Source organism: Dasypus novemcinctus, chromosome 3, assembly GCF_030445035.2.
Source record: "Dasypus novemcinctus isolate mDasNov1 chromosome 3, mDasNov1.1.hap2, whole genome shotgun sequence".
Classification (NCBI taxonomy): domain Eukaryota; kingdom Metazoa; phylum Chordata; class Mammalia; order Cingulata; family Dasypodidae; genus Dasypus; species Dasypus novemcinctus.
Genome location: NC_080675.1, coordinates 91,461,814 through 91,530,559, shown reverse-complemented (window position 1 = coordinate 91,530,559; position 68,746 = coordinate 91,461,814). Strand labels below are relative to the sequence as shown.

The following is a 68,746-nucleotide window of genomic DNA, read 5'->3' as shown; positions in this document are numbered from 1 at the left end:
TGGTTGGTCCTAGATGGCCTCACTCCCAGGTCTGAGGTCTGGCTGGCATGACTGGGCTTGCTGTGCTTTTCTCCCACCACGTGTCCTCTCTTCAGGTGTTGACGTCCCCTCCTTTATGCTATACTCTGCTCCTTTACCTAAAGGCAGAAGCATTCCAAGAGGGTGAAAGCCAAAGCTGCAAAACCTCTTGAGACCTTGGTTCAGATGTTGCAAACAGTCACTCTCACCATAGTCTATCGGTCAGTGCAAGTCACCAGCCAGGTCAAATGCAGGTGGTGGAGGAAGAGACTCCACCTCTTGATGGCACTGGTGACACTGTGACACTGCAAAGGGTATGCATGCAGGGATGGGAGGAATCCTTGGCCAGGTTTTGCAGTCTACCATTGTTACCAACATAAAAACAAAATTAGATTTCACATGAAGATCAGGTTTTCTACTTTTTTTTTAATTGAAAAAAAAAAAAAGGGAAATTTGCAACAAGCTGTTGGAACTGAGTAGTTGCTGGTCCCTTTAAACTGGGCATTCCATCTCCAGCTCATCGGAGTCCTCACCACTCCTTTTTACGTATACCTGACTGACTTACCCGATTATACCTCCTGCCTGGCCCCTGTTTGGGACTCCCAATCTCTAGAATTATAGATGACAGCCACGGAGGATAGTACATGATGAGGCCAAATGAGTCCTACAGATCACACAACCACTCACCACCATGGGGTGACTGACCCTAGGCATTATAAAGTGGGATACATTTTATTGTTACACAAAATAATTTAAAGGTTGAATTTAGTGAATGATTTTTCTTGATGAAACAGAACATCTTCAAGTCTATGCCTACAATAATGCCACCTGTATTCCTTTGCAGTCTAATCGATTTTTCTTTTTTAAAAAAGCAATTTTAATGAGATATCTTCACAGACCATACAATCCTTCCAAAGTGTACAATCAATGGCTTTTAGTATAATCAGTGTTGTGCAGTCATCACCACAAGAAATTTTAGAACAATTTCATTATTCCAAAAAGAAAAACTCTATACCCCTTAGCAGTTACCTCTCAATCCTTCTATCCTTCCCCAGCCCCACATAACCACTAATTTAATTCCATCTTTATAATTGATTTCTATTTACAGTCTAATAGATTTTTTTTTTTAAGATTTATTTTTTATTTCTCTCCCCTTTCCTGCTCACCCCTTCCCCCCAGTTGTCTGTTTTCTGTGTCCACTCGTTGTCTGTTCTTCTGTGTCCACTTGTAATCTTGTCAGCGGCATCAGGAATCTGTGTCTCGTTTTGTTGAGCCATCTTTTTTTTTAAAAAGATTTATTTGTTTGTTTGTTTGTTTGTTTATTTATTTATTTACTTACTTATTTCTCTCCCCTTCTCCCTCACCCCAGTTGTCTGTTCTCTGTCTATTTGCTGTGTCTTCTTTGTCCGCTTCTGTTGTTGTCATTGGCATGGGAATCTGTGTTTCTTTTTGTTGCGTCAGCTCTCCGTGTGGGCTGCACCATTCCTGGGCAGGCTGCACTTTTCTTTGGCGCTGGGCGGCTCTCCTTACGGGGCGCACTCCTTACGCATGGGGCTCCCCTCCGCGGGGGACACCCATGCGTGGCAGGGCACTCCTTGCGTACATCAGCAGTGCACATGGGCCAGCTCCACACGGGTCAAGGAGGCCCGGGGTTTGAACTGCGGACCTCCCATGTGGTAGATAGACGCCCTAACTGCTGGGCCAAGTCTGCTTCCCTTGTTGAGTTGTCTTGCTGCGTCAGTTCTCCAAGTGTGGGGTGCCATTCTTGGGCAGGCTGCACTTTTTTTTCGTGGGATGGCTCTCCTTATGGGGTGTACTCCTTGCACATGGGGCTCCCCTATGCGGGGGACAACCCTGAGTGGCAGGGCACTCCTTGTGCACATCAGCACTGTGCGTGGGCCAGCTCACCACTTGGGTCAGGAGGCCCTGGGTTTGAACCCTGGACTTCCCATGTGGTAGGTAGATGCTCTATCCGTTGAGTCAAATACGCTTTCCTAATAGACTTTCTTGACTGGGATGCTGGTAGAATTACTGCTAGGGATTCTGCTCAAATGGTAGTCATGCTCAATTGAGTGGATCTAGCATATGAACTCTCCTAGGGGAGGGGGTATTAGGAAGGGAGGGTTTGGGCATAGCTGGTAAAGATAGTGAGTGCTACCTGATCAGAGAAGAGATTGAAATGGGCAAGAAGTGAGACCTTGAACTGCAGGTAGTGTTTAGATGGGCAGAGCGCAGGTAAAAGAGCAGCACAGACAGACGTTCAGAGATATCGTGACAAAGTAGGGCAAATAAATGAGCAATATGATCAGAATGTTGTTGCCAGGGACAGGGAGCTCCAGAATGTGCAGGGATGGCCTTAAATGCCAGGTCAAGAGATTTGATGTGGTCTTGTAAACCTGTAGACCATGTAGAGCACATGGTGTTAAAATCACACCAACTGATATGACACTTTGGACTTTGGACTTCCTTTATAATTTTTTTAAGGAATAATAATAATAATAACATTAAGGGAGAATGATTATCAAGTGCTGACTATGCACTCTAGCGAGCACTTTATATGCTTCCTCTCATTTAGTGCTCCCCTCCCCACAACCACCCCTCCTCCCTGACTTAGGTAGTATTCTCAGCTTTTCTCTGAAGATAAGGAAATTGAAATTCTTAGAGCGCCTTCTCTTGTACTTGGCTTTTTAAAAGTTGCAGTATGTCTTGGAGAGAGTTCCCGATTAGGACAAATAAAAGTGCCTAATTCTACCCCTGCTTTTTTTTTTTTAGATGTCATAGTCCATTGAATTAATATACACATTTAGAGTATTTCCAATCTGCTGTAACAAATGATGCTGTGAAGAATATCCTTGCTCATATACATATTTTTAAGCACAGGTGAGGATATATTTGTAAAATAAACTCTTAGAAGGTGACTGCTGGCTCATACAGTATGTACAGTTAAGCTTTTGATAGATATTATAATTACTGTCCTTGGAGATTGTGAGGACATGTCAAGTGGGAACGAGATAGTTCAACACTGAGTGTAATTGAAAGTGTGATTCTGGCTGTTCTGGTCACGATTCTGACTGCTCTGGTGGTGAAAAATGGTATCTTGCTGTGGCTTTAACTTGCTTATCTCTTATTAAAGGTGAAGTTGAGCATCTTTTCATATCTTTAAGAATAGTTTACATTTCCTTTTATGCTGGATTTTTCGTTTATAGCAATTGTCTGTTTTTTCTGTTGCATTATTAGTTTTTTTTCTTATTGATTTGTAAGAGCTGTTTAAATGAAGGAAATTAGCCTGTGACATAACTGGCAAATATATTTTCCCAGAAAATAAACGTGGTTTATTCTCCCATGGAAAAAATTCCTTGTTTATTTAATTATATGTATTAAACTACTTTAAAAATAATTTTTTTGATATAGTAACATTCTAAGAAAGGCCTGTCCCACCCAAATATAATAAAAATATCTCCTATGGCTTGTTCTAGTACATTTATGATTTCATCTTTTAACTTTTAACATTTAAATCTTTTATGTGAGTTGTAGATACAATTTTATCTCTGGAGGCTGTCTACCATCTTATCTCCACTGGCAGAAAGTCATCTTTATCATATAGTAAATTCTTATATGCCATACATACTGTTTTCTAGTGTTTTAGTCTTGTCCATTGAAGTTTAATGTTCATTCATCAGTTCTCGCAGTAGTTTTATAATATGTTTTAAATGATTCCCCTTCATTACTTTTCTTTTTGTGTACCATATGAATTTAAATCAACTTGTCTAGTACACCACCCTCCAGTCTATTCTCATTTCTAGTTAAAATTTAAAAAATTTTTATTGGAATTGCATTAAATTTATACATTAGCTTATTAACTGTACATAATAACATCTTTATTTTGCTGTTTTCCTGTTCAAGAAAATGGTATCACTTTCCATTTTTTAAAAAAGATTTATCTCCCCCCCACCCCCCGCCACATTGTCTGCTCTCTGTGTCCATTTGCTGTGCATTCTTCTGTGTCTGCTTGTTTTCTCTTTAGGAAACACCTGGAACCAATCCTGGGACCTTCAGGAGTGGGAGAGAGGTATTTATTCTCTTGTGCCACTTCAGCTCCCTGGTCTGTGTATCTCTTATATATGTCTCTGTGTCTCTTTTTGTTGTGTCATCTTGCTGTGCCAGTTCTCCATGTGGGCCAACTCTCTGCTCAGGCCAGCTTGCTTTCACCAGGAGGCCCCAGGAATTGAACCCTGGGCCTCCCATATGGTAGATAGGAGCCCAATCACTTGAGCCACATCTGCTTTCCCCATTTGTTTTTCTTCTTTTACTTTCCTCAATATTGATACGTGTGTGTATATAAATTTTTTAAGGAGGTACCAGGAATTGAACCTGGGACCTTGTACATGGAAAGCAGGTGCTCAACCACTGAACTATACCCATTCCCCAATAGTATTGTATTTAAAAAAAAAACTTTAATAGTGTATTTTAAAGTTTTCTTAATGTAGGTTGTCTATTTCTCTTAATGTGTTTATTCTTAGGTGTTTTATGTCTCTTACTGCTCTCATCAATTGGTGCTTTTTCTGTGTATTATCTTCTGACTTATGTTGTTTTTCCTTTTGAAAGCAATTGACTATCAGTCAACACTTATATTGCACTTATTCTGTCAGTTATATATTAACTCATTAAATCCTCATAACAACCCTAGAAAGCAAGTACTATTTTACTGTGAGGAAACTGATGCTCAGAGAGGTTAAGTAACATGCTCAAGTCACATAGCTAGAAAGTGGCTGACCCAGGGTTTCAGAGCCCATTTGCCTAAGTTCTACCCTACACTCAACCGAGTCACCTCTTATCTGTGATAGCATCTTTTGTAGAGAGATCCTTTTGCAATATGCTTTTAGTTGAATGATTCTCTTGGGTTTTCCTCAAGAAAGTAATCATTATTTATAAATATTTATAAATTTAATAGTTCTTAAGTCATTCCTCTTGTCTAAAATGATGGTAGTACCTCCAAAACAATGTCAACTTCTACTGTTTTTCTGAGAGTTTTTCGTAGGTTCTTATTGCCTCCATGCCTGATTGGACCTTATGTCTTTTATGGACAGGATAGTTTATTTCTCCTATATTTCCCATCATGTTTAGCAAAGTGCTGACTACTCAACAGATGTGTGAGAGATCCTTCTAGGTTCTTTGTTGGTGAACTCTAAGCTCCTGGGACATTAGAGCTTCTAGGAGATCTTAGGATCATGGTCTCACCCATGAGCCTAGTCTGACCATGAATTGGTATCCCTGAAATCATGAAGGCAGTGCACCCATCCAGGTGGCATTCCCCTCTATCTTCTGGAACATGAACGGAGCCCTTGGCTCTTGCACTGGAGCGATCTTAGCGATCACCCAGTCCAAAAGTGAACAAAACTCTTTATTTTAGACATGTAGCCTTTGGCTCAAATGAAGTGTTGCTCAGAAGATTAAATACATAAACCTCTGTTGGAGGGTCCCAGGGGTCACCTGCTTGTCCTTTCCTTCTCCATTGAAGATAGTCAAGGAATAGGTGACAGATCTGGGCTTTGAATCCAAGTCTTTGACTCCAAGTCCTGCTTTCTGAATGGGAGTGTGGGGATATTCACAGCCTGTTGCTGACAGAGAGGTAAAATGTCTAGTAGGTAAAGAGTGTGAGAGGAAGAGTAGGGGCAATTAGTATAATCTCAGTTTTCTCAACCTCACAAGTCTGTGGGTGTTAATGGAAGAAGGGTAATGTAAATATTCTCTCTGTGCCCCCCAGTTCTCCTCTTCACTCTTCTCTACCCTGCCCTATGCTCAGGAACTGACATCAGTGGACTGTCTCAACTTGTCTTCCTTGCCCTCTGCCTTCTGGTTGGATTTGGCCAATGCTAGGCACTAGCAGAAAATTGGAAGGTGGGAGAAGTCATATTCACTCTCAGCTTCCTCCAAATTGGATCACGTGTTGTCAGTGGTTGCAGATCACTGGTGTTAGAAACCACTTCTTTCCTTTGCTGTTTGGAGACTATGGGTGGTAACAGCTTCCCACTGATACTAGCCCTAAAGCTCTGCATCATTTCTTATTGGTGTCCTCATCATGGCCATATATATGTAAAAGATCCATTTAAAAAATATTATAAATATTTTAAATTAAATTTTCAAACATCAAAGCATAAATGTTAATATTTGATTGTTGGAAAATACACACAACATCTTTTTCCTTGTGTTACCACAAGTATTGGAGTATGGAGACGATGTCACTTGAAACCAAGTCTTTTAGACACTTGAGTGTTGAAAGAGCTGGAGAATAAACTACAACTTTACTTGGTAGTTGTAAGAGAGAGAAACCAAAATTAAATGATTGTTTCATTGTTGGCACTACTGACTTAAGAAAAACTGGTATCCTTATATATTCATAAAACACTTGAGATTTCTATTTTATTTTATTTTTTAGAAGGTACTGGGGATTGAACCCAGGACCTCCTACATGGGAAGCAGGTGCTCAACTACAGAGCTACACCTGCTGCCCAATGAGAATTGTTTTTTTCATTTGTTTGTTTTGTTTTTAGGATGACTGGAAACTGAACCCGGGACCTCATATATGGGAAGCAGGCATTCAACCACTTGAACTACATCTGCTCCCCTCCAGTATTTTTAAAAAGGGAAAAATTTCACTAATGACAATTCTTAAGATTAGTGCAGCATTCTTCACCTTTTTTTTGTTCCATGGACCCTTTTGCAAGTCAGGTGAAAAACATGGACCCCTTTTCAGAATGTAGTGGCAGAGAGTTTTATGACACTCAACATTGGAGTTCAGAAAAAATAAAGATAATAAGTTGATTTTTTTCAATTCAAGCTCATGGACCCACTGAAATCTTTCCAAGGACCCCCAAGGGTTAAGACCCCAGGTTGAGAACCCCTGCTTTAGTCTGTTCACTGATATATTAAGAACAACGAAATACCTTTTCGTTTACTTTGTAAAAATTCCATTTTTAAAACAAACGATGGGAAGCAGATATGGCTCAACTGATAGAGCATCCGCCTACCATATGGGAGGTCCAGGGTTCAAACCCAGGGCCTCCTGGCTCATGTGGTGAGCTGGCCCATGAGCAGTGCTGCTGCGCACAAGGAGTGCCATGCTATGCAGGGGTGTTCCCTGGGTAGGGGACCTCCAAGTGCAAGGAGCGTGCCCCGCAAGGAGAGCCGCTCTGTGCGAAAAAAGTGCAGCCCACCCAGGAGTGGTGCTGCACACATGGAAAGCTGATGCAGCAAGATGATGCAACAGAAAGGAGACACAGATTCCCGGTGCCGCCGAGAATGCAAGTGGACACAGAAGAACACAAAAGTGAATAGATGCAAGAGAGCAGACAACAGGGTGGGGCAGGGGGGAGGGAGCGAAGGGGAGAGAAATAAAAAAATAAATCTTCAAAAAAACAAAAGAAAAGACAAATGAGGGCACCATTTGTTTCCTGCTGGGACCTTGACCAATACGGAGGTATGGCCACTAAACAGTAACCGAGGTTTCCTTGGCTCTTGCCTCTACCTGCTCATTTGGAACAACCATAAGGCCTGACCATTCTGGGTACCGTACCTTCTGGAAGCCATTTCCACTGTGATAGGAGCCCTCCAGGAATGAAAATGACCCAGAGACATGGTAAAGTTGGGGAGAAGGCGCTCCTCCTCTGGGTTACTCTGATACAAAGGTCCCAAACAGGGCTGTCTGGATCTCATAGCTCCCCAGCCCTAGGAATTCAAACAGGAGGAGATCTGGGCTGGGCTGGCAGGCAGCTGAGTTGCAGAACCACCACTCCCTCGGGGGCCCAGGTGGTATAAAGGTCAGTTACTCTGTCAAATTCACAGTGCAGGCCCCTCCTTACTCAAGAAGAGTTTTTTCCTTGGAGGCTTCTCATTTCTTGTGCATACAGGCTCCCGGCAGGGTGTTGCCAGACATGCCTGAACATATCTAATTCTACTTAGACTTGAGTTGTGATCCTTCTCTACAGGGTTGGGAAGGTAGATTTGGGCCAGGTTGTTGAATGCCTCCAACCCACTTGAAGACATTTTAACTTATTGTAGACAAAGAATCCCTGAACATATTCACAATGGGAGTGACTTGGGTCAAAAATTGTTGAGATAAGCTTGTTCCCATCTCAGTGCCTTTGTCGCCTCACCAGAGAGGCTCCCATCAAGGCACTCTCCATTACCTGCCTTTATAAATTTCCAGTAGAGTATTAATCATGTCTTTCTTTCTTTGCCCATTCCCTAAGGACCGGGAGCTATGTGTCTTGGTCAATGCTATACTCCTAGGGCAGGACTCATAGCATATACTGAATAAATGTGTTCAACTTGTCAAAGGACTGTATGAATTTGGTCCAATGCAAGGATTTTTTCTTTTTCTTCAGTAAAAGGATTTTGATGGGGAAGCTTAAGCCTGGAGACGTAGAGGGACTAAGTGACCTGCTTAAGGACACATAGCTCTCTACTGGCAAAGCTGGAACTAGAACCAGGCTATTTAACTAAATCCATGATCTCCAGGTGGAGAGGCCAGATGTGGGAGATTCGCAGAAAGAGTGAGGAGAACAAATCTAGGAGCTAAGATGGTGGCAGTGAGATGGGAATGGTTGGGGAGGAAGGGATTTCTGGGAAGGTATGGTGACACATTGGTCAGGGTAAGGTTGGGGAACAGATATGGAACTGGGAAGGGGGTATTGACACATATTGGGTCTCTACTCTGAGCCAGGCATTGGGCGCCATGCTTTATCTGTATAGTCTGACTTATAGCCTGTGGTATTAATTACAGGTATTATTAGCCCTGTTTTTATGAACTAAAGAAAAGAAGCACGAGACTTTAAATACATTGTCCTCTTTGATCAATTTATGAGTGCCTGATCCCAAAACCTGACTTCTTCCCACTCTCCACATGGCCTCTTTGAACATAAGATTTAACCTTCAAGATGGTCCCTGTGGTTGTGGCCCATAATCACTTGGAAGAGGGCAACAAGAGCCAAGTATTTATTAAGGGAATGTGCAGGGAGCAGGGATCCACAGTTCTCACCTTGCTTTGGAGAAACTGAAGCATAATAGGGCAGGTGAGAGCAGTTAGAGGTGAGCAGAACGGGGAGACCATCACCTCTCTAGAGACCCAAAGTTCACTCAGGGTCTCTGTTTCAAAGCATGGGAGAGGAGCAGGACAGGGGAGTCAGACCAGGGCAGATCAGAAAGCTTTTGAGCTGGAGGCCACACAGATCACTTTTTCCTTTTCTGGAGTCCAATCTAGGGAGAAGCAGCAGGGGTGGAATGGGGTGGGGTGAGTCCAGTGTAGACTGAGTAGTGTGAGCACACTACGCTTCCTCTCAGTGGAGCCCCTTCCTTGCACAGGGCACACCTGGCCCCTTGCCCTGTGCACAAACATAATGGCCTCCAGCCCATATGTTCCAGGGCAGGCTTAATTTAAAACCCACTGCCCTTTGTTCCCATAAGTACACTTGCGCCTGTAAGACTGTGGATCTAGGCTTTGGTTTGGAAAATAAGGTCACTGAGGCCCAGGACCTAGGTCCTGCCCTCCACAGAGCCAGGTTCTGTTCAGGCCACAGGACTCTATAAGGTGTCCTTTGTGCTGGGGAAGCCTCCGGGGCCCAGGGGGTGGAGGTGGGCCCCCAAGACCAGGGCTTGGCCCAGACCACGACGCCAGTCGGCTGGCTGTGGGCCAAGGGCTGAGGGGGCCCTCAGGAGTCAAGGTGGCGACCAGACCCTCACTTCCACCCTCAAACCTCACCCCTGCCCCCCCCCCCCCCCCCCACCGCAGCATAACTCAAACTTGCTGCTGAAAAGGGCTTTCATAAACAACTGGTCTCAAAAATCTTCTGCAGCTCCAGCCCTGGGGGGCTTCAGGAGGGTCTGGGCTGCCTGCCAGCAGCCGCCTGTTCCCAGCCTTCCGTGGGGAGCGGGGAGCGGGGAGTGGGTCCTGTTACCCTTTCCTTCCTGCTTGGTCTCCAGCCCAGAGTTTCCTCAGGCCTCAGCCTCCTGGGCTCCCCACCCTGCTGGATCTTAACCCTTTCCTCGGAATAAGAAAGGGAAGGAGTGGCTGCGGTCCCCGTTCTCAGAGGGAGCCCGGGAGGCGGGGAGAAAGAGGAAAGCGGAGACAAGCTGGTCCTAAATCTCAAAAACAGAAAACAAAAAGCAAACATCAAACCCCCAAAACGGCCCCTGGGAGCCAAGTCCGCCCTAACCCGAATCCTCTTCCTTCTCCTTCCCCTTCCTTCCAGTTAGGAAATAGGCATGTGGAAGGAAATTAACTCTGACCCCCAGCTCCTGGCTCTGGGCCCAAAACTTGGGTGGAAGGCAGAGGTTTCCAGGACCCTCCCCGCCCCCTCTTCCCCGCCCAGTCTCTCCCTCCTCCACCCCCCGCGCCCCTCTCTAGCTACCCAGAAGACCGAGAAAGAGTTTATCCGGGAGGGCTGGCGGAGCGGCGAAGGAGGGAAGGCTGGGGCGAGGGAAGAGCGGCGGGAGTCCGACCGGTCCCACATCCAGCAGCAACCTCTGGCAGGAAGGGATCGTCCCGGGAGCCGCCGCCGGGAGGGACCGAGTCCCGGAGGGCGGGCGCCTGAGCCGCGGCGGGTGGGTCCGGGCGCCTGGAAGCTGGAGCCGAGGCCGGGGGCGAGCCGGGGGTGGGGTGCGGGGGGCGTGGCGTAGGCGCCCGGGGCTGGGGGCCGGGACGCCCCCGGTGCTGGGACCCCGGTAACACCGCCGTCTCCCTCCCCCAGGGACGGGCGGGCAGCCATGCTCCTGGCCGGGGGCGACCCTCTGGCGCAGGAATGGTTCATGGTGCAGACCAAATCCAAGCCCCGGGTGCAGCGGCAGCGGCCGCAAGTGCAGCGCATCTTCAGGGTCAAGCTGAATGCCTTCCAGAACCGCCCGGACAAGCCGTACTTCTGGCTCCAGCTCGAGGGACCCCGGGAGAACATAGGCAAGGCCAAGGTAACCAGCTTCTCCCCACCCCCACCCGTCCCTGCCAGCCAGACCCTCCCTCTCCCTCCCAGACGGTGGTGCCCGGAGGTCCCGGTGTGGAGGGCAGGTAATGGGCGGTCCTCTGACCTCTCTAGATCTGCAGTCTTCCTCCTTTCCTATCTTCCCCCCCTTCTCTGGTTCCTTCCTTCCTTTCGGCCCCACCCCTCTCTTAACATGTCACTTCTGCCCCTCAAGTACTATGAAGGAGTCTCTATGGTTTCTGACCCGGGCGGCCCCCTCCTCCTCCCCACCCCCCACCAGCCTGTCTCTCCAGCGCCCCAGGATCCACAGCCTCCAGCTAGGAACAACTTAAGGTCCTGCATTTCTGTGGTCTGTCACACACTTCTTTGTTCTCCCCCAAGTCTCTGGATGGCCCAAGCCCTCCTGTCACCTTTTAAAGTCTCTTTAAATCCTGGGTGGCCCCTTGGAGCCTCTGAGAGTGATGGGTTTGGAGGGGACCTGAGAGATGCTTCTAGAGCCACCCTGGCATTTTACACATGAGGCATTGGGGACCTGAGCTGGAGGGCTCAGGGTTTATAGTAGGTCGGGGTGGCAGGGGCTGGGACCAGAACCCAGGGCCCTGGGCTCTTGCCTTAGGCTCTTGATGCCCTCGTGTAGGGGCCCAGGGATGGGGTACAGCTGCTCTGGAAGGCACCAGCCCCTAGGGGTGGGTGGGAGGGAATCTGGGAAGAGGGCTGTGGGCTTTCACATGAAAGGGCCTGCTGTTGAGGCTGGGCGCTGGACAGACCTCTGCACAGGGCACCTCTCTGGCATTCACCCTGGCTCCTCTCACAAGCTTCTCTGGCTTGGGCCTCTCAGATTCGCCCGGCCCCCCAGCCATGACTAAGTTCTCCCCCACATCCCCCAGTTTGCCTTATCACTTTTTGGTAGGAATGCCGCCGCCTCCCTGTGGCCCAGCCCCACACCCCCACAACCAATACACACCTTCCCCAGCTGGGTCTATATCAGAAATCCCAATTGGTCAAGGCCGTGGGTGGGAGAGGCCCAGAACATGGGCAGGCCGGCTGGGAAGTTCCTCCCTCAGCCCCTCTGTGGAGCTGCAGTGTCAGCAGTTTCTCCAATTCTGACAGAGGTACTGGGGGAGGGGAGCAGTGCCTGCCTGGGAACAGATGTGCAGGGGCCCCTCAGGGTAAGAACAGTCAGTAACTGGGATAAGGTGGGTTAACAAGAGGAGGCTTTAGGGCTCTTAGTCTTTTTGTTCATATGAGGTACAACGGCTCAGTCTTTTATGGCTTTTCTGAGGTGTCCTGCCCCCCTACCCCTTTTTAAAATCTGTCTCAGTTTCTCCAGGCCAGTCTGCTTTAACTCCCATTGCTGCCTTAGGATTCTTTGGGCCACTGAGTCCTCCCTCACATCACCTCAGGCTCCAGCTTCAGGCCCTGCTGGTGTAATGATGTGGCTCCGGCAGATCTCTGGCTCTTTGCCCCCCATTCCCCACTGTCTTCCCTTTGGGAAAGGCCTCCTTTAAGATGAAACAGGATGCAAGAGGATTCTGGGTAACTCTGTCCTTTATTGCACAGAATGAGCAGAAAGAAGAGATGGTTTGAGATTTGGAGCATTATGCCAGGGAAGGAGGAGAGGAGAGGATTCAGGATTCAAGAGACCAGGTCAGGACAGAGGGGTGCAGTGGAGAGAGTTTGGGACTGGGGGATCAGGAATGGGTTTTCTAGCTTCTAACTGGGTGGCCTGGGTCTAATCATTTACCCTCTCTGGAGCCTCTTTCCTCATCTATAAAACAGAATACAACACCTACCTCATGGAGGGTTCATTGGTGTCAGCTAAATAATGCACACTTAAACATTGCTGCAGAATGTGGAGAGCTGTAGGGCATAAATGTCTGTTACTGTTGTTGCTTTCGCCATATACCTTTGAGCCTGTCCCTTCCCTCCCTGAGACCTGGTCCCCTTGTTTGTAAAGTGTGAGGCTCTGCTTTAAATTCTCTCTAAGGTGCAGTGATTTGATACATGTAAAACTCCCAAGTAATGTCTTGGGGTTTCCCTTTGGGGGTGGTGTGGCTGACCCCAAGCCTTGCTGTAGTGCACAGACTCGTGCACTCTCATAGCAGCCGAGTGTATATAGGCCAACTGGTATAGCGACTCAGGGAGACTCAGAGTTGCAGGAGGGTCCGTGGGGAGCGGGATAGGAACACTGGGAGTGAGGGTAGGGGTGACTTGTCTGGGTCTGAGGGGAGGAGGAGTCAAGAAGGATAGAGGCTCATCTAGAGAAGAGCCTGCCTGTGTTTCCACATTATATGTGGTTTATTTTCCAGGAAAAGCTCTGTTAGAGCTTGAGTGCTTCTAAATTGTTGTGTTATCGTGGGATTTAAAAAATAACGAAGACATTGCTGGAAATCAAATTCTCGGGCAACAAAAACAAACACTGGGGAGGCCTGGCCTCCCTGAGGTGAGATCAGAGAGTGGAGAGGAGGGCTTTAATAATGATTTTAAGATCCCAGGGACCAGCCCTGCTCAGCTCTTGGCAATTATGGGCTCATGGGCTGGGCGGCAGAGAAAAGAGGTGACATGTTCACTTCTCTCCTTTCTGAGGGTGATGAAGGGAGGGGATGGGAGCCCAGGGGAGGGGGCCATGTGAGAGGGTGACTTCTAGAGACTGGGTTCCAGAGCGGTGGGATGGTGCGTGGCCTGCTGACTTTTGGCTGGGCTGCCAGGTGGAAGCTGAGGTCTCTCCCCGTTCCACATGCACTGTGAGCAGCCCCGTGGAATTTGGCTGCGGGCAATGGTGTGCTGGTGCTGGCTCCCGCCAGCCCATGATAACATTTCAGGAATTTTGCCAGCCAGTGGAGTCCCATTGGTTGCTGGAAATGGGTTGTCGTGCAGGTATATATACCACAGAAGCTGGTAAATGCTACAAATCTCAGGGTTCCCTCCCCTCCTCCCATCTAATTGTTCAACATTTACCAGCACACTGCTGGTTGTGGGCACCTAGTCCTTATTTTTCTTTAAACTTAATTTTTAGTTTAACAGAATAATACACATTTAAAAAGTCCAATAACTTGTAAAAAGCTTGTAACAGAACATAGCGGTTCCCTGCCCTGTCCTACTCCTACTCTTCAGCATTTCTCCCCATAGACCACATCTGCTCTGGCATTTGTATACCACGTTTCTGAAAAATGTGGTTATACTGTTAGTTTTTGCTTAATCAGTTTTAGATTAAAACTTTGTACTTCCCATTATCATAGGTGAGGATTGAGCTCTCTTACACTGCTATCTCCTCTCTCCTCCCAAATATAGAATATTTCAATTCTCTCTTAAATCTATGTTTAGTATTTGCATCATTATGCCTGTGTGAATATCATTCACATTTAACTACTGAAATACATTTTGATTATGTTTTTCTTTCTTATTTTTTCAGTTTTCCTGAGGTTAGCAACTCCTTGTTTTTCAGTTTTCTTGTTTTCTTTGTACCTATTGCTAATTCTTACAACTTCCAGTAGACTCTTTTTTAAATTTTTTTAAATAAAATTTTATTGAAGTATATCATTCATCTATGAACATATACAAACAATAAGTGTATAGTAAAAGCTATGAACTTAACAAAACAAACATGTGTATCATCATACAGACCTCCCATACCTCACCCCACCACCAATACCTTGCATTCTTATGAGACATTTGTTACAAACTGTGAAAGACCATCATCAAACTATTACTACTAACTATAGCCCATATCTTACATTTGGTGTATTTTACCCCAACCAACCTGATTATTAACACTCTGTCTTAGTATTTTACATTGGTTATAGTTCATGAGAAAATGTTCTCATATTTGTCCTGTTAACCTCTGTCCATCTTCCACCACTGAATTTCCTATGTTATTCAGTGCCATGTTTTGTACAGTCCATTCAGAGTGTACACTCAGTGACTCTCGTTTTCATCAGAGTTGTGCTGTCATCACCTCATTCAATTTTAGAATGATTTCATTACTCCAGTAGCCTCTTCGTACAATTTTCTACAAGGCCAATCTGTCAGTTCAAGGTGTTCTTTCAGTTTCAAGTATTTTCCTGGCAATACCCTCCTTCTGTCTGGCCAGTTGCTTTCCAGGCTTGCACAACTGTCATCCAGAGACTTCAGTTTGTTGTCATCCTTGGCGTCCCTTTGCCAGTTTTCTTTGTTCAGTGCCTAGTTTGTTGGCCAATGTGTCTTTCTCTTCCATGGGTTGGTGGAGCACATCCATAAGTGGTTTCATTGGGTTAAAAATATGCTGCTGGGGTGGAGGGTATGCTTATAGCTGCTCTCAACATGCTTGTCTCTTGTGTTGTACTCTCCAATCTGAACTAGTTGTCCTCTATGCCTGGTGACAAATGTCATCTAGAAGAGTGCCTGGCATGTAGTAGGTACTCAGTAATGATCTGATGAATGAATGGTTCCTTGACTCCAAGCCCAGGAATGTCCTGGGATCTCTCTTCACTATCATCCTAGAGATTGTCCTTGCTTCTTTCCTATGTTACCTCCCCTTTCTTGGTTTCCTTCCTAGGTTTGCTGGAAAACGCTCTTCAGTAGCTTTCTGAGAAAGGTTTTAGAGGAGGTAAATTTTGGGGAACCTTGAATATCTGAAGGCCACTTGATTGCTAGTTTGGCTGATACAGGATTTTAAGTGCAAAATGATTATCTTTGAAAGTTGTGCAGGTGTCTCTCTATTGACTTGCTTTTTTAAAATTTTATTTTATTTATTTCTCTCCCCTTGCTCCCCCCCCAGTGTCTGCTCTCTCTGTCCATTCGCTGTGTGTTCTTCTGTGACCGCGTCTATCCTTATCAGCAGCACCAGGAATCTGTGTTTCTTTTTGTTGCATCATCTTGTTGTGTCAGCTCTCTGTGTGTGCGGCACCATTCTTGGGCAGGCTGCACTTTCTTTCGTGCTGGGTGGCTCTCCTTATGGGGCGCACTCCTTGCGCATGGGGGCTCCCCTATGCGGGGGACACCCCTGCGTGGTATGGCACTCCTTGCGTGCGTCAGCACTGCACACGGGCCAGCTCCACGCAGGTCAAGGAGGCCCGGGGTTTGAACTGTGGACCTCCCATGTGGTAGGTGGATGCTCTATCCATTGAGCCAAGTCCGCTTCCCCGATGACTTGCTTTTGAGAAGTCTGGTATATTCCAAACCCTGGTCCTTGTATGTGATGGTTTTTTCTCCCTGGAAGTGTGGAGGATCTTCTCATTTCTCCCAGTGTCCTGAGGTTCTTCCAGTGTCCTGTGGTGCTTTTGCGTGACTCTAGTCTCACCTGTTGTGCCCAGTACTTGGTGGGCCCTTTTATCTAAACACTCATGTTCTTCAAATCTAGGACATTTTTTGTTTATAATTTCCTCCCCTATGTTTTTTCTGTCCTCTCTTTTTGAAACTCCTATTATTAATTTTCTTGTTTTTTTTGTTTTTTTTTCTCCTCCTATTTTCCAACTCTTTGACTTTTTGCTCTGCTTTCTGGACATTTCTTCAACTTTACCTTCCATCCCTTTTGTTGAGTTTTTCATTTCTGCCGTCATAGTTTTAATGTCTTAAGGTCTTTTATATTCTCTCTCAAGGCTCCTTTTTAAAAAAACATCATCTTAGTCTTGTTTAGATTCTCTATTATCTCTCTGAGGAGAATAATGACAGAAAATATTTAAAAAATTTTCTTCTCCCTGGCTAGTTTTATTTTTTCCTTCAAGTTGCTTTTTCTCCCTTATGTTGTATATTTCATATTAGGAGTTTTCCTTATGGGTCCTGTTAACCACAGTTGCTTGTCTTTTCATGTTAGAATGGAAGACAAAAAGCTGATTGAGATCTGAGGCTGTGGGCAGGATTCGTTGATTTTGAGCTTCATTGTAGGGAGATTGGGGGGGCACTGTTTGTTAGGAACCCTACTTAGTGATCTTCAGTTATTTGTTCTTGGGCTAGTCAGACTTCCCAGAATGCATTTGTTTACCCTGGGCGGAAGGGTCAGGGTCTGACTGCAGGCTCTGAAAGGGAAGAAGCCTGAGGGTCTGTGATCAGTCTGATTACCGCCTCATTATTTACCCCTCTCTTCCAAGCTTTTCTTAGGTACCTAGGCCCTCAGTGTGCTGATTGACTTCTAATCCTAAAACTCTATTTCCTTTCTCTCTAGAGAACAACTGTCCAGCCATCTGCTGGGGTGGGGAGGTACTTGCCCGGCTGTATGTGGCAGGGGTTGGGATTCCAAATATAACTGCTCCTCAAACAACTTTAACCCAGTCCTCCTTATTTTAGGTTGCCTTTCCTAATTCCAGAGATTCTTGGTGCTGCCATTTTCTGAGCCTTTTGAGTGCTCTGCCTTGTGAATTGAGTTGGTTCTGGAAAGCAGATGCTGAATGGTCACTTAGGAGAAAGGAGAATCCTAAGAGAGGAATGAATGAGGAAGCACTTTGGTCAAGAGGTGACCAATGTTGACAACCTTGGTGTTACAGCTTTTCTTTCATTTACAAATTGACAAAGGACCTGTGGGACATTGGGCAATATATTTTCACAAAGACATCTGTGCTTATTTCTATACTTGTTTGTCATTTATCTATCCAGTGGTTCCTCTTTTCCTCTCCTCTTGGAGACAAAAAGATTTGGGGGGGCTTTAAGCAGGAAAGTCATCCCAGGTATTTTCTGGGATGTAAATTCCTATTTTCCCCCTTGCTTCTCTTGCTCTGTGGTATAGACAGCACTGGGGGGCAGACCCCAGTCTGAGGAGTCAGCCTATCTGAGTGTTCTAGCTTACTATCTGTGTGACACAGGACATGTGACTTTCCTTGTTATCTAAAATATAACTTCCTCATAGGGCTGAGAGAGGGATAAACAAGATCGTGTGTGTCAAGAGCCTGGCCCAATAAATATTAGTTCATATTTATTATTTTGAAAATTATCTCAGTCCCTATATGTCTTTTCACAAAAAGATAGTGAACTGTTGATGGGACAATAAAGATTTAAGCTCTTTGCAGAAAGCGAAAGAAGTCACCCTAATCTTCCTCCCTGTCCCCTCTCTTCAGTTACATACTGATTTATGCAGTTGGAATGTGGGCGGCATTTGCTAAGGTCTGTGAGGGTTATCTCGCACCTGTCAGGGTCACTCTTGCAGGGCAGTGATTCCAGGTGGGAGGGGTTGGACTGGTTGAAAAGCAGCTGGACACGGGCCTAAGTGCCTGGTTTTATAGCAGATTTGGAGAGGGTTGGAGGCCCCTGGCCTGGGCCAGGTGGAGGAGGTCAGCCGAGGCCTGAGGAGGGGAGGCTGGGCTGGGCACTGAGCAGAGCAGCTGGGAGGTCTTTAGGATGGCCCCTGGGGATCCAGAATGGAGCCTTTCCCCCTAAGGGAACCACCTGGGGGAAAGCTGGAAGGGGGCGACACTCAGAGACATGGCGCACTGGCCTGCCCAGACAGCCAGAGGCCTTCCCCTGCCCTGTGCTTGTTGCAGGGTTCCCCTGGACACTGGCTCAACCTTATCTAGCTCCTTCTCTGTCCCCTCCAGGCAACAGAGTTGCCATGGTTACGAGACAGGTTGTGCTGGAAGACCTTCTAGAGGGGGATTAAGCCAGAATCCCACAGGATTACTCTGTAGTCCCCCTGCAATCAGCCAGAGGTTGTGAAACTCTGGTTTCAGGGTCAGACAGACATGGGTGGTGATCCTGACCCCCTCACCCCTGAGCTGTATGCCCTTGGGCAAGCCTCATAGCCTTTTTTAGCCTGTACAGTGGGAATAGGCCGTGCCAGACACCAGCCTAAGCACTTCCCATGTATTACCTCACCGCGGCTTCATAACAGCTAAAGAAGCAGGAACTGCCACTGTCCCCATTTTACCGATTAGAAAATGTAGGCACAGGGGGGGTAAGTAACTTGCCCCAGGTCACACAGCTAGGAAGTGGCAGAGCCATAATTCAAATCTAGGTAATCTCAAGCTTGTGTGCTCAGAAGTCAAAGTCAAGCCCCTGGCACACCGCCCGTGGAGGGTGCTCAGGAGTGTTCTCCCTTTCCCCTTTTCTGTTATGGGATCTTAGAATGCCAGAGCAGGAATGGCCTTATCTAGTTGGACCTGCCATTTTACAGGGGAAGAGACCGAGGTCCCGAGAAGAGGATAATTCCCCCACAATTAACCTGAGCTCTTGAGGTCAAGTTGGCAGTAGAACCAGTTGACTCCCAGCCTAGGGCCCCCCCACCCATGGCCTCCTCTCCTCTGAGTGTTTCCTGGAAAGAAATGGGTGTGTGAGGAGGCGAGACCAGGGAGAGAGGGGCTGGCCACGGGGGCGTGCCCGGGGGAGCCTTGGCTTGCAGCAGGCAGGGGGTGGGCTGCGTGCCTGGGGTGGGCGAGGACAGTGCCAGTGCCAAGCCGGTAAAGGGCTCATTTCTTCTGTGCTCTCCCCGCCGTGCCCAGGAGTATCTGAAGGGCCTGTGCAGCCCAGAGCTGTGGAAGGAGGTCCGCTACCCGCCAGTCCTCCACTGCGCCTTTCTTGGCGCCCAGGGCCTCTTCCTCGACTGCCTCTGCTGGAGCACCCTGGCCTACCTGGTGCCCGGCCCCACCGGCTCCCTGATGGTGGGCGGGCTGACCGAGTCATTCGTCATGACCCAGAACTGGCTGGAGGAGCTGGTGGGGCGGCTGCGCTGGGGCCCCGCCCCTCTGCTGACCCCCCGGGGGATCTGGGAGGCTGAGGTGACCCGGGCCTTTGGGGCCCTGGTCTGGATTCGTGGTGACCAGCACGCAGGGGACCTCCTGCAGCTGCCCCCGGCGGTTCAGGAGCTGCTGCTGAGCCTGGTGCGGGATGCGGCCGGCACGGAGAACATCCTCGAGTGGCTGGGCCGCGTTGGCATCTCGGACACCCGCTCCGACCCTGAGGCCCTGGTCTGTCCTCCCCACCGGCCGAAGGAAGGCCCGGCCATGGTGTCCATGGGAGAGAGCCCTGGGCCTTTCCTGGAGATGGGGACCCTCCAGAATGGGGGCTCAGAGGATTCAAAGAGATTAACCAGCCTGGGAGTCGCTGGGCCCCTGGTCTCAGGCATCCTTGGCCCTCAGGAGATCTCAGCCAGGAACACACAGCAGGAGACGGCAAATCAGCTGGTACGGTAAGTTCTGGAGAATGAGTCTGGCTTCTCCGGCCCTCCCCCTGAACCCTCACCCCAAGGAAATAGCAGTCGTTTGGGACTGACCTAGCCCTCCTGCTTTTCCAACCAACTTGGACTTCCTCCAGGGTCGGGTCCAACAACCGAGGTGGTACGGACAGTGCTCGCCAGGAAGGGCCAGCGCAAGCCCCCGGCAGTAAGGACTCTGCGAACCACACCCAAGCCCTGTCGAAGCAAAGGCAGGTCAAGAGGGTGGAAGATAAACTCCCCTTCCGGGTTCCGGTTCCGGTGTCAGCCCTGGGGGTGTGCCCTCCCTGGAAGGCCTGGAGCCCAGGGCCAGCCTTTGGGCCCTTGTGGCCAGGGGCAATTGCCACAACTTTCTGGAGGATCAATGAACTTCATTCTCTCCACCTGGCCTGGCTCCTGTCCCACGCTTGCTTCAATTTCCCCTTCTGGCAGAGGCCGCTGGGCCCCATTCAGTTCAAGCTGCCAGGGCAGAATCCTTTGCCCTTAAATCTAGAGTGGAAGCAGAAGGAGCTGTCTCCTTTGCCCAGTGTGGAGGGCCCAGCTTGTAGACCAGACGGGGGGCTAGGAGGAGAGGAAGCCCTACAGAACTGCCCAAGGCCAGAGACCCCCAGAAAAGTCCTGAGCTTAGTGGTAGTCCCGGGGGGCTTGGCTATAAAGGACAGGGTTAGCCCAGGCCTTCCACAGATAGGGCCACCTCCTACATCTACACCCCAACTACAAGCTGGCGCGGAGCCGGGGGATCAGGGAACTAGGCAGTGGGATTGTAAGGGGCTGAAGGAGGAGCGCTTGCCGGCACTGCCTGCAGGGCAAGGGATGCCCACGGCTCAAGGGGAGCCCTCGGCTCACGGGGGTCTGACCACTCCATTAGTCCCTGAAGCTCAAAGAGTGCCTGAAACTCGAAAAGTGCCCATGGCTGCAGCAGCACCCGCACCAGTGCCCCCAGTTCAACAATCCGCCACCACCCAAAAGCTGCCTGCAGCTCAAAAAATGCCTTCAGCTCAGACGACACCGGTGGGCCCCAAGGGCCCTACTGCTCAGGAAGTGCCTTCGGCTCCGATGACGGCAGCTCAAGTGGTGCCCACAGCTCCCAAAGCAGCTGTGGCTCCACCTACATCTCCAGTTCAGAAGGTGTCCGCGACTCCCAAAGTGCCCGCTGCTCAAAAGACGCCCGCCACGAAAACATCGCCTGCAGGTCCCAAAACACCCAAAGCTCAAAACGTGTCTACAGCTAGATCAGGGGCCTCAACTCCCAAAGCACCTGCAGCCCCCAAAGCCCCTGCAGTTTCCAAAGGCTCCCGAGCTCCCCAGATGCCTGCAGCCCAGAAGGTGCCCACAGAGCCAACGGCCTCCCTGGATGAAGCCAAACTCCCGAAGGGCCAGGGGGAGGCCGGGAGGCAGGGACCCCAACCCAGCAGCACCCTGGGACCCAGCAGTAAGCACCAGCCCCAGGGGGACGGGCTCCTGGGGGCTTGGGAGGGGGCCCCGAGGCAGTCGCCCCACCACCCACAGATGAACAGCACAGTGACCAGCTTCCAGAGGTACCACGAGGCCCTGAACATGCCCTTCGAGCTGAGCCTGTCGGGGGAGCCCGGGAACCAGGGTTTGCGGCGAGTGGTCATTGACGGCAGCAGCGTGGCCATGGTGTGAGTAGCCGCGGGGATGCTGGGGGGCCTGGGCAGGGCATCCCTGGGGTGGGCTTCCTTTCCTGACCTCTGGATGGGTGGCAGGGCTCAAATGGGGGAAGACGTGGCCCATGTGGGGTGGCCCCTGCCTGCTGGGTAGCGTGCATTGAATTCTCACGGCAGCCCTGCACAGGTAGGTGGCTGCCCCCCTGCTCTGACAGATACAGAAACAGGCTCAGAGAGGTGAAGGATCTTGCTCCAAGGTCCCAGACCCAGGAAGGGGCTGAACTGGCCTTTGGGTTTAGGTCTGTCCAATGCCAAGACCTGTGTCCTTTCCACTCTGTCATCCTGCTTCTCATAGCCAGCCCCAGGCTGCCTTTTAAACTCTTAGTCCGAACTTCCAGGTAGGGCTCACACCTCTTCTCTGTGGAGCTTCTCCTGGCCATGCTGAACCTTAGAGCTGGCCTTCCCCTCACGGCGTCTGCCGGCAGCACCATTCAGTTTGCCTCGAGGTGCAGAGGATGCGCCCTGCTACGGAGGGTGGTTAGTGGATGTTCCCTTCCGGCTCTGAACCTCCCCTTCTGTCGCCATCCCTTTGCACATGTGCACGTGCGTGCACACACACAGTGTCTGGCAAGTGCCTTGCATCCTCTAGGCGCCCATAGGATGTTTGCCGATGGAGGGGGAAGGGCATCGTTGGTGTCTTTGGTGCTGAAGCTGGTCCCTGGGCGTCGCCCACCTGGCCATGTCCCCTTCCCCCCAGGCCGGCTTGGCGTGGGAAGCCACGAGGCAGGGCCGAGCAGGTGCGGGAAACTGCCCCCTCACTGGCACCTACCCCACAGGCACGGCCTCCAGCACTTCTTTTCCTGCCGTGGCATTGCAATGGCTGTGCAGTATTTCTGGAACCGAGGACACCGAGAGGTCACGGTGTTTGTACCCACCTGGCAGCTGAAGAAGAACCGGAGGGTGAGAGGTAAGACGTCCACTGTCTGCCCAGCCCCTCCAGCATCGCCAGCTCTCCCTGCCCTCCCGCCACCCCACCCTGACCATTGCCACTTAGGCTTCCTGCTGATCACCTCTGTCTTCTACCTTTTGCTCCTAGAGAGCCACTTTCTGACAAAGCTGCACTCCCTCAAGATGCTTTCCATCACTCCCTCCCAGCTGGAGAATGGCAAAAAGATCACCACTTACGACTACAGGTGGGCCGGGGCCTCAGGCCTGTCTGTGGGGTTAGCCCAGAGCATCCTGCCCCATCTGCTCAGGGGAAATGGATGCAAACATCTCAGAGGGCATCATGTCCAGAGAGGATGGGGAGAGGCACAGGCTCTCTGTAGGCAGAGGCAGGTGCATAAGTGAAGAGAGGGCTCCAAGCTGGCTCTAGCCAAGCCCGGGGGTGGTGCCTGACTTTGGGATGCTGCCTTAGTTTCCCTGTGACCCTGGCTGAGACCCAGCTGCTTTGGGTCAGGCTAGCCCTGGTGACTCCTGGTGCTTCAAGTGAGTGTCAGAGGTCCCGTAGGCAGCTGGTTTGGGGTGCCCGTTTGGGTTGAAGTGAATGTCCCTCAGCCCACCCCTGGCACAGGAGGGGGTGTGTATGTGGCCGCACATGGTTGGGGCTGACCTGGTCTCCTACCTGAATTCCGCATGCCTCCCTGCTTGTCGCTCCTGAGCTCCCACTCCCTGACTTGGCCTGCAGACCAGTGTGCTGGGCTCCCATCTGACCCGTGGATCTGGGGGAGCCTGTGATCCCACCCTGGTTAGGGCAGGGTGGGCCCTGCCATAGTCACCGGTTCTGGACTGGCATTGATGCCGAAGAAATCAATGAAGGGAAGTGGATTTGGCCCAATGAATAGGGTGTCCACCTACCACATGGGAGGTCCATGTTTCAAACCCCAGGCCTCCTTGACCCGTGTGGAGCTGGCCCACGCGCAGTGCTGATGTGCACAAGAAGTGCTGTGCCATGCAGGGGTGTACCCCGTGTAGGGGAGCCCCACGTGCAAGGAGTGTGCTCTATAAGGAGAGCCGCCTAGTGCGAAAAAAGTGCAGCCTGCCCAGGAATGGTGCCGCACACACGGAGAGCTGACACAAGATGACGCAACAAAAAGAAACACAGATTCCGGGTGCGGCTGACAAGAATACAAGCGGACACAGAAGATCACACAGCGAATGGACACAGAGGGCAGACAACTTGGGGTGGGGGGAAGGGAAGAGAAATTTAAAAAATAATAAATCTTAAAAAAAAAAAGTCGATGGAAGCCTTGGCTTCTTTCAGGCACTTCCCATGCCAAGCAGCAAGTTCTGTTCCTTTCCACTTTCCCCAAAACCTGGGACCCACCTTGCCTTCACGCCTGGGAAGGGATCTGGCAGGGCAGCTCAGGTACCCACCGTTGGAGAGCTACCCCCTGGCTAAGGCCTTTACCTGCTTCTAAATTCCAGCCTGGGTTTGAAGGGAAATGACTTTCCTGTAGAAGTGCCCTCTGCTGTCCACTCATGGAATAGCAGGCTGGGGAGGGGAATGGGAATCTTCAGGGAATGCAGAGAAGTAGGTAGCCGTTGCCTTCCCTCCTGGTCACAACCCTCTTTAGAAAAGTGATTCTGGGAAAAATAGGCTTGCCATTCAGGCATAATATGTTTGTTTGTCTAGGCATTCAGTCACGTATTTGTGATTTGTGCTTGTATATGTGTGTTTCTCTCTCTAGATACGCACATATGTTCATGTATGTATATAGATTAATATCTTGGCATGTGTATGACTGTTGTGCATTGGTATGGAAAAATATTGAGATGTTTATACGTATGCTGTGCAGCAGGACTGAGCTAGACACTCAAATGCATTGTCTCATTCAATTTAATCCTCATCCCAATATAGCATAGATATTTTAGTTCAGTTTTAAAGATGCAGAATCTGAAGCGCTCTCCGTCTCTCTCCATCCGTGTTTATGTGTGAATGTGAAGGAATGGGTGGGTTTCTTTGTATCTGTCCGTGCATGTTGTCTATGCCTATGGGTAAACTAGGAGTTGGTATATATAGTTGGGTGTGCATGGCTCTAGGCCCACTCTCCCAGGGGGTTGTTGGTGAAAACAGTAGAGGGGGCTGCATAGAGGAGGGGAGGGGCTCCCGGAGCCTCCCTGACTAGGAAGGGCTTTTTTGTCAGACTCAGCTCAGTGTGAAACTGCAAGGACATTTTCTCCTAGTACCTGGAAGTAAGGGGGCTGGTCACCGGGTGGTGAGTGACTCCTCCTGCCCCTGCAGGTTCATGGTAAAGCTGGCGGAAGAGACAGATGGCATCATCGTCACCAACGAGCAGATCCACGTCCTGATGAATAATTCTAAGAAACTGATGGTCAAGGATCGGTGAGGTGGCTCCCCTGGGCGCATGCCATCCTTCCCCTTGGGTGCTGGGCAGCCCCTGGGGAAGGGAGATGCTGGGGCAGGGAGGCCTGGGAGTGGTACTTGGCGGGACCTGCCAGGAGGGGACCTTGGCTGTGGGGACGCCCCAGGTGGTCCTCTGTACGGCGCCTCGTCTCTCCCGGCCCAGCCTGCTGCCCTTCACCTTTGCGGGAAATCTCTTCATGGTGCCAGATGACCCCCTGGGCCGGGATGGCCCCACCCTGGACGAGTTCCTGAAGAAGCCAAACAGGTAACCGGCCAGTCCTCCTCTGCCTCCCAGCCCCTCCCTGACGGGATGGAAGCTTCCCCTTTGTGCCAACTAACATTCGTCTTGTGCTTCCCAATGAATGGAGTGGTTTGACTTTTTCATGTCTTTATGTATCCTAACACATGTTTATGTATCCTTATGCCACTTACAGTATGGCTTTGCAGTTGTAAACTTTTACATACATGCTATAATACTATATGCATCTTTCGACAACTTGCATTTGTCTTCACATTTTAGCATTTTTTCCAGATGTACAACACGTTAACTCATGGAACCCACTTAAATGGCTGCCAAGGAACCCTTTCCTTGAGTGCCCAGTGTATTTGTCTGTTCTGTTGAGGGGCGTTTTTGGGACTGTTTCCATTTTATGCTATTGGTACCAGCGCTTCAGTGAACACACTCGAACTCGCTTCTCCGTGTACAAGGGGGGAGGGGCCTGAGTATAAACCCAGTAGAATTATTTTTTCCATAGTCGTCATCCCATTCAGTCCTCACTATGAGTTAGATATGAAGGACCACTAGCCTCATTTTAAGATGAGGACTCTGAGACCAACCTGACTTTCCCAAGTCATGGTCCCGGTGCCAACAGAGCTGGTTCGCGGTAATTCAGCCCCTCTGGCCCCCACCTGCATGGAAACGCCTCGCTGTCCCGCTCCCCGTTCCCTGGCCCGCCAGGGCGCTGTGGTCGGGCCCTTCTGGGCAGTGTGTTGCTTCCTGGGCCAAGTCTCACAGGCCCATTTCACCGGCTTGGGGACAAGTGAGGTGGACGAGGTTTGTCTGTGGTGTCCTGCCAAGTCCCTGGCCAGGTCTCCTTCGTCCTTGACCTCTCCCCGGGTTGCTGTAAGCCGCCAGTCCGCTGACTCTTACCCAACCCTTGGCTTGAGCCCGCTTCCGCTGTTCTGTGGTCAGTGAGCCTTGGAGGTGCGAGGAACCTCCACTGCCGAGGCTGTGGCCTTGCGGGTGGCTGCGCGCCCTGCCCTGCCTCACCCGCTCTGCCCTCTGCCTTGGCCTAGGCTGGACACCGACATTGGCAACTTTCTGAAGGCGTGGAAGACCCTCCCTCCCAGCTCAGCCGGCGGCTCCGAGCTGGGCGGTGCTGCTGCCGCTGGGCCCCCGGAGAGCCCGCGGAGCGTGGACGACGTGGAGGAGGCGGCGGAGCGGCAGGCCCCGGTGCAGGGGGCGGCGCAGGGGGCCGAGCAGGGGGCCGAACAGGGGGCTGAGCAGGGGGCCGAACAGGGGGCTGCTCATGGCCCTCCCCACCTCCACCCTTCCCTCGCCTCGCCGCTCCACGCGGAGTGCCCCTCCCTCTCAGAAGAGGTCCTCCAATGCCTCAGCCTCCACGACCCCTCCGACGGGGCCCCGGACATCGATCTCCTGCCGGGGGTGGCTTCTCCCTACCCGGGCGTCCCCTGGGACGGGAAGGCTCCTTGCCAGCAGGTGCTGGCCCACCTGGCCCAGCTGACCATCCCCAGCAACTTCACCGCGCTCTCCTTCTTCGTGGGGTTCATGGACTCCCACCGGGATGCCATCCCTGACTACGAAGCCCTCGTGGGCCCCCTGCACAGCCTGCTGAAGCAGAAGCCAGCCTGGCAGTGGGACCGGGAGCACGAGGAGGCCTTTCTGGCCCTGAAGCGGGCGCTGGTGTCCGCCCTCTGCCTGATGGCCCCCGACCCCCAGCTGCCCTGCCGCCTGGATGTGGCCGTGAGCAGAGCGGCCCTGACGGCCACGCTCTACCAAGAACACTCAGGGAGGAAGCACCCCGTGGCCTACACCTCGAAGCCCCTGCTCCCGGACGAGGAGGGCGAGGGCCCGCAGTCGGGGGGAGACAGCCCCTACGCCGTGGCCTGGGCCCTCAAGCACTTCGCCCGCTGCGTGGGGGACACCCCGGTGGTGCTGGGCCTTTCCTACGCCGCCAGGGCCGCCGTGGACCCGGAGGCCAGGGAGGGCCGCGGGGTCTCCGAAGCGTGGTTGATCCGTTGGTCCCTCTTGGTGCAGGATAAAGGCAAGAGGGCCCTGGAATTGGCCCTGCTCCAGGGCCTGCTGGGGGAAAACCACCTCCTGACGCCCGCTGCCGCGATGCCGCGTTTCTTCCAGGCTCTGCCCCCCTTCTCTGACCTGTCCACTTTCGTCTGCGTCCACATGTCCGGCTATTGCTTCTACCGGGAGGACGAGTGGTGTGCTGGTTTTGGTCTCTACGTTCTGTCTCCCACCGGCGCCCCCGTCTCCCTTTCCTTCTCCTGCTCCCCGCACACGCCCACCTACGCCCACCTGGCCGCGGTGGCCTGTGGGCTGGAGCGCTTCGGCCAGTCCAGCTTCCCCGTGGTTTTCCTCACCCACTGCAACTGGATCTTCAGCCTCCTCTGGGAGCTCCTTCCCCTCTGGCGGGCTCGGGGCTTCCTGTCCTCTGACGGAGCTCCGCTACCTCACCCGAGCCTGCTCTCCTACATAATATCCCTTACCTCCAGCCTCCCGTCCCTTCCGTTCATCTACCGGACCTCCTACCGGGGCTCCCTGTTTGCTGTGACGGTGGACACCCTGGCCAAGCAGGGTGCCCAGGGGGGCGGGCAGTGGTGGAATTTGCCCAAGGATGTGCTGGCCCCCTCAGTCACCCCCCGTAGCCTGGGCCAGAGGCCCAACCTACTGGCTCTACAGCTGAGCGACAGCACCCTGGCAGAGGTCATTGCCAAGCTGCAGGCTGGGCAGAAACTGCCCAGCTCCTCACCCTTCAGCTCCGCCTTTAACTCGCTCAGCCTCGACAAGGAGAGCGGCCTCCTCATGTTGAAGGCAGATAAGAAGCCCAGGGTCTGGGTGGTCCCGAAGCAGCTCCGGAGGGATCTGATCTTCTCCGTGCACGACCTCCCCGTGGGGGCCCACCAGAGGCCAGAGGAGACCTACAAGAAGTTGCGTTTGCTGGGCTGGTGGCCGGGGATGCAGGAGCACGTGAGGGATTACTGCAGGAGCTGCTTGTTCTGCATCCCCAGAAACCTCATGGGCAGCGAGCTGAAGGTGATCGAGTCCCCGTGGCCCCTCAGGTCCAATGCCCCCTGGTCGAACCTGCAGATCGAGGTGGTGGGCCCCGTGACCACAAGCGAGGAGGGCCACAAGCACGTGCTTATCGTGGCTGACCCCCACACCAGGTGGGTGGAGGCATTCCCCCTGAAGCCCTACACGCACATGGCCGTGGCCCAGGTGCTGCTTCAGCACGTGTTTGCCAGATGGGGCGTCCCTGTGAGGCTGGAGGCAGCCCAGGGCCCCCAGTTTGCCCGGCATGTCCTGGTGAGCTGTGGGCTGGCCCTGGGCGCCCAGGCGGTCTCCCTGAGCAAGGACCTGCAGTTCCCTTGCCTGACGAGCTCAGGGGCCTACTCGGAGTTCAAGAGGGCCCTCAAGGAGTTCATCTTCCTGCACGGGAAGAGGTGGGCAGCTTCCCTGCCCTTGCTGCACCTGGCCTTCAGGGCCTCCTCCGCCGAGGCCACACCATTCCAGGTCCTGACCGGGAGCGAGCTGAGGCTGCCCGAGCCCCTGTGGTGGGAGATGAGCAGTGCCAACATCGAAGGGCTCAAGATGGACATCTTCCTGCTCCAGCTGATTGGGGAGCTGCTGGAGTTCCACTGGAGGGTGGCTGACAGGGTCTCTGAAAAGGTGGGGAACAGGCACTTCAAGCGAGAGAGCCAGGAGAAGGAGTGGAACGTGGGGGACCAGGTCCTCTTGCTGTCCCTCCCCAGGAACGGCAGCAGTGCCAAATGGGTGGGTCCCTTCTATATCGGGGACCGGCTGAGCCTATCACTCTACAGGGTCTGGGGCTTCCCAACTCCGGAGAAGCTGGGGTGCATCTACCCCAGCAGCCTGATGAAGGCCTTTGCCAAGAGCGGCACACCCCTGTCCTTCAAGGTGCTGGAGCAGTGAGCTGGAGCAGGGGCGGAGCCCTCTCCTGCCCCAGGGGCCCTGAGATTCTGCTGCTAGGCCTCGCCCTGCCCCCCACAGTGCTCTCACAGCCCCCTGGAGGCCCTTGGTTGTGCCTTTTATAGAGAAGCTGCTTCATAAAGCTTTGTTAAATTGTGTTGAACTAGGGACGGGCATCCCTTTGGAAACATCCCCAGTTCGGGGTATTCAGAGAGTCTGCCAAAGGCTGTCAGATAGGGGCCTCTGGCGATTTTACCATGGGAGTAAAGTCTCCTTACTCAGCTAAGCCAGGCTCAGTTTCTTCTCCCTAAGTATTCTTGTTACTTCCTCACACCCGGGCGCACGTGTGGGCACACACACGCACACACCAGGGTGTGAATAGTGAAACAGTGTGGCTCTGTTTAGACCACAGACTCTGAAGAACATTCCTCTCCCAGACAGAAACCTCCAGTGTGGGCTCCTCCAACCTGTTCATTTGGGGACCCTTTGCCCCTGGCATTGTCGCAGCTGACGCAAACCCATGCCCGCCGTGGGGAGGCAGGTGGCTCCCCTGTCTCGCGGGTGGCTTTCTCAGGCAGGCTCGGCCTGTGTGGCTGCCAGTCTTGGGCCCCCAGGGCAGGGGCTTAGAGCTGGAGCAGGTGGGGGTGGGCGGTGGGGCAGGAGGGCTGGCCACGAGCGGTCCCCTGGTCAGCACGAAGGCTGGGGAGAGAACGGGCCTGGTCTACCTCATTTCACTCCAGCCCGTGGAGACAACCCCCGACCCCACGCTTTGAGGGTGTCAACCTCACAAGAGTCAAGGATCTCGATGCCGAGTGTGGCATAACTACCTGAAGAGCTGCTGCAACTAGACCAAGGGGCCCAGGCCTCTGGGGGGCGGGGGTGAGAGTGTCTTGAACGAGCAACCAGGGGCACGTCGAGGGGCCCGCATGGCTCTACCCCCAGCCCCTCCCAGGCCCATCCCAAAGTCCACAGCCCTCGCAGGCTCCCACCTCTACCTTACCCTGTGTCTCCAAGCCCCCGCAGAGTGTGTGATTGCTTTGTTTGGATCAACCCCCCAGCCCCCCAGGACCTGCCTTCTGTGTAGAGCCAAGCCCAGACTCCTTTGTAGCCACTCTTGCAGTGAGGGCAAGTTCCTCATAGGTGTGTGTGCTGCCTGCTCATTGTACTCCCACTCAGTCCTCTGAATTGCTGCCACTGCCTGACAGAGGGCTCCAGTGAAGGGCAGCACCAGGTCACTGCAGCTGGGTCTCCAGGTGGCTTTATGTCTCCTGGCCTGGCTCAGGTCGCCAGAACACTTGGCATTGCAGAGTGCTGGAGCCAGAGTAGAATCTGCCATTGAGTCCAACTTACTTGTTTTACAACCAAGGAAAGGGGCCCAGAGAGGGAGAGTGACTTGCCCAAAGTAACACAGCTAGTCTGTGGCTATACCTGGACTGGGATTAAGCTTCCTGACACCCAGTTCACCATAGACAGTGTTCCAGGGTTCAAGCTGGAAAATCCCTCAAAATCCTACACCCGTGTTCTTTCCAAGTCCCCAGCCCCCAATCTTGTAGCAGACAGCCTACCTAGAGTTGCCCTTAAACTGTTTCCAGCTGTTGACCCCATCCAGGAAAGAATGATTGGGTGCTGGCGGAGAAACTGAAAGGTGAGCTTTGGGAATTTTAGCAGACAGTCCCTTTCCTCCTCTTCCTTTAATGCTGTGTCCAGTCTCCCTCTCCCTCCCCAGTGCTCTATCCAGTCCCCGTTAACCACACTTATGACCATATACCTCCCTTTTAAGTGACTTTTTTTTCACTTGGTTTGTCAATAAACAGATCAAACTGGAGCCAATGTCTGGTTCTTTTTTCAGCCTCAGATTCAACCACAGTTGTTAGGCAGGTGGGAGGTGGCCGCTGGGGAAGGTTGCCATGTCTCCCGAGCAAGCCTTTAAAGCCTGGAGGATACCTTTTCAAGATCATCTGGTGGCCAAATTCTTATTTTATAGACGAGGCCAGGGCTTGGAAGGTGATATGCTTAAGGCCCCTCTGGCTTTCCAGGTAGTGCTCTTTCCAGTTCACACCTTGGTAGCTGGCGTGAGAAAATGGCATTAGTGCTGACCCAGCGGAGTTGCAGGGTAACATGATGGGCCTCCGTTTGGATACTGGCTCTAAATTTGCTAGCTCTGTGGCCTGTTTCCTGGGGCCTCAGGAAAATGAAGGCTCACAGTTCCTAAGTTATGGGGTGATGCCAGGACTGCACACCATATTCTATGTGAGCAGGCCACCTTGGGGCTGGGTGTGGAGTGAGCACTCAGTACGTGCCAGCCAGCAGTGTCTTCCTGCTCTTGGAACTCCCGTTGCTATCCCCACTCAGACTTGGAGACCATCCTAACCCTGGCCCAGCTTCCAGACTTCGGGCCTCTGCAGCTTGGGCCTCTCCTTTTGCTACCAGAGCCCAGCAGGGGTCTGCAGTGGCAGGAGGGGCAGTCCTTCCTGAGAACTCCCTAGCTCCTGTGTACACCGTATTCAGCATTGACAGAGCACCTACTAAGTGCCAGGCTCTGTGCAAGGTGTGGGGTGCATGTCAGGTAACAAGAGTGACATGATTTTGGCCCTTTGGAGCTTAAAGTTGGGTGGAGGAGACAGATGATGCACCCGGCAAATACAAGGCAGAACAGAGCCTGGTACAGAAGCCTTCGGCACAACCGCCAGGGGGCTCAGCTCACGTGTCATAGAGGGCTTCCCTGACCCCACTTGCCAAAAGTACTATGCAGGTTCTCACTAGCAGCAGGAGGGCGAGAGGGGTAGGACTTTCGAGTGGAAGGTACCAATCAGAAAGGTGCTTGGTGAAATCACGTTTCCTACTCAAGCTAGCGTTAAACAATAGTCAGCTTTTACCCATGCTGGCTTCTCAGCACTCTGTTGGTGAGATTTCTCTTCGCTGTTGAACAATTTCCAAAGCCCTGGCAGTGACTTGAGATTGCTCCTGCTTTGGGAGAGGTGAATGAAAGAGGCATGTGCACACTGGAGACTCCTACTTGTCACTGCTTTGTCTATATCCAACCGCAATTTTCCTTCTCCTTTGGGGCACTGGCAAGTGAGCCTCCCTGCGTCTCTAACAGAGAAGTTACAAAGTAGCCAGTATGCAAATAGTCTCATGACAGAATGTAAACTACAAAGATAAAGAATATTCTGTGCTCTACCCCTGTCCCATTTTAAAACTTACATAAACTCTCTTGTGAGGTGGGGATCACCTAAGGTGTGCTTTGCCATGATTTTGTAGGGGTCATTTCCCTAAACGTATATGTTCATAGATAGAAGTGAACACATCTGAAAGAAAGCACTGTGACAGGTAAACGGACACAATAAAACAAAACAAATCCTATCTGCTTTAAAAAGACTATCCAAGAGTTCCTGGAATATGTACTGTTGTTGACTAAATCATATGGTAGCAGTAATTTATATACATTGAGTACTTGCTCTCTGCCAGGCATTGTTCTAAATGCTTTTCAACCTTGTGGAGTAGGTACAATTATTAGCTTCATCTTATGGGTGAAGAAAAGGAGGCACTGAAAGTTTAGGCACTTAAGGTCATGTGCAGCTACTAAGTGAGAGGTTGGATTTGAACTCTGGTCCTAGTGCCCGCTGTGCTCACTGCCTTATTGTTAGAGCCACCGCCCCAGCCCCCCCCCCCAACTATGGTCCCTCCATCTTTTATTAATGTATCATATAGTGTCAGCTAAGATGTCTCCATTTCAGTTTAATCCAGATTAAGATGTTTCATGAACTAAAACGGGTCCTGATTTTCACTTCAGTTGGGTCCAAGAAGGATTTTCTAGACCCAGGGAAGTTTTAACTTAAGTGACTTACCCTCTTCTACCCTCGCCTAATAAGTGGCACTATTCTTAGGTCTCTACATTCCTGTAGATGATGAACAAGGTAGCAGGGGAGACTGCAGCAGCTGGAGCGGGAAGGACCTTGCACCGTAGTGAGAAATAGGGATTTCATTCGGAAGCCCACTGGAAGTCCCCTGAAGGGCTTTAGGCAACGAAGCTCACTTAGAGCAAACCTAGTGTGGAGAATGGATTGAGGGAGGAAACACCGGAAGCCGAGGGGCCAACCAGGAGGTTTTTGCAGAAAGCTGGTTGAAGGATTGGTAGTTTGAGGCAGGGTGGATGGAAAGCAATGGATGGAACTGACCGGTGGGAGGGAATGAATATGGGGTTAGGGGAGAGGAAGAAATTGAGGATAACAGTGAATTTTTGGCTTGGGCACCAGGAAGTTTCTCTTACAGACTTAGAGAACAAGGGAGGGAGAATGTTTCTGAGGAGGAAAGCCTAAAAATTTCAGGTGTTTTGCAGTTGACTTTAAGGTGGGACATCCAATGTATGGTTCTGAGGCTTAGGAAGGAGATCCTGGCTAGAGATAAAAGTGTGGATGGAAATTTGTGCATTTGAGAGTGCTTTAGGTGAAGACAGAAGAAATCCTAGGGTGGATCTTGAGGTAAGCCAACGCCTAAGCAATGGGCAGAGGTAAGGCGCCTGGAAAAGAAACTGGGTCACAGCCAGAAGGGCTAGAAGGAAACCAGGCAATACACAGTCGTGGAAGGTGGGTGGAGAGCACTTCTATAAGGAGGGAGAGCTCACAGGGTCATAGGTTAGGAAGAGGCTGAGTATCAGGAGGACTAGGCAGGGTCCCCTGGCTTTAGTGACAAGGAAATTATGAGTGACTGACTGAGGACAGTTCAGGTGGAGTGGTGGAGGCCATAGCTGACAAGTGATTAAGAAGTGAGCAATTGGTTAACATAGACTTTTTTTTTTTAAAGATTCTTGGTTCTAAAGAGAAGAGATGATGCTAGGTAGCTGCAGGGGCTAGCAGGGGGCTGAGGACATCTATGTCTATGTTTTCAATCACATACCTATCTTTTTTTTTTTTTTTTTTCTCTTTTAGATTTAGGGACTTGAACCTATTTAACTATTGAAGGGAAGGAGTACAGGGGGAGAAGATTAACATAGAGAGGAGAGTAGAAGATGAGAGTATGTTTGGAGGAAATGGGGTCCAGGAAATGGGATCAGGGCTTGAGTTGTTCTAGAGATGATGAGGAAAGAAGCTGGCAAAGGAAACCTGAGAAGACCTGCTTGGAGTGTTGAGGGCCAGGTGTGGCTGGAGGCCATCAATTTAGATCCACTGTGAACCCTTCAGTGGTGGGACTTTTCTGTGTACAATTAGCTGTCAGGGCATGGGTGTAAGGAAGGTGGATAGCTGGACTCTATTGTTGGAACCCTTCATATCAGAGGAGCTTTTTGTACATGGAGAAGAACACAAATACCCATATTTTATTGTTTAATCTACTAACTTCATAAATCTACTTAAGCAGAAACTGTCAAAACATTTAAATGCTATTTTATAATCAATAAAGTATATTTTACAGATCAAATAGTTTAAACACTGATTACAAACTTAATCAAAGGTTCTTGCATATTTCAGTAGAATTACCAGTCTAATAAGTCAGCTTATCTAAAAATTTCAGATATTTTAGAAAAGCATGCAAATTATTACAAGGATTCTAAAATTTATTACACATACACTTAACCCACTATAAAAAATGGGTTTGTAGACCCAATGGACATTATCGCATTTCAGACCAAATTTTGAATTTGGATTATCCAAAAGAAGAACGATCTCAGTTTCAGCCCAGGTCTTGGAGTACCTGTCAACTAATTCTTGGTTGGGACCTGGGAACTGGTTAACAACCCAAGGTGATTAAAACCTGAGCCAGTGTTCAGCTTGTACGCCATGGGCCGTCTTCAAGCCCACCTCTTTCACATGCATTGTAGTATATTGCAACCGGATGCCTTTACTATAAGTGATTTCATCTTTAAGCTTAATGACTGAAGAGGCAGAATGGGAACCAAAGCTGTCCATGCCCTGATTTCTGGACCCTGTGATGTGTTATGTTACATGCAAAAGGATGTAATTAAAGTTATAGACCTTAAATAGGAAGATGATCCTGAATTTCCTGGCTGGGCCCAATCTAATCACATAAGTTCTTACCCTTAAAATCAGAAAACTTTCTCCAAGGGAGTTAGAACAGTACGGCAAAGGGGAGGGAAGAGAGATGAGAAGTGTGAGAGGGACTTGGCCTGTGGTTGATGGTTTGAAGATGGAGGGTGCCAGGGACCCCCAGAAGGAACTGAATTTTGCCAACAGCCTGAATGAGCTTGGAAGGCGACTGCTCTCCTGTTGAGGCACTCAGCCCTGTCTGCCGAAACCTTGCTTTTGGCCTTGTGAAATCTGAGCAGAGATTCCAGGCATGCCTTGCCAGGCCGGATGTCTGACCTCCAGGGACTGAGATAATAAGGAGGTACTGTGTTAAGCCAAAAGGTTTGTGGCAATATGTTACACAGAAAAAGAAAACGAGCATACTGCCTTTCCTGTCATCATTTGCAAATTGATCTGACCCAGTTGCCTTTTTAAAAACTTCTAGTTGTTTACCCTGATATCCACTCTCTTCTTACTATAAAACTTCTGATTTTCAGCTGGGCATGAGTGCCTGGAATAAAGACTGTATTTTCTAGTTTCCCTCCCAGGTTTGGTATGGTCATGTGACTAAATTCTAGCCAATGAGATCTAATCAGAAAGCTTCTTTAGAGGGGGGTGTGTCTTTCTCTTTTCCTCCTTCCTTCCCACTGGCTCTAAGGCTGATGTAATGGAGAGACATCTTGGGTCATGAGTTGGGAAGCTAAGAATGGTAGAAGAGCAAGAGGGGAAAATTGTCTTTGATGATCATAAAATTGCCATCCCATCCCTGTACTTTTATTTTGCAGACTCTTCTATAAAAGAAAGAAATAATCTTCCAGCTTAAGTCATTATGATTTGGGGTTTTACTGTTACAGACAAACTTAATCCTTATCATTTTGCCTCTTTAAAAAAGACTTATTTTATTTCTTTCTCCCCACTCCCTTGTTGTTTGCATTTGCTGTGCCTGTTTGTTGTGTGCTGGTCTTCCTTTTAGGAGGCACTGGGAACCAAACCTAGGAGGCCCGATGTGGGAGGAAGGTGCCTAATCGCTTGAGCCACCTCCACTCCATGCTTTGTGGTGTGTCTCATTATGTTTTTCTTCCTGTGCCTCTTGTTGCATTAGCTCACTGTGCCTGCCCATTGTGTCAGTTTCCTTGCCTTCTTCAGGAGGCACTGGGAACTGAACCAGGGACCTCCCATGTGGAAGGTGGGAGCTCAATCACTTGAGTTGCGTCTGCCTCCCTATTTTGCCTTATTAACATCTCACTATAATTAGTAAGATAACAAAGTGGCTTCACTTCCTAGGAGATGAAGGATCATGTTTGAGCAGAAAGCAATTGTCTTTTGACTACTTCATCATCTTGTAATAAACTGTTGGACTCTCTTTTGTCCTGGTTGTAATGTGCTGATCAGTCTCTTTCATTCTTGGCATGGCTCCAATTTTTTCTGTTATTTGTTTTACTCAGAGTTCTCTGTACCCTCCTTTCCCTACATATACAGTTAAAGAAAAATAAATGTACTTTATGAACAGACAAAATGCCTACTATATTTCCATTCCTGTACTTACCAAAATTCAATTTTAAAACATCCTATTATTTTCACTCTTCTTCACTCCTTTGTAGATTAACTACCTTTTTGCACACTTTATAGTGACTTCTTCTTTCCCAAGTATCATCATTATGGATTCATGGATTTTAAAAATTCACTTTGCTTCAATTGCCTATGTTATTTCCTTTTTTAAAAAATATTTTCCTTTTGTTGGTCAAATTGTCATAACATGGCAAGTGGGAAGCTCTTTGAATTGGTTCTTTTGTCTTTTCAGCGCTATTCTATACATTTAGAAAAGTATCCTTGCTTTCTGTCATCAGTAACACATTCCAGGCCTAGTGTTATTTAAGGCATGGAGTTATTCTCCAAGGAATCCTGGGCCCTCAAATATTATTATATTTGAGATAGAAATCCTGGTGCTAAGAACACATATAAAATTGTTCCTGATGCTTCTACAGTATTTCATTGACAAGATATGAAAAAGATATTTCTTTTGAAAACCACAAATTCACATTAGTATTTCCTATTTAACTCAAACATTACTAATTCCTTTTTTATTAGACTCTAATACATAAATACATAATTCTACATTTATTTTCTCTGTATGTGCTTATACCCCTCCAACTCTGACCCAAACTGCAATTGCATCCTCTCTCTTTAGTGATCTAACAATGTCTCACCCATCACCACACTCCAGTAGCTTTATTGAGTTTCATCCATGGTGGGCCAATGGACTGGTGTGTGTGTGAGAGAGAGAGAGGGAGAGAGGGAGAGAGGGAGAAAGAGTGAGAGAGAGATAGAGATATTGGCAGGAAAGTGGTAAAGGGATGGATCATGGAATCCAAGGTCACGGGAAGTTTAAGAAGAAGTGTAAGAAGCCTGCATGGATCAGGAAAAAGAAAAGAAGTCACGCCATAGGTGGGAACAGGTAAGGTAAAGGTAACTAAGTGAGACATCTGGGAGGAAAGAGGTGGTAGCCAAAGCGTGGAGTGACTTCAGAGGTGGAGCAGGTCCAGGAGGTGGCCAAGTGAGAGAGGACGCATGGTCACGGGTGTGTTCCATGGCACGGAGCTCTGTTACTTGTCCATGCGTGAGCCTCTCTACACCCCTCCAGCTATCCAAGGCAGCTCCGGAACCCTGCTCTTAGCTCCACTCATGGAACAACTGCCAGAGCACATACACACCCCCCATGTCTTGGGAGAGGCGAGAGTCAGAGTTCACCCAGGACCTGACCCAGATGGACGCCCAGACCCCCCGCCCGCTGACTGCCTACCCTGGTGTACCTGCAGAGTGTGTACCATGTTCACGCTGGGTGCACCTGCCTTCTTGCCCCACCAGCCATGACCAGGCTGCTCCATGGTCCTCTCCATACTCTTGCTCATGGCCAAGCTGCCTGTCCTTGCCCGTACGGTGCTGGCTCAGCTCCTTACTGCGTGGGCTGAGATCTGTGACGCTGGCACTCCTCAGAGGAAGGAGCCTGCAGGGTATGCCGAGGCTGGTCCATCTGGTTCCCTGTGGGGTTCTGTCAGGCTCACCTGTGTCACCTGTCCACCAAACAGCCCTGAGCAGGAGGCTGGGGGAGGGTGGACGGGAAGAGCAAGGTCCCTAACTGCCCAAATCCTGCCCTGATCCTGGGGCTGCAGGCACAGAGATGCAGTGGGGAAGTTGAGAGGCATAGGAGGGGCAGGTGGGAGGGGGCCAGGTCCAGAGACATCAGAGCGCTAATCTTCGCTGTTCTTAATCTTGGGTGTTTGGTACAGGGTTCCATGCAAAGAGCGGGATACAGGCAGCCAGAAGGAGCCTCTGTCCTGCCTAAAATGCTGCTTCTGGGGCAGGAAAGAGCAGAGGGCAGAAGGCAGCAGTCAGAGGCTGGGTTTTCATCCTTTAAAAACCTGGGCCCTTAGAGTGGGAAGATGAGGAAGCCAGAAAAACTTGAGTATTTCCAGCCACCCAGGAGGTTCCCCCGGCGCAGGCGCAGGGACACCCGGTCCCCAGGGTCCAGGGGTAGCAGCACAGAGCTGGTGGCTGCCTCCCGGGTCACGTCAGGGTCGTTGGCAAAGGCTGAGACGACAGGCCACGTGTTTAGCATCAGGCTCACCTGGGGAGGGGAGCCCAGTCAGCACCCCTTCTCCAGCCCTGGGTTTCCCTTACCTCAGAACCCTCACTTTCCCAAGGGCTTCCTCTCTTTTCTGCAGCCCCAGTGAGGGACACTCTGGAATCCTGGAAACCTGGGGATGAGTGGACTCTTCTGGGGGACCGAGGGGTGGCCAGTGTCTGGCTGCACATCCTCCACCCTCTGCGAGGCTTTCCTCCCAACCTCCCCCAGGACACAGAGTAGTGGAGAGTCTGCTCTGGGGACAGCCGGGCTCCACTCCCTCCCTCCCCTGACCCCACTCCCCTCCTGACCTGGACGGTTTGGCGGTTGTACACCTTCACCACATGGAAGCGGAAGCTGTAGACGCCGCGGACAGGGGCCACGAAGGAACCTGATGTCCGGTCAAAGCCACCGCCCTCATTCACCAGGACCTGGGGAAGCAGACCCTGCTGAGTGGGCCTTAAGGGGGTGCCGGTGGCTCAGCGCAGGTACTACTTGCGGTGCTGGGGAAAGGGGTAGTGAGTAAGGAAAAGAAGGGGTGGCAAATAGGATCCAACAGGAGGAATGCATGGATTCAAAAGAAATGGCGAGAAGGGGCAAGAAGGGGTGTATATGAGCTGAGAGAAAGGAAACAGTGGGGTCGAGGGGCGACCGTCCTCGTTAGGGGAAGATGTAGGGGGCTGTTTCCTTAAAATCAAAGGGGCAGCAAAGTGGGCTTGGATGGTTGATTCCAGGGTCCTCCTAGGTCCCATGGTGGGGACGGGGGGCAGGGGGCGGAGGCAGGATTACCTGGTCAAAGTAGATGGCCCCACTGGTGCCGTTGCCCGTCTCCTCCGCTGGCTCATGGTGGTGACTTCGGACTGCAGCAAATGCCACTCTTCCAGGGGGTGCCTCTCCCAGGGCTGCTCCCCCAGGTCCCCCTGCAGCAGCTCGGCCAGGCTCACAGACCACCAGGCACTCGCCTTCTAGCAGGATGGGCTCTGCCGCCTCCTGGGCCCACCCGGCCCCCAGGAACAAAAGCATCAGGGCCAAAGGCAGCATGGGACTGGCCAGAGGACCTGCTGGCTGGCCTTGCTTTGCTCCCAGCATGTCTGAGTGGCCGGGAGACCCACCAGGTAGGTCTTCCGTCCCCTCTCCCTGTTCCTTTCGGTTTCCACTCCTCTCCCCAAGGTGCTTGCCACCCCTCACCCTGCTCCTCAGCCCTCTCTCTCACGGTCACCTGGCCTTGGCACCTCCCTCTCCATGCCTGTCTGGGCCCCATGGCTCTGTCCTGCCTCAGTCCATCTCTCCTGCTGGCACTGCAGTTCCCTCCTCCTGGCAGGGCAGGGCATGACAGCAGCTGGGCCCCAGGAGGGAGAGGAGGGAGAGGAGGGATGAGGCGCCTGACGGGACCGCCTCGCCCCTAGCCGGGAGGAGCGCGGGTGTGCACTGCGTAAATACGGGTAAGTCTGAGTGTGGATGCACGTGTGAGCTTGTGAAACAGTTCCTACAGCTCCTTCCTCATTCCTCCCCTTTCTTTAAAATACGTCGCAAGTCTACAATCCTCCGTGGTATCTTTTCCATTTGTTGGAAAAAGGAACCCCTTTGTCTTTACCCCGCAACCTCTTTGGCGGGAAGTGCGTGGGGCAAGAGCAGCACTAACTGGTGACCTTGGGTCAGTCCCTTTCCCTCTTTGGTCTCCCTAATCCTCATCCTGGACCGGATGAACCGTTAAGACTCTTTACCTCCAATTTTTAATGAGTGGGTGTTCCTCTTCAGCGAAAAACAATTGCCCAGAACTAGCGAGAACCGGGAGGAAAAGCGGAGGGAGGCGCAGAGAGAACCGCTCGGGGGCGGGCTGGGCTGAGCGATAGCCGCAGCACGGTCCGGGACCCGGGGGTCGCGGCGAGGCTGAGCGGAGAGGAGCGGGACCACCGAGGGGGAGGGGAGGGGGGAGGAGGGGGGTGGGGGAGGAGGGGGGAGGGTGGGGAGGGGCCAGAGCGAGGAGGCCGCCCCCCGCCGCCGGGCCCTTTCCGGGGCCTCGCGCAGGCCCTGCCCCCAGGTGGAGCTGCGCTGTCTCCGCCCCAGGACAGGAAGTGATTGAAAAAACATTTCGCTAGGATGGGAGGAGAGGTCCCCGCCGGGTGAAGAATCCGGGAAGGCCCCCCCACGGACTCGCGCCCCCGGCGCCGCTACCCTGGGCGTGGGGGCCCGGGCGAGGTTGGGGTCCCGGCGGACACAGGGAGGCGTCGGCGGACCCCAGGCCTGGCGCGGGCGGCCGGGACTGGTAGGCGCCCCATCCCCCTTCCCCAGGAGCGGGGACCCGGGGGCGGGAGTTGGGAGCGCGACCCGGGCGGGGGCTTCCCCGCGGCGGCGCGGGCCGTGGGCGGGGCGCGTCCCGCGGGGGCTGGGTGTGCGACGCGGGCCTGGAGTGGGACTCCGACGGCGGGGGAAGGGGAAGGGGACGGGGTGGGAGTGGCAAGAACCTCGGAAATGGCAGACCCGGGATCCGAGTGGACAGTGGTTCAGGGCCCTGGTGAGGATTCAGCTTTAAGAGGCCGCTTTGGACTCGAGATTACAGAGCCCCCCGAGGAGAGGCGTACCCAGGACTCTGCCTGCAGACCGAGCTGGAGTCCCCGACCCTTCGTGCCGATGGCTGTGGCCATTTTTAAAAGGCCAGAGGCCATCCCAAATATCGACTTTGTTGATCCATGATTCTTCTCGAGAGGAAAGGTCCGTGTTGGGGTAATCTGATGTTCGCTTCCCTCAAGATGGACCAGATGCCTTTTACCTCTTGGAGTTGTTTACCAGAATTGAGAACTTGGTGTGGACTTCTGATAGCTGGTATGGGCTGGGAGACACAGGGCCCGTGAAGCTCTGAGCTTCCTCCTTTCCTTCCAGGGCTGGGCAAAGCAGCCATGCCTACCTGGGGGGCTGGCTCCCCATCTCCCGACCGCTTTGCAGTGTCTGCAGGGGCCGAGGTCAAGGTGAGGGAGCAGCAGCCCCACGTGGAGCGCATCTTCAGTGTGGGGATGAGCGTCCTCTCCAAGGACTGCCCTGAGAACCCGCACATCTGGCTGCAGCTCGAGGGCCCTAAGGAGAACACCAGCAGGGCCAAGGTAAATGCCCCTCCTGCCATCTGTCCAGCGACAGGTGACTCCCACCCCACAGAGGCAGAGGGGAGGAGGAAGCTGGGCAGGAGTTTTTACTTCTTGGTTGTCTCATCTTAGTGCTCCAGGGCTTTGAAAGACTTCTCACCTCTATAATTGTTTGGAGTTTCGGTTTCGTTTTTGCAGTGAAGGACCTGGGAGTGATTATTCAAATCAATTTGTGCTACTTGGAAAGAATAATCAGGCTAAAAGGGCTGGCCCACCAAGGAATTCACTGTGGGTTGGGAGGCTGGGCCTCATCGGTTCCTTTGGAGTTAGATAGGTTTCAGCACAGGCTGTACCACTTATCGGCGTTGTGACTAGAGTCAGTTTTCTTTTCTATAAAATGGGAGTGGTAGCATTACTCACTTCATTGCATTTATCGTGAATGTGATAAGGCACATAAAGCATAAGTTTAGTAAAAGCAATGATGATCATTACGGAAATACACAACACCTACATATAGACATTAAGTATTTCAAAAGAGATGACCCCGTAACCAGTTAGTTATAATGACATCTTAAATTACGTTCTCAATGGAAATACTGACCCAAGGCTGTCAGTCAAAAAGAGAAAGAACTGGGAAGCGGACTTGGCCCAGTGGTTAGGGCATCTGGCTACCACATGGGAGGTCCGCGGTTCAGACCCCGGGCCTCCTTGACCTGTGTGCAGCTGGCCCACGCGCAGTGTTGATGCGCACAAGGAGTGCCGTGCCATGCAGAGGTGTCCCTGTGTAGGGGAGCCCCACGCGCAAGGAGTGCGCCAGGTAAGGAGAGCCGCCCAGCACGATAAAAGTGCAGCCTGCCCAGGAATGGCGCCGCCCACACGGAGAGCTGACACAACAATATGACGCAACAAAAAGAAACAGATTTCCGTGCCGCTGGCAACAACAGAAGCGGACAAAGAACACGCAGCAAATAGACACAGAGAACAGACAACTGGGGTGGGGGGAGAAGGGGAGAAAAATAAGTAAATCTTAAAAAAAAAAAAGAGAGAAAGAACTGAGATTCTTGGTTTCTTTTTATCTTGGGGCTCCATTGCTCTGCTCAGGCATCCTGGAACTCAGAGCAATGAGGCTGAAGGGGTGACCCGGCCGCTTAGGATTCCAGCAGTTTCCTTTTTTCTGCCCCTTCTTCCCTCCTCTCCAGGAGTACCTGAAAGGTCTGTGCAGCCCAGAGTTGCAGGATGAAATCCACTACCCGCCCAAACTACACTGCATTTTCCTCGGAGCCCAGGGCTTCTTCCTTGACTGCCTGACCTGGAGCACATCAGCTCACCTGGTGCCTGGGGCGCCTGGTTCAGTGATGATCAGTGGCCTGACGGAGGCCTTCGTTATGGCTCAGAGCCGGGTGGAGGAGCTGGCAGAGCGGCTGAGCTGGGACCTGCAGCCAGGGCCATCCCTTGGAGCCTCTGAAGTGCTGGGAGACTTCTCTGCCTTGCTGCAGTCCCGGGGGGATACCCACAGAGAGGCCCTGCTGCAGCTGCCCCTGGCTGTCCAGGAGGAACTGTTGAGCTTGGTGCAGGAGGCGTCCCGGGGACAGGGGCTGAAAGTGCTCTCCTCCTGGGAGGGGAGGAGCCCAGGCCTGCTGGGTGCTCAGCACCTGGGAGTCAGAGCTGCCCTGAATGAAGGCAGGGAGTCCCAGGACACTGGATCAGGGGGATGGGGAGAGTCTAGGGGAGGGAGACATGGTATGGAGAAGGAGGCAGGAAAACAGGGTGGTCCCAGGGAGATGGATTTGGGGTGGAAGGAGCTGCCTGGAGAAGACACCTGGGAGAGAGGAGTGGCCTTCAGGCCAGAGTTAGGGGGCAGAGAGTTAGGGGAGGCAGGGCCTCCGAAGGGGAAGGTTCTGGAGAAGGAGGGGGTGATTCAGCAGAGAGGAGGGGTATATGTCCAGGGTGAGCCGCCCAGTGCCCATGGCCCTTCTCAGAGGGCAAGTCAGCCTCGGGGAGCCTCCCTTCTCCAGAGACTCCACAATGGGAAAGCCTCACCTCCCAGAGTGCCTAGCCCTCCCCCTGCACCTGAACCCCCGTGGCACCATGGAGATCGGGGAGACAAGGGAGACAAGCAGCAGACTGTGGCTCGAGGCCGGGGATCTCCATGGAAAAGAGGAACCCGGGGGTCCAACTTGGTAACTGGCACGCAGCGTTTCCAGGAGGCCCTGCAGGACCCTTTCACCCTGTGCCTTGCCAATGTCCCTGGCCAGCCAGACCTCCGCCATATTGTCATTGATGGCAGCAACGTGGCCATGGTGTGAGTACCCGGTGGGGCTGGGGGCCCTGGGGAGGAGCCTGAGACAGGTGCCTCCGTCTGCCTTGAGGATATGTGCTGAGGGGCCAGAGTTCTGTGCCCAGAGTTGTGACTCCTTGCCCCTGCAGGCATGGCCTCCAGCACTACTTCTCCAGCCGGGGCATTGCCATTGCCGTGCAGTACTTCTGGGACCGTGGGCACCGTGACATAACTGTCTTTGTGCCTCAGTGGCGCTTCAGTAAGGATGCCAGAGTTAGAGGTGAGCTGGTCCTGGTCTTTTGTAGCCTGGGATGGACCTTGTTTCTACCTTAAGGATAACCCTGTGTGTTCCTCTTCTTCTGTAGAGGGTCACTTTCTGCAAAAGCTGTACTCCCTCAGCCTGCTCTCCCTCACCCCCTCGCGAGTCATGGATGGCAAGAGGATCTCCTCCTATGATGACAGGTACCTTCTTTCCCAGCCCCAGGCTTATATTCATGGAGCCCAGTGAGAGACTGAGATGGCAGGGAAGAGGCCGGTTATTCCCCCACGTGCCCTTACGATTGGGTAGGTAAACCTGGCCCTGCAGGCAAGATGAGGTGGACTGAGGCAATGCGTTTGCCTATTCATCATTTATCAGACTACCTCATGATCCCTCATCTTGATACAGTGCCTTGCTCTCTAGGAAGTATGAGTTTAGTGAAGAGATTGGAAAGCTGGTGGCATGAATAGCTGACAGATGCCTTCTTACAACCCAGATTTCTAAACAGAGGGAAATGCTCCCAAGAATCTCCAACAACATTAACAAAGGAAAAACCAAAGTAGACCTTCAAAATAATGATTTTAAATGAAGAGTCACAATCCATGAATAATAATACTATACAAATCCATAAGAGAAGGATCACTGGATATAGAATTTGAAGATCTGAATTTGAGCCCCAGATTGTACTACTCCTTGACTTTGTGGCCCAGGTATCTTAGTGACTTACCCTCTTGGTCTCACGGACCTCCTCCATCATTCACCCTCCTTGTGAATATCAAAAGAAGAGGTTTGTGCTTGCCTGATTTAAGGTGCTTGGCAAAAGTAGAGTGTTAGTACCTCTTAACTTCGCATGGACCCAGACAGGTGTGGCAGAAGGTTTTATCTCTATTGGTGACTGAGGGCAACAATGATTAACTATCTTGGCAAAGGCTGCTAGAGGCAGAGAAAGAATGAGAACTCAAGGCTCATGAGTAGAATTGCCAGGTGGTTTAAACAAACAAACAGGAAAGCATTCCCTCCCCAGTGTACATACATAGTATGGAAAATGGACAGATTTTAAAAGTTAAGCAATTAAAATTTTTTACAACTACAAGTTTTTTCTTTATTCTCTGGTATATTATTCAGTTTTAAATGAACATTTTTTTTTTTTAAAGATTTATATTTTATTTCTCTCCCCTGCCCCCCCCCCCCATTGTCTGCTCTCTGTGTCCATTCGCTGTGTGTTCTTCTGTGTTTGCTTGCGTTCTTGTCAGCAGCACCAGGAATCTTCGTCTCTATTTGTTGCGTCATCTTGCTGCGTCAGCTCTCCGTGCGTGTGGTGCCATTCCTGGGCAGGCTGTGCTGCTTTCGTGCAGGGTGGCTCTCCTTGTGTGTGGGGCTCCCCTACACGGGGGACACCCCTGTGTGGCACGGCACTCCTTGCGCGCATCAGCACTGCGCATGAGCCAACCCACCACATGGGTCAGGAGGCCGTGGATTTGAACCTTGGACCGCCCATGTGATAGGCAGACGCCATATCAGTTGAGCCAAATACACTTCCTAAACAGTTTCTAAGCCATATGAGCATGTTTTGTCTTTTCAGATATTTAACTTTTACCCTCAAACAAGTAAATGGTATTTTATAGAAGGGCAATTCACTTTCTTCCAGTACTATTCTGTTTTATACTAGATTCACGGATTATCTATGACACAAAACGTACTTTTCCACATCAGCATTTAAACAATTGAAATTGAAGTTTGAGTCAGTTTTAATGAATTTTAAAGGCGCATGTCTACACATTGTGTAAGACCTGGTAGATAATACACTGTGAAGTTGGAATTTTGTTTAGTGACAGTGAATAAGCAAGGTGGTTCACAGCACAGACCTACTGTGAGAGCATTGCCGAACAAGATAGGACACAACATGATAATAAAATATACTTACCCAGAAAATACCAGGCATATACATTTTTGCTCATTTCCTTACCTTGTCTCCCAAAAAGAAACTCAGAGCCAGACCTCTGTTACACCAGGTTTTTGTTTTTTTTAAAGATTTATTTATTTCTCTCCCATTCTGCCCACCTCCCCCGGTTGTCTGCTCTCTGTGTCCATTTGTTGTGTGTTCTGTGTCCGCGGCACCGGGAAACTGTGTCTCTTTTTCTTGTGTCATCCTGCTGCGTCACCTCTCCATGTGTGCGGCGCCACTCCTGGGCAGGCTGCGCTTTTTTCACGTGGGACGGCTCTGCAGGGCACACTCCTTGTGCGTGGGGCACCCCTATGCTGGGGATACTCCTGTGTGGCATGGCACTCCTTGCATGCAGCAGCCCTGCATGTTGGCCAGCTCACCACACAAGTCAGGAGGCCCTGGGTATTGAATTCTGGACCCTCCATATGGTAGGTGGACGCTCTATCAGTTGAATCATGTCCACTTCCTACACCTGATTCTAATTCCCAGTCCCCTCTGAATCACATTGTCTTTCAAATACTGACTGCCCAGCTAGTACTGGGTGTGTGGCCTGTGGAAGGAAGTGGGAAACACAGAAACAAAACTTCCTGGAATTCAAAGAGCCAGAAGAACTCTATACCAAACACTGCAGGAACTCGAGGAAGGGGCGCCTACTTCTGGCTGGGTGTTGTGGCAAGGGAGGTCTTTGCATTTTCCTTGATTGAGAAGGAGGTGGGATGGTGTGGCTCTCTCTGTTTCTAACCTATTAAAAGATCCCCACCCCTCACCTCATGACTCCTACCAGAGTAGAATTTTGTAGAATTAAAAAAGTAGGGCCCAGGCATCTGTTTTTAAAAAACTCTGTTGGTGATTCTGTTCCCTCAGTGAGGTTTGGGAACCACCGTCCAGGTGGAGGGAATAGTTTGAGACACATGGAAGTCAGGAAGCACAGGGCATGTTTGGAGAAGAGGGTGGAATCTGATCATTGATTTTGGCTGGAGCTGTGGGTACATGAGAGGTAAGGCTGTAAGAGTGGCTGGGAGCTGGGTCCTGGAGGGCCTTGGCTGTCAGGTGTGGGCTTGTGGACTTTATTCAGTAAAGGGCAACTGAAGAAGAATTTTGCTTAGGGGAAGAGCATGTTCTCAGCAGGGTAGACTGGAGGGTTGCAAATGGCAGAAGGCAAGAACTGCCTTCCCCTTTCCTTTCCCCCAGTTGGAGGCTTTTGCAATACCTCAGTTGTAGCATCCTAATAAGTAGGGTGATACGGGGGTACTGGAAAGAAAGAGGACAGAGTGGAAGGCTTTTCAGAGAAAGAACATGCTGGATTTGTGACTGGTGGGGTAGCGTGGAGGAAGACAGGGTCAGAGCGGATCTTACAGCCCCTTATGAAGTGTTGGCTGAGGGCTTGTGGTGAGTACAGGGGATGCTATAGGGGTGCCCTCTTTAAGATTCATCTTTGTTTCCTAACCCACGGCCCCTGAATCCAGTCAGTCACTTGGATGCTGGGCCAAGGTGAGGCGAGGGGCCAGATCTCCTTCACCAGAAGTGGGCCATGAGAGTCCATAACACTCTCGGGTTGGAGCCTTGGACAATCTGAGAACAGCTGCCGTGGTTCTTGAGACAGGTTCATGGTGAAGCTGGCTGAAGAGACCGATGGGATCATCGTCTCCAACGACCAGTTTCGGGACCTGGCAGAGGAGTCCAAGAAGTGGATGGCAATCATCAGAGAGCGGTGAGAGGGCCCTTGCCCAAGAACAGGGCCCAGACTCAGACCTTTTCTAAAACCAGTTCTGCTCTGGAATCCAGGTGGGAACTCTGGGAAGGGGTTGAAGTTGCCTTGAAGGTTGGTAGCCAGCAACTTCTGGTGGTGGTGGTCTCAGCTGTCTGGGAGGTAGGCAGGGCCCCCCCATGACCACATATTCTCTGTCTCCAACCAGCCTGCTGCCCTTTACCTTTGTGGGAAACCTCTTTATGGTCCCTGATGATCCGCTGGGCAGAAATGGCCCCACCCTGGATGAGTTCCTGAAGAAACCAGTCAGGTAACACCCCATTCCTGCAGGCAGCCCCTCCTGCCCTTTCCTTCCCTCGGCAGGGGAGGAGCTTGGGGAGGAGCTTGCTGGTTTGGAGACTTGGCTGGGAGTGTGATCTCAATTTGTGCCAGCTGAATTCTGTAGTAGATTGAGTTGCCTCGGGCTTGTCATTTAACTGCCTCCCAATGAATCCTGACTCAGAGCCTCCTGGCTGGAATGGAAGCTTTCCTAATTACGCAATCAGTGTTTTAAATGGTGTTATTTGAAAGATAGTTGCTTTTAGGTGTAGCCGTCTGTATTCAGAATGTCCTTTGCTGGACTCTTAAGTACAATTACTTGTACTGGAATTAGATCACCTTAGTGGCAGGTTTCCCCTTCCTGGTGTTGAAGAAACTTTGGTGTCCTTCAGAGGTTAAGTTGATACTGCCACTCAGTGGTCAGCTTGGGGAATTTCAGGATTGCTCCCCCAGAGCCAAGAATAGGCAGGGCAGTTGAATGGGGTGGGGAGTCAGGAGGCTAGCTGAACTCTAATTTCTCTCCAGGATGTCATCGGCTCTTCCTGTTCTCTTTGCTTCTTCCCAGGACACAGGAGTCTTCTGAGGCTCAGCATCTTCCCAGGGGCTTTGCAGAACATGGTAAAGAGCAACAGGAGAGAGAAGAGGAGGAAAAAGGCAGTGGTGGCATTCGGAAGACCCGTGAGACAGAGAGGCTCCGGCGCCAGCTGCTAGAGGTGTTTTGGGGCCAGGATCACAAAGTGGACTTCATTCTGCAGCGGGAGCCGTATTGCCGGGATATCAATCAACTGTCTGAGGCCCTGCTCAGTCTCAATTTTTGAGCCTCACCTGCCTGGGTGGCTGCTGCTCCATCAGCTCCAAACCTACCATCCTCAGTCTCTTTTGTGATAGTCCCTCTGCTGCTCAGACCCTGGCCCAGACTTACTGTGAGCTGGTGCTTTGAGTCAGGGAAGCAGCAAGGAGAGCATTCAGAGTAGGGAATGCTCTTGCTTGGGGCACTCTGGGGACAGGGCCATAAAGTGACCTGGTCTCATCTTGAGTCAGGACCTCAACCAGCTTTTAAGAAGCAGAAACTCAGCCTTAACTTCTCAACCTTGCCTTAGTTGAGGGTTTCCGCAGAGAGTCAGACCTGCTAGAAAGTTGAAGTTCTGGAGACAGGGACTGCTGGCTTCACCTTCAAGCTGACTTGGGAATGGAGACTGGATTGGGTGGGAGGGAAGAAAGGAGTCCCAGGTAGCAAGAAAGCTAAGCCTTTTCTCCCCCTTGGCTGCTGCTCTGGGATCCTGGAAAGGCTGTGGGGTTATGTGGGCTGGGTCACAGTGGGGTGTCAGGGAACAGATGGAGAAGGCAGGGGAGACTTGGCTTTTAGTCTCAGCTATGCCTGTCTGTGGTCATGATCAAGCTGCATGGCCTTTATTCTGTCTATAAATCGGGAGTAAAATACCTGTTGGGAGGAGAAATGAGAACCTCTGGGAAAGCTGGGAGGAAAGGTACTGAGACCAAGTCTCAGGTATATATGCCTGTGCCTAAATACGATTCCTAACTTGGACCTCACTTTCAGAGTGAGCTGTGGGGTCCTCTTATCTCCAAGGCATCCACCTGTGCCCTGGATTTTAATGTGCCCTATAATGGCTGCATCCCTTTTGGGCAACCTCCAAATCCACATTTACAAAAGTTAAATTTGGGGGTGATTGCATTACCAAAATACTCTCAGGGTTCCTTTAAATGGCAGCTCTCCTATTGCATTCAGGTATTTGTTTATGGATTAATGATTGTATGGGAAACTCCCTGGTTAGGTGCACTTGCTAAAGTGTTGGGAGCAATCGCCAAACCAATGAAGATGTGCTCTTTAGTGACATTCATTGTTAATGTGATCTGACCCTAACATTTCTCTATAGAACATGTATGTTGCATAAAGCAAGGCACACTTCTGCTGTGTGTGTGTGTGTGTATGTGTGTGTGTGTATGGGGATGGATTATAGTTTGTATCTTGATGAATCAATTATCTGGAAAATGAAAACCAAAGAGTCAAAGTTGGAAGGTGCCAGACCAAGTCCACTGTCACACCAGGACATTTTCTCTCTACCCTGATTACAACAGGTCATCATCCTGTATCTGCAAGTATTCCTGTGCCAGGGAGTTTACTACCTCACAAGGTAGTACATTCCATCTTTGGAGAGTATCAATCATTAGTCCTTCAGTGCAGCCCAAAATACACTTTTCTGTTACTTCTACCTTTGAGGCTGGTTATTCCCTCAGGAACAATACAGAACCAGTCAAATTTCTTTAGAAATTTAGGGTTTCTAAAGAGCTTAAGACCAGATAAATCACTAGGACAGAAGCCCTGAATTCTCTTCTGGCCAGGCCCTGCAGCAGGCTCCTGGGCTTGATTCTTTTCAGGCTCTTTCTGCTCCTCTTAAGTGGTACGGAGAGTTGAGTACTGCTACCCAGTTCCTTATTCCAGCAACTGGCACAGGGAGCAGAATTATGATAGGAGTTCCTGCGTTCCAGAATGCTTGTCCCCTACTCTGATAATTGGTAATCTACACCACTAGACTGTATGACCTGGGCTGGGGCTCGATGAATGGGAGAGGCTGGCTAGGGAGGTGACAGTGACTCAGATAACCCATACTCCCCGAGGAGGAAAGGAGTTTGATTACTCTGACCTGAATTGGGAGCTGGAAGGACTTCTGGTCAAGTTTTGGTAGATACCAGGGTAGGTAAAAAGGGAAAGGGTCCTTGATGAACATGTGGGACTCTTATTCATAGCAGGATTGAATTTGTACTATTTGGTTGCTGCATCCTTCGTTTATTGCTCTTTTCACCTTCAGTATGATGGGACATGCAATAGGCCACAGGCTGACCGAGGACCCTGGTTGACTGAAGTGGCCCCATTCAGATGGGAGGGAAGCCCTAAACTTCAGGATGTTGGCTTTGTCCTGCTGCAGCTTGAAGGACCAGGACCAGTTTGTAATTGTCTTACTAATTCTCTCCCATTTGGTGAGACGACTGAATGTTCTCCTAGACCTGGGCCTTGTCTCCTACCGTCAGCATCCTGATGGTGGTCTGTTAACAGGTATGCAGGGTGACCACAGAATTCAACAGAAATGGGTCTTCATTTCTTTCTTTCTCTAGTCTCTCTATTTTTACTATGACCTCATGCCCCACATTTGTGACCAGATCTTTTAGCAACTGAGAGACCAAGAAGGGGCAGGTGAGTGAGGAGAGATGTTTGCCCGTTGTAACTTACAAAACCTAATTTAGAGGAAAGAGTCATTCTAGCATGACATCTTAAAGTAAATTCCAAGAGAACCTAGGCCAGACAGATGAGCCAAAGCTAGTGAGATAATTTATCTTTATTTCCTAAACTGCACAACACTCTCTACATTGCATAAAGGGGAAGTGAGGTAGGAATGAATGGAGAGGCGGGTATCAAGCTTGGAAATTCTTTGGGAAGAGGTCAAAGGGGTTGAAGTCCTAACTGGATGAGATCACAACCTTGAGATATAGGACAGTCTCTCAGTTAAATAGGTTATAGCAATAAAGGGAGAGAAATATGGAGAAGGAATCCCTAGAAACTGTATGGTTTCAGAGCTCAAGTAGAGGAGCACCTGAGCCTATTCACAGTATCTACCCAGGAGGTCTCTACTGGAAGGAAAGGACACCGGCCCCCTGCCATGAACCCCCCTTCTTAGGCTACAACTTCCTTCAAGGCGGCCCCCAGTTCTGGGAAGGAATACTGGTAACCAGCGGCCAGTGTCCGCCGTGGGACCACCTTCTGGCCCTCCAGCAACATGATGGCACGCTCTCGCCCAAAGATAGCTCGTACAACAGTGCTGGGGAAGGGGATGAATGCTGGGCGGCCCAGGGCAGCTCCCAAAGCCTGGGCAAAATCAGCATTGGTAGTGGTGGAGGCTGGAGCCACTCCATTCAGAACCCCCTGCACATGGCTTGCTTCAAGGGCATGGGCCAGGATTCCCGCCAGGTCCCCGATGTGAATCCAGGGGAAGAACTGGTGGCCAGAGCCGATGGGGCCCCCCAGGCCCAGGCGGAAGGGCAGCAGCATGTGGCTGATGGCACCACCCCCGCGGCCGAGCACAATTCCTAGAGCAGGCAAGAAATGGTACAGAGGAATCTTCTCAGCCTCCGAACAGCCCCATTGCGCTCCTCCCTGTTTCTCAGTTTTTCCTTCCTCACTCTTCTCAAGCTGCCTTAGCTCTGTAAGACAGCTAAGGGGAATGGCTCTCTTCCCATCCTATCTGAAAATTGGCCAGAAGTGGTGGCACTCTCTCTGTAAACTCAGCTCCCCTGATCTCACCATTCCCCCAGCCCGGAGAAGGTGCTCCAACCTTATCCCATGTCCAGGCCCCTGGTCTCACCAGAGCGCACCACCACCTGGCGTGTGGAATCTCCAGGAAGCCTGGCTGCTGCTTCCCATTTGGTTACGAGGTTGGAGAAAAAGTCAAAATCCCCTCCGGGGCTGTCCTCATCATACTCTGCAGTCAGGCTGGGCTGGTAGTAAGCTGTGGGTAGAACAGCATTTGTTTGTCTGGGTGTGCTTGGTCCTGCCCTGGCCCTTTGCGGTCAACGCTACATTCCCCTTGGTCTCAGTTTCCTTGGCTCTTCGGATTTCCTCAAGGGAAGGCACAGCCCTAGATACTTTATCCCTAAGCATCTCTGGAGCATGGGCCTGTACCTGCCCTGGAAGAACTCTTATCTTTGGTTGCTGGGTAAGCTGAGAGGCCACTGGAGTGTAGTGATTGAGAACAAAGCTTGGGTATCTGGTTGTGGAATTTTAATCTAAGCTTAACCACTTGTTAGCTCTGTGACTTTAGGCAAATCACTTCTCTGGGTAGAATGTCTGCATGTGTGAAATGGGAATGAATAATAGTACCTGCCTCATAGGGTTGTTTTTAGGATAAAATGATGCAATATGTGTAAAACACCTAGATTAGTGACTGATGTTTACATTATATCTGTTTGCAGTTTTTTGGTCTCCAAAGTGAAATACAAGAAATGGGAACACTGGTCCTAAAGAACTGTGGCATGAGAAGCAAGGGACTTGAGAGTTGGTGGAATTTCGAAGGCACTGGGAGGAGTGCCACTTCCCTCACTCTCTCTGAGGGTCCCCGTTTCTCAATGAATGTACACAAAGATCGGGAGACTGTATGGATCCAGGGCCTAGGAAATTCTGTGTTTAGATAAGCCCAGAGCCCTGGGGCATGCATACCAGAAGGGCCTCTACCTCTCCGCCCTTCCCTTGGCTAAGGTAAGTAGTTGGTGATTTGGTGCATACCTACACCTGTAACTAAGACCCAGGCCTTGGGGGGTTGTGGGGCCTTTGTGATGGCTCTAGCCAAGATGTGGGTAGTTTCCAGGCGACTGCTGAGTACCTCTTTTTGGAAGGCTTCATTCCACCTGCAAGAGAAATATAGGGGAAATAAAGAGCCACACTAAACAGCATATGTGTATACCCCTTCCTCTCTTTCCCTGGGACACCTATACCCACTTCTAGTAAAATGCTGCAGAGAAATGGCCCATGTCTCCTACAAAGGAAAAAGCCATATCTATCCTGGGCATCCTGAGTTATGTGTGAGGACAAATGTCAGCTGAGTTGACTGGGGAGAGGAGAAGGTGGGTGTGTAGGGGTGGGGAGGGATAAGTATTATTCTGGCAGTTCCATTATCCACAGCTCATGCGTTCTCATCAGAATTAGGCCCTCTCTCCACTTTACGGCCCAGGCTGACCTTCGGAGAGGGTCGAGGATGTTCACTCCGGCCAGGTTGACAGCAGCATCGCAGGAAGGCAGCCCAGAGGTAGAGAGTTCATCCTGTCAGAGAAAGTAGACAGTGCCCCGAGGACCCGCCCCGTGTCTCCAAACAATCCCTTTTCACCAGCTTCTGGAGGACGGACATACCCACGTGATCCGATCAGGCCCAGGCTTCCGGGAAACCAACGTCACTTCGTGGCCCCTCGCTTTCAGCAGCTGGGTTAGCGCCGTCCCAATGAAGCCTGTCCCGCCACCTGGTGGGAAAACACGAATTGCTCATCTTCCCACGGGCTCCATCTGTCCTTGCAAGTGTCCCCTCCTCCGGTGCCAACCCCTGTGACTCCAGACTTCTCCCCTCCTCCTCGTCGCCCTCCCCCGCGATAGAGATAACACAGGCCAGACGGATTAGGGAAACTCGGCTTCCTGGGCCAGGAGCCCAAGGCCCAGCTGTCCGTCAAGACTGTCCTTCCTTGGAAACAGCCTGGCCCGCAACCTCTGGGAAACCCTTCCTCCCACAAAACCCGCCCCAAATCTCCTCTTCCGCCCTCCCTCACCGACAAGCACTCGCATAGCGACCAGGACCTATCGCGCCTGTGCAAGATTCAGAGTTACTCCTCCCCCGCTACCGCGCTCCGTGAGGCTCTTGCTACGCAGGCGAGGCCGTATGGCGTTGAGAATGGGCGTGCCCAGCCTGACGACCCGGATGAATTTAAAGAGGCCGTTCATTTCTTTGGGAGGCGGGCCGGTTGATGTGGGCACGTGCTTGAGGGGCGAGGAAAGAAGAGGGAGCGGGTAGAGGAGGGAAGGATATAGTGCAGGGAAAAAACCTTTTAAAACCGAAGCTGCCCAAGCCCTCGAATTTTGGATTAGTGAGTCAGTAGTTTAAGAGAATGATCAGAGGTACTCTGCGTTTCTTTCTACTTGGCCTGTTCTCTCCTTCTCTTGCTCCTTCCTATTAGCATTTAAACATTTCAAGTTTTCCTCATCTTAAAATAACCAGTTTCCTGGAGGCAACCCAAGTGGCCATCAAGAGATAATGGGTAAAATGTGATATATATATACAATGGAATATTAGTTCACTGTAAGAAAGAATGAGGTTCTGATGGATGTGACAACATGGAGGAAACTTGAAGGCATCCTGTTGAGTGAAATAAACCGGACACCAAAGTGCAATGTATGTTGCATTTATATGAATTAATTAGAATATGCAAATTGACAGAGTCAAACTAGACTACAGGTTATCATAGGCCAGGGTGAGTGGGGAATGGGGACATAATGCTTAATTGGTACAGGATTTTTGTTTGGGGGTAATGGAAAAGTTTTGGTAGTAGCTTGGCATTGTGAATATATTAGGTTGTTGCAAAAATAATTGCGGTTTTGCAGTGTTGAAATTTGCTGTTTGATATTGGCATGCACTCTTTTTTTTAAAAGTACATTGATCACACAGAATGTTACATTAAAAAATATAAGAGGTTCCCATATACCCCACTACCCGCACCTCCCACTGCTCCCACATCGACAACTTCTTTCATTAGTGTGGTACATTCATTGCACTTGATGAGTATATTTTGGAGGCATACATTGGCATAAATGTGGTTATGGTATATGTCATTTTAATGTGCATTTCTTTTGTTGCTAGTGACTTATTACTTGCTATTTATTTTATGTTTATTTTAGACTACGGAAATGATGTTAGACAAAAAGCAAATTTGAGTGATTTTCTTATTTGAGTTCAAAATGGGTGGTAAAGCAGCAGAGACAACTGGCAACATCAACAATGCGTTTGGCCAGAAAGTGCTATCGAATGGGTAGTGCAGTGGTGGTTCAAGAAGTTTTACAAAGGAGATGAGAGCCTTGAAGATGAGGAGTTAGTGGTCAGCCATTGGAAGTTGACAATGACCAATTGAGAGCAATCGTTGAAGCTGATCCTCTTAAATTGCATGAGAAGTTGCCAAAGAACTCAACGTCAACCATTTTGTGGTCATTCAGTATTTGAAGCAAATTGGAAAGATGAAAAAGCTTAATTGATAAGTGGTTGCCTCCTGAACTAACTGAAAATAAAAAAAATTGTTGTTTTGAAGTGTCATCTCTTATTCTATGCAACAAAAATGAAGCATTTCTTGATTACATTGTGATGTGCGATGAAAACTGGATTTTATATGATAACTGGTGGCAACCAGCTCAGTGGTTGGACTGAGAAGAAGCTGCAAAGCACTTCCTAAAGCCAAACTTGTACTAAAAAAAGGTCATGGCCACTGTTTGGTGGTCTGCTGCTGATCTGATCCACTACAGCTTTCTGAATCCTGGTAAAACCATTACATCTGAGAAGTACGTTCAGTAAATCGATGAGACACATGGAAGACTGCAACATCTGTAGCTGGCATTGGTCAACAGAAAGGACCCCAATTCTCCATGACAATGCCCAGCTGTATGTCGCCCTACCAATGCTTTTGAAAGTTGAACAAATTGGGCTACGAAGTTTTGCCTAATCCACCATATCCACCCGACCTCTTGCCAACTGACTACCTCTTCTTCAAGCATCTCAACAACTTTTTCTAGAGAAAATGCTTCCACAACTAGCAGGATGCAGAAAATGCTTTCCAAGAGTTCATGGAATCCTGAAGCATAGATTTTTATGCTACAGGAATAAACAAGCATATTTCTCATTTGCAAAAATGTGTTGATTGTAATGGTTCCTATTTTGATTAATAAAGATGTGTTTGACCCTAGTTATAATGATTTAAAATTCATGGTCCAAAACTGCAATTCCTTTTGCACCAACCTAAATGATTAACAGCAGTGAATTGTATAATTGAAAGTGGTTAAAATGGGAAATTTTAGGTTGTATATATGTTATCAGAATTTTAAAAGAATTGCCCATAGAATTATAAAAGAGAAAAAAAATTGCAAGCCAATTCTTCCTCTAGCCATTTCACTCTTTGTCTTACCTTCACTGCCAAACCACTGAAGAGTGGTTTCCATTTTCTACTTCTCAATTTACTTGCATGGTTTCCACCTTTATCATTCCCTGTCTGTGGCAGTTTGAGATTATTTATGAAACCCAGAAAAGATAAGGATTATGTTTGTAAATTGGTCTTTTCCGCTGGGCATGATACCCTTTGATTCTATTAAATTCAAAGGTTTTACATTTACTTGATTACATTAAGATTAGGACTTTGATTCAACCATGTCAGTAAGGTGTGACCCAGAGTTGACTTCCTGCCACCTTGGTGGGCTATATAAATGGACAGTCACTCAAGAAGAAACACAAAGAAGATACACATGGGAAGAGAGCAGCTCCATAGAGACCAGAGGAGAGACTTTGTCAGCTTTGATCCTGTGCCCCTGGAAGAGAGATGAGCCATTTACTTGATAGTTTAATGCTGACCTTGTGAAGAGAGCAGGACAGCTGAGCCCAGAAAGAAGTGAGCCCTATGCCAGCCTACAGCTGAGATCAGAAGAAAGCTGAGACCATGGAGCCTTAAGAGAAAGAAGGAAGGCTGAACCCTTCCAGAAATCAGCAACAGACTTGGGTGAGTGTTGGAGAAAAGGCACTCACTGGGACATGGAGATTGATGATTGCAGGCAGAAAATTTATTGGGAAGCTCTCCCAGTGGAGGGGGTCTGAAGAATGGACCTCAGCCCGCCTCTGGAAAGGGGGGATTTGAATTTATACGGCACATTCCTAGGTGGGGAAATGATAGTGGGAGGGGGTTAAGGGTTTGAGTGAGGTGCAGGGGCCAATAGGAAACCCTAGAGACAAAAATTTTCCCTTGTATGTTAGGGGTAATGAGTTAGGGAGTTATGTTTTCTTGGAATGCTGGAAGAACAGGTGGTGCTTTGATAAGGAGGGAGTAAAGGTCTCTATCTCACTTTATTCCCATCTCCAAGTGGTTTCTTTTTCAACCTTTGGGGAACTGCTGTGCTTTTAGGCACGTAGGCTATGTGGAGGTGGGAGGGCTTGTCTTTCCTCGATGCATGTAGGGGGAAGTGAGTCACAGCTTGTTACTTATTGCAAACCTAGTGAGGGGGAACCTCTAACAGTGAGAAAGTACCTTTTACGGTACCATGAGTTGGACTCTTTGGGGCCTGTAACTGTAAGCTTTTACCCAAAATAAATACCCTTTATAAAAGCCAACAGATATCTGGTACTTTGCATCAGTACCCTTTGGCTGACTAATACACTGTCCCTCTCAAATAGCACCAATTTCCTATGTATTACCAAAACTAAACACCTAGTTTTCAGTCATTTGTCTTGACCTCTCAGTATCACTGGGTACTTGCTGACCCCTCCCTTCCTTTGGAAATGCTCTTCTTTTGGCCTCTGTGAAAGTCACCCTCTCTTGTGGGTCTTTCTCTGATCTTTCTTCTAGTGTTTTTTTCTTTTTTCAGTCTCCTTTGCTTGTACTTTTATTCCATCTCATCTACATCGTTAATTCAGTTTCCATTTTTTTTTCATAGAAGACTACTCAAATGAAGTGTCATATGAAAATCAGAGCTTTCCTCAAAGTTTCTGACTCCTGTAAAAACTTCCTAGTTTTTACATCTTGGATGTCTGAAACCCTGTTAATTTTACTTATTAATATCTCCCAGATCCATCTATGTCTCTGTCTCTGCCACCTCTATTCTTGTTCAAGTTGTTATTCTCTCTTGCCTAAATTTCTGCAACAATTCTTAATGAGTCTCTCTGTTCCTGCTTTTCTCCCCTCCAAACTATTCTATACATTGCAATCTGAGTGATCCTTTTTTGAAAGCATGTAGGAGGAACAATATGGTGGCGTACATATCCTAATATGTTCCCAGTACATAATGTCTATATATGCTGGATAAAATTTAGCAAGCCTCCATTTAAAAGCATTGCCAAGTTAGCTAGAAAAAAAAAACGGAAATCTCCAGGAACCAAACACAAAGCATGCATTGGGATTGAGGCTACCTTGTGGGTGTTTGCCAAATTCAGTGACCCAGAGGCTTGGGTGACAAGGCTTGGGACGAAAACCTGTGCCTAAAGCTCTTGGTAGTCTGTGTCTTCAGAGAAAAGATAAATTTGAAAAATTCCATCTAGTATCAAAGAACATGACAAGGAAACTTGTTTCTATAGGGTTGACATAGGCTAGACTTGGTTGAAAAAATATTAGTCTTTTTCAAAATTACAAAACATACAAGGAAAACAAGCCACCCTGAGACAGGGTCAGCAGAACCAACAAACAGAAGCATTACATTGTGGGAAAATAGCTTGAATTTGAACGTGGGAACCTGGCTTGAAGTTGAAACGTTTCCATAACGCAGATAACAAGTGTGGGCTTAGGAACACCAGCCTTGACTAGATGAAACGCTGTCTGGTCAGCATGAAAACTGTTTGCGTGAGGAAGCATATGAACTTTGTATGCCCTGTTCCCTAGCATTGCAGGTGCTGCAGCTTTAATAACAAGCAGCCTTGAAAGTAAACCTAGATAACTACTGCTTTGTAATTTCTAATAAATACGATGTGGAAACTAGGGTCGAGGCTCTCAGTTCCAGAAGCTGTTGAGTCCCCTGGTCCCATCTTTAATTTCTCTCTTGTGTCTTTCTTTTTGTCCTTTCATTTCTTCAGTTCTGTGTCACCTTCCCTTTGTGTAAATCTATTGCTGAGCTGGTCTCAGCATTAGATCATTAAGGATTTCAGGTATTGTGAGTATGAGGTATAGAATATAGAACTGCAAAGTTTAAAATATTAAAGAAAAAAGAAGAGAAATTAAAAACATGAGAAAGGTACAAGATACTATAAAAAATCCTAGCAGAATTGATAACTAATCTGAATTTCTAAATATTAAAAATATAATAATTGAAAATTAAAAACTTGGGGAATGAGTAAAACAGCAGAAAATAGGTTTAGGTATTGCTTAAAAAAGGTTTAATTATATCTGAAGAAATTAAAATGTAGACAGAGAGAAAAAGATATAAAATATGAAAAAGGGTAAGACACAAAGAAGATAAAGTGAGAAATTCTAACCCTTCTATTTAGTATCCCAGAAGAGAGGAGTTAGGGAAGGGGACAGGAAGTATTTGATGAGATAATAGCTGATTGTTTCCCTAAGTTGGTGAAATATATGAATCCTCATATTTTCAGTAAGCAAAATGAATCTTAAGTAGGATAAACAAAAAAAATCCATTACCTAGTTACATCATAACAACTACAAAAACAAGTCAGTGATAATAAAAGCAAAAAAGTCAGAATTATCTATAAAGAGATGACAATTAGATGAATGAGTGACACCTCAACTGCAATAATATCTTCAAGTGTTAAGTGTTAAGAGAAAATAATTGCAAACCCAGAGTTGTTCACCATGCAACCCAGCATTTAAGACTGAAAAAATAACAAAGATAGGTTTAAACAAGCAAGACTGAGAGCATTTACCACCATCAGACTTTTCACCTTTGTCCTTCAGGTAAAAAGAAAATGATCTGAAAAGGAAAGCATGATAGGCAAAAGAATCGTAATCCAAAAGTCAGTAAGCAGGTGGGTAAAATACAAACAAATATCAACTATTTAAACCAACTATAATATCTGATATGTAGGTAATGAAACAGCTGAAATATTACTCAGCAATGATAGATTATAAGTATGAGAATATGAGAAGTATGTGACTGGAGTAGAATTATTAGGAAAAGGAGAGTAATACTGAATGGTATTAAACTTTGTTATGTATAAATTTCAAAAATTAAGGGTAACATATATTAGAAACAGAGTATACTTCTAAATTGATAGAGGGGAGCAATTGAGAAAACTATTCAATCAATTAAAAAAATCATCAGGAAAAGATAAAAAAGAAAAAAGCCTAGACAAAACAAAACAAAACAAAAAAACTTGAAACACGATATTGGAAATAATAAGTAAAAATAATCAACTTAGAAAATTGAATGAAATAGATGAACTAGAATTATAAATTTCAGCATGGATGAATCTCATAACTATAATGTTAAGCAAAAAGAAAGCTGCAGAAAAGCACTTGTAATATGATACTATTTAAAGATTTTTAAATAGGCAAACTAACACTATTATTTTTTAGAGGAAAATAGATATATAGTTAAAGTAAAAAGAAATGCCTGGGGATGAAATGAGAAAATTCAGGAGAGCATTGTTCTCCTCTGGGGGTAAGGGGATATGATCACAGAGAAGTACCTAGACCACTTTGACTTTTTATTTCTTAAGCTGGGGGTGGAGGGGTGCCCAGGGGTACTCATTTATTTTTCTTTGTATTTTTGTATGTCTGAACTATTTCATAATAAATAAAAATGAGTTGTGGATTTAAAATTTATCATCATCTCTTAGATGTGTAAAACAACTTTATTTTCTATAATGGAATACAATTTGATCACAAATATTTTTCTTTGTAATAGAGTAAATTTAAACTCACCCAACAAAAGTAACTCTTCACTTCTAGTTTAAAACTTTTCAGTTTACTCGGTTTTCTCTGGGTAAATTCGTAGTCTTTCTGAATACCTTGCCCTTCTTTTCCTTTCTTTTCCTTAGCTAGACATCTGAGTATAGGAGACCCTTTGGTCCAAGCATTGTCATGTGGTCCTCAATGCCTGCTTGGAAGAATTTCATTTTGTTTGGCCTAGGAATGTTGCTGGCTGATATCAGGTAAGGCACAGCTGGTGGTTTGACCATCAAGGCCAAGTGGAAGCCACTAGAATAGCCCCTACCTAGCAAAATAGTAAATCGAAAGCAATAGCGGATTCCTAGAGGGATTGTAGAGATTAGTGCCACCATCAAGGATTTGTAGGATGCAGGGGTGGTGGTTCCTACCACATCCACATTCAGCTCTCCTGTTTGGCCTGTGCAGAAAACATGGATCTTGGAGGATGACATTAGATTATCATAAATTTAACCAGGTGGTGACTCCAATTGCAGTTGCTATTCCAGATGTGGTATCATTGCTTGAGCAAATCAACACATCCCCTGGTACCTGGTTTGCAGCTGTTGATCTGGCAAATGATTTTTTCTCAATTGCAATTAGTATGGACCACCAGAAACAGTTTACTTTCAGCTGGCAAGGCCAGCAGTATACCTTCACTGTCCTGCCTCAGGTATATCAGCTCTCCAGCCCTATGTCATAATATTGTCTTCAGGAACCTTGACCGTCTCTCCCTCCCATCAGACATCACACTGTTGTATTATACTGATGATATGCTGATGGGATCTAGTGAACAAGAAGTTCACTAGAAGCAATTACTCTAGACTTATTGTTAAGATATTTGCATGAGTCAGGATGGGAGATAAATCTAAAAAAATACAGAGCCTTCCACCTCAGTTAAATTTCTGGGTGTCCAGTGGTATGGGGCATGAAGGATAAGCTGTGGCATATGGCCCTTTTACAACCAAAAAAGAGATAAAACACTTAGTTCATCTCCTCGGATTTTGGAGACAACATATTCCTTATTTGGATGTCCTACTCTGTCCCGTTTTCTTAGTTACCAGAAAAGCTGTTAGTTTTGAGTGGGGACCAAAACAAGAGGAGGCACTGCAACAGGTCCAGGCTGCTGTGCCAGCTGCATTACCACTTGGGCCATATGATCCAGCAGATTCAATGGTGTTGAAAGTATCAGTGGCAAAAGAGAAGCCATCTGGAGCCTTTGGCAGGCTCCTATAGGAGAATCACAACACAGACCCTTAGGATTCTGGAGCAAAGCCCTGCCATCCTCTGCAGATAACTACTCTCCTTTTGAGAAAGTTATTGGCCTACTACTGGGCCTTAGTAGAGACAGAATGCTTAACTACGGGCCCCTAAGTTACCATGAGTCTTGAATTACTTATCATGGGCTGGGTATTGATTGACCTAACAAACCATAAAGTTGTGTATGCACAGCAGCACTCCATCCATAAATTGGAAGTCAAGTGGGTCCTTAAGTTATATGAGGAAGTGACACAAATGCCCATGGTCACCACTTCTGCCACATTGCTTTCTCTTTCCCAGATCACGTCTATGGCCTCTTGAGGAGTGCCTTACAATCAGTTGACTGAGGAAGAGAAAACTCATGCTGGTTTGCAGATGGTTCTGCATGATATGCAGGTACCACTGCAGGCCCTTTCTGGGACACCCTGAAGGACAGTGGTGAGGGCAGATCCTCCCAGTGGGCAGAACTTTGAGCAGTGCACCTGGTTGTTCATTTTGCTTGGAAGGAGAAATGGCTGGAGGTGCATTTGTACACAGATTCATGGGTTTGCCAATGATTTGGTCAGGAACTTGGTAGGAATATGAGTGGAAACTTGGTGACAAAGAGGTCTGGGCAAGAGGTATGTGGTTAGACCTTTGTGAGTGGGCAAAAAACTTGAAAATATTTGTGTTCTACATGAATGCTCACCAGAGGGTGACTTCAGCAGAGGAAGATTTTAATATTCAAGTGGATAAAATGACCCACTCTGTGGCTAATGCTCAGCCTCTTTCCCCAGCCACTCCTGTCATTGCCCAGTGGGCTCATGAACAAGGGAAGATATGTCCTGTTGGTTCTGTTTCCCTAGGGATCCCTTGTTTTGTTATAAGTATGTTTGTGTATGTACATAAAATGAATATCTTTGTTTTCTTCCCTAACCTTTCCCCTTATTATATGACATAAGCTGTATTTGTGTCATGTCATAGTATTTAAGAATGTTGAGTGAATATTATCCAAGGACTTACACCCTATTATGAAGGAATTTAATGCATTTCCAGTTGTATGCAGGGCAGTTGAATATTGTTTGGCAGAAAAAATATATGCATATATGCGGTCACCCCTCGGGCTGAAGCGTGGTTTGCTGGCCTGGCGGGGGAGCGGCCGCGGTAGGCCAAGCCGCTGCCCCCATAATAGGGTGGCTGGTCGAACTCACCGCCACCCCTGAAGGAAGCTCGGCATGGGCGCAGAGTGCCCTCGGGTCTCCCCTTCTCGGCAGCCATGCTTCCGCGGCCGCCCCTCCTCCCGGATGGCGCCACACGATGCCTTCTTTCTCCCTGCGCAGGCGCAGGGCAGAAAATTCCAGTCTGCCCTTTTCCCCTCCCCCGACAGCAGCAACAGCCAGGTGTGGGCGGAAAAATCCAGCCCGCCCTTTTCCCTTCCCCCGACAGCAGCAACAGCCAGGCGTGGGCGGGAAACTCAAGTCTGCCCTCCACCCCAGCAACAGCAGCCACCAATCCCTAAACCCTGCCCCTTCCCCCAGCAAGCGACAGCCAATCCCTAACCACCACCCCTCCCCCGTCCAGTACCGCCCACTGACCTTTTGCCGGCAACCAATCAGAACAGGGCGTGGCTTCGACCAATCAGCCTTCCCCAGCCCCTATAAAACTGTTGCCTCTCCCTCAGTAAAGTGGACTTGCGTGTTTACCTTGTCTCCGCGGTAGTTCTTCTGCCGTGCGCCCTCCAGTCCTGAGAGCCCCCGACAAGGGCCTGGCCTCCCTTGTCCCCAGTTCGTCGCCTGCTTCTCCGGGCGACCCCTTCGTCGCCGGCTTCGCCGGGCGACCCCGTCAGCCGAACTGCGCAACCCCCTGTGAGACCGATCCCTCGTCTGCTGCCGGACCAATCCCTCGTCCCAGGTGGGACCGACCCCTCGTCCCAAGCGGGACTGACCCCTCGTCCAGAGCTGGACTGACCCCTCGTCCAGAGCTGGACCGACCCCTCGTCCGCAGCCAGACCCCACCTCTACCGACTGAGCAAGCCGTCGCAGCTGGCGCCCAACGTGGGGCAGAGCACCCCCACTGCCACCGACTGAGCAAGCCGCCGCAGTTGGCGCCCAACGTGGGGCAGAGCACCCCCACCGCCACCGACTGAGCAAGCCGCCACAGTTGGCGCCCAACGTGGGGCAGAGCACCCCCACTGCCACCGACTGAGCAAGCCGCCGCACATATATATGTGTATCTGTTATTGTTTTTATTTAGAGACTAAGTATGGCTTCAGGTGATGAGCATGCTGCCAAGTTGACAAGGGGTGGACTGTGATGGTTAGGCTAATGTGTCAGCTCAGCCAAGTAATGGTACCCAGTTGGTTGGTCAAGCAAGCATTGGGCTAATTGTTATTCATACATGAGCATTTCATGGACTTTATCAGTGAGTTGATTGCATGGCTGGCTGGTTACATCTACAGTCAACTAAGGAGCCTGCCATCAGATATGAGTAATGTCTCATCTAATCAGTTGAAGGCCCTAAAAGGGGAGGTGATCTCAGTATTCAGAGAGAGATTTCTCATCTCTGCTTCAGGTAGCCAATCTCCTGGAAACTCTTCAAGGACCTTCACCAGAGCCCCTGGCTTGCAGTTTGTCCTACAGAATCTGTACTTGTGCATCTCCACAGTCATGTGAGACAATTTTATAAAATCTCTTACTATTTACAGATTTGTCCTGTTGGTTCTGTTTCCCTAGAGACCCTGACTAACAGCTTCTTTTTTTAAACTGTATTTTTAAAAGATACATAGATCATACAAATGTTACATTAAAAAATGTAGGAGGGGCAGCGGATTTGGCCCAGTGGTTAGGGCATCCATCTACCACATGGGAGGTCCGCGGTTCAAACCCCGGGCCTCCTTGACCCGTGTGGAGCTGGCCCATGCGCAGTGCTGATGCGCGCAAGGAGTGCCTGCCACGCAGGGATGTCCCCTGTGTAGGGGAGCCCCAAGCGCAAGGAGTGCGCCCCGTAAGGAGAGCTGCCCAGCGCAAAAGAAAGTGCAGCCTATGCAGGAATGGTGCCGCACACACAGAGAGCTGACACACAAGATTACGCAACAAAAAGAAATACAGAGTCCCGTGCCGCTGACAACAACAGAAGTGGACAAAAGAAGACGCAGCAAATAGACACAGAGAACAGACAACTGGGGTGGGGGGTGGGGGAAGGGGAGAGAAATAAATAAATCTTAAAAAAAAATATAGGAGGTTCCCATATGCCCCACGCCCCACACCCCCCAGTTTTCCCACATCAACAACTTCTTTGATTAGTGTGGTACATTCATTGCAATTGATGAATACCTTTTGGAGCACTGCTATATAGCATGGATTATAGTTTACATTGTAGTTTACACTCTCTCCCAGTCCATTCAGTGGGTGATGGCAGGATATATAATGTGCTACTTCTGTCTCTGCATTATTATTCAGGAAAACTCCAAATCCCGAAAATGCCCCCATATCACACCTCTTTTTCCCTCTCCCTGCATTCAGAACCTCCAGTGGCTACTCTCTCCACATCAATGATATAATTTCTTCCATTGCGCGAGTCACAGTAATTCTATAGTAGAATACCAGCAAGCCTACTCTAATCCATATTTTATTCCTTTATTCTGAGGACCCTGGAGTGGCGATGCCCACTCTACCTCTCAATTGAGAGTCGACTTTGGTCCTGCACTGCTGCTAGCACAGCTTCTGATACTCATGGTCCTTGCCTTGGTCTCAGAGTGGTTCCAGAGCGCCCCCTTGGGGGACTGAGGAAACCTTGCCTTAGCTTCTGGCCAACAGCATGGACTATGTGGGCCTTGGCTTCCCTCAGGCTCATCTCCTGGTTAGCTCCTCAGTCATACCCTGCCCAGGCACCTTGTAGGCTAGCACTGTGCTAGTTAAATATTGCCATGCTATGAATTTTCTCAAAATGTTGGAAAAATGTAGTGGGTTGAAATAATATTCTCATGCAGTTTCTGTGGGTTAGGAATCTAGGAGTGGCTTAGCTATGTGCATATGGCTCAGGGTATCTCATGAGGTTATGGTCAAGACATCAAGCAGGTCAGAAATCATTTGAAGACCTGTCTAGGGCCAAAGAATCCATTTCCAAGATGGCTCAGTCACATGACTTTGGCAGGAAGACTCCTTCCTTGCTGGCTGTTGGCAGAAGACTTCAGTTTCTTGCCACATGGACTTCTCTATAGGACTGCTTGAGTGTCTTTACCACTTGGTAGCTGGCTTTCCTCAGAGTGAGTGATCCAAGAGAGTGAAAGTGAGTTACACAGTTATACACTGTCACATTTACCATAATCTATTTGTTAGAAGTGACTCACTAAGTCCAAGGCGAGGAGAATTTAGCTCCTTCTTTTTTTCCTACTTTTATTCCCCATCCCCCATTGTTGTTTGCACTCACTGTCTGCTCTCTGTGTCCATTTGTGTGTGTTCCTTTGTGTCTGCTTTATCTTTTCTTCTTATCTTTCTCTTTAGGAGGGACCGAGAACTGATCCCAGGACCTCTGGTATGGGAGAGAGGCACTCAATTGCTTGAGCTACCTCATCTCCGTAGTCTGCTGTGTCTCTCACTGCCTCTCCTCTGCATCTCCCTTTGTTGTACTATATTGCTGCACTAGCTCTCCTCAATGTGGGCCACCAGCTTTCTGTGGCATGGGCCAGCTTGCCTTCACTAGGAGGCTCCGGTAATTAAACCTGGGGCCTCCCATATGGTAGATGGGAGCCCAATCATTTGAGCCACATCTGTTTCCCTTGCTCCATCTTTTGAAGGATCTGTGGACATATTAAAAAGCCACTAAAAGCTCTGTGCTGCAATCAGGGCTTCTTGGAGAGGCTGGCAGTCTCCCAGTTATGACTAGGAACTGTAGCACAGTCCTTACTGTTGTCTAATGCCTCATCTGTCTATCTGGACTTTCAGGCATTCCCCCTCCTCCCTAGCTGACTCCTTCTCAAGAGAATGCCGGCAGCATTTATAATCTAGTTTTGTCTGCTCCAAATCTTTTCTAGCTCCAAACCTCCTCCCCAAAGCCCAAGGAAAGCTGTATGTTAGGCAACTGCTCTGATGTCATATCCCATTTCTTCTCTACCTTCTGATTTAAAGAACAAATTCTATTGTGTCTCCCGAGATCTGGCTCATCAAAATACCTAAATATTTTCTTCTCTCAACTTTACTAGCACTTGCTAGTAAATCCCCTACTTTCCAGATTATTGTTTAGATATGGAATAAAAGAACTTGTTTGAAAAGTCAAAGAGGACTTGATTTGGTAAGGCTATTTTATTTGTTCCCTTACACTGCAGAAAGAGGAAGTACTAAGAAAGGAAGATACATTGGGTAATATTTCAAAACATATTGACTTCATGCATGGCTAGATCCAGGTGCTCAAATGTCATCAGGAACCTACATCTTTCTAGTTGTCAACTCTTCTTTCTTGTAGGTTGGAAGATTTTCTCCCCTTCTTTCTTGTAGGTTGGAAGATTTTCTCCTGTGATGGCCAGGATGGCTTCCTGGCTTCTATTTCAAAAGAGTTACTATCTCCTAATAATTCCTAGTGAAAATCTCAGAGTTGACTCTCATTGGAATGATTTGGGTCATATGTCCATCTCTGAACCAATCATGGCAACCAAGTATGGAGTTTTCTCACTGGCCAGGCCTGGATCATGTGCCTACCCCTGGATCAGGGAGGGTTGAAGCATCCTGGGAATCCTCTGCTTTTCAACCATACCTGGTTATTGGCAATCCCTTACTTTCTCTCCTGGCTCTGTCTTTCCTTCCACTGAACTGGAAGGTTCACTTTGTCAAAGAGAAAAACTGC

General features: G+C 49.5%; 4 protein-coding genes across 7 annotated transcripts; 2 read left to right on the top strand and 2 right to left on the bottom strand.

The window, feature by feature from the left end:
* Nucleotides 1-10,257: 10,257 nt before the first annotated feature.
* Nucleotides 10,258-31,103, top strand: NYNRIN (NYN domain and retroviral integrase containing). 2 transcript variants are annotated; one of them, XM_004462540.5, is made up of 9 exons: nt 10,258-10,617; nt 10,764-10,977; nt 19,391-20,076; nt 20,202-21,743; nt 22,565-22,695; nt 22,825-22,921; nt 24,973-25,074; nt 25,259-25,360; nt 26,392-31,103. In XM_004462540.5, the coding sequence occupies exons 2-9, from the start codon at nt 10,780-10,782 to the stop codon at nt 29,279-29,281; spliced, it is 5,748 nt and encodes a 1,915-aa protein (XP_004462597.2). In that variant the 5' UTR covers nt 10,258-10,617; nt 10,764-10,779; the 3' UTR covers nt 29,282-31,103. The 2 variants fall into 2 exon arrangements, with proteins under 2 accessions (XP_004462597.2, XP_071070101.1); XM_071214000.1 differs by having other exon boundaries at nt 10,260-10,617; nt 20,027-20,076.
* A 3,453-nt stretch (nt 31,104-34,556) lies between these two features.
* On the bottom strand, nt 34,557-40,990 carry CBLN3 (cerebellin 3 precursor). The gene is made up of 3 exons (XM_004462534.4): nt 39,710-40,990; nt 39,232-39,351; nt 34,557-38,923 (listed from the first exon to the last, which is right to left on the bottom strand). The coding sequence occupies exons 1-3, from the start codon at nt 40,007-40,009 to the stop codon at nt 38,726-38,728; spliced, it is 618 nt and encodes a 205-aa protein (XP_004462591.1). The 5' UTR covers nt 40,010-40,990; the 3' UTR covers nt 34,557-38,725.
* KHNYN (KH and NYN domain containing) lies at nt 39,315-50,434 on the top strand. 3 transcript variants are annotated; one of them, XM_058293647.1, is made up of 8 exons: nt 39,315-39,408; nt 41,801-42,018; nt 43,197-44,299; nt 44,425-44,555; nt 44,641-44,737; nt 48,083-48,190; nt 48,396-48,497; nt 49,071-50,434. In XM_058293647.1, the coding sequence occupies exons 1-8, from the start codon at nt 39,315-39,317 to the stop codon at nt 49,321-49,323; spliced, it is 2,106 nt and encodes a 701-aa protein (XP_058149630.1). In that variant the 3' UTR covers nt 49,324-50,434. The 3 variants fall into 3 exon arrangements, with proteins under 3 accessions (XP_058149630.1, XP_058149633.1, XP_058149632.1); XM_058293650.2 differs by lacking the exon at nt 39,315-39,408 and adding an exon at nt 40,894-41,186; XM_058293649.1 differs by lacking the exon at nt 39,315-39,408 and adding an exon at nt 41,298-41,632.
* Nucleotides 50,435-51,840: 1,406 nt separating this feature from the next.
* Nucleotides 51,841-54,949, bottom strand: SDR39U1 (short chain dehydrogenase/reductase family 39U member 1). Its single transcript, XM_004462539.5, has 6 exons — nt 54,827-54,949; nt 54,420-54,526; nt 54,250-54,332; nt 53,799-53,920; nt 52,882-53,025; nt 51,841-52,606 (listed from the first exon to the last, which is right to left on the bottom strand). The coding sequence occupies exons 1-6, from the start codon at nt 54,840-54,842 to the stop codon at nt 52,194-52,196; spliced, it is 885 nt and encodes a 294-aa protein (XP_004462596.1). The 5' UTR covers nt 54,843-54,949; the 3' UTR covers nt 51,841-52,193.
* Between the last annotated feature and the right edge of the window lie 13,797 nt (nt 54,950-68,746).

Coding starts and splice junctions, on each gene's coding strand:
- KHNYN (XM_058293647.1), top strand. CDS start 39,315: ATGTCCGGTCAAAGCCACCGCCCTCATTCACCAGGACCTGGGGAAGCA. Junction 42,019..43,196: donor AGAACACCAGCAGGGCCAAG/GTAAATGCCCCT, acceptor CCTCCTCTCCAG/GAGTACCTGAAAGGTCTGTG. Junction 44,556..44,640: donor TAAGGATGCCAGAGTTAGAG/GTGAGCTGGTCC, acceptor CTTCTTCTGTAG/AGGGTCACTTTCTGCAAAAG.
- NYNRIN (XM_004462540.5), top strand. CDS start 10,780: ATGCTCCTGGCCGGGGGCGACCCTCTGGCGCAGGAATGGTTCATGGTG. Junction 22,696..22,824: donor GAAGAACCGGAGGGTGAGAG/GTAAGACGTCCA, acceptor TTTTGCTCCTAG/AGAGCCACTTTCTGACAAAG. Junction 22,922..24,972: donor ATCACCACTTACGACTACAG/GTGGGCCGGGGC, acceptor CTGCCCCTGCAG/GTTCATGGTAAAGCTGGCGG.
- CBLN3 (XM_004462534.4), bottom strand. CDS start 40,009: ATGCTGGGAGCAAAGCAAGGCCAGCCAGCAGGTCCTCTGGCCAGTCCC. Junction 39,352..39,709: donor GGGCCATCTACTTTGACCAG/GTAATCCTGCCT, acceptor CTGCTTCCCCAG/GTCCTGGTGAATGAGGGCGG. Junction 38,924..39,231: donor ACAACCGCCAAACCGTCCAG/GTCAGGAGGGGA, acceptor TCCCCTCCCCAG/GTGAGCCTGATGCTAAACAC.
- SDR39U1 (XM_004462539.5), bottom strand. Junction 53,026..53,798: donor GGTCTTAGTTACAGGTGTAG/GTATGCACCAAA, acceptor TTCTACCCACAG/CTTACTACCAGCCCAGCCTG. Junction 52,607..52,881: donor CCAGGTGGTGGTGCGCTCTG/GTGAGACCAGGG, acceptor TGCCTGCTCTAG/GAATTGTGCTCGGCCGCGGG.